We start from the raw sequence: 72,089 nt of genomic DNA, 5'->3' as shown, positions 1-72,089 counted from the left end.
AGGAAAAGACACGTACAGTTACGAAGAAGATTTCGAAACAGATACAGTGTAACCTAGAACCTTTTACCTTGCAGGAATTAGAGTCTTACAGAACCAAGTTACGGCTTTTTGTGTCAGCTTTGAATAAGCCAAGTGCACATGACTTGAATGTAGTAATGGGATATTGGGACAAGATGGTACTGTATGTGGAGTCTTTGACTATACGGAATGTACGGTTAGAGACGAAGCTGAATACTTTAAAGGAACAAAAAAGGAAAGCAGGACAAGTCCCTGAATTAAGATCATATGCAGAGGCGGTTAGTGCGAGTTTAGAAACCAAGTTGAATACTTTAATGGAAAAAGGTAAAGCAGAACAAGTTCCTGAACCAAGATCATATGTTGAGGTGGCGAGTGCAAGTGAGATTAGATCCAAGAATAAATCAGTTATAGTGAAGGCTAATGCGGAGAGATATAACACCAGTGACCAAGTAAAGACCGAGTTAATGGCACGAGTTGCACCGGTTCTAACTAATGTCAAGGTGGTGTCAGTCCGTCCCATACGAAACAAGAGGGTCATGATTGAAACTGCATCTGAGCTGGACGTTAAGAAAATTGAAGAATGCACTGAAGTGCAGAAGTTCGGAATGGAGGTAGAAAGGCCCCTTCGCCGACTTCCCAGATTGGTTATTTTTGACGTTAGTTCGGATGTAGATCGTGAGTCCTTTAATAACGAACTATGGGAAAGGAATTTGGTAGATGGATTTGACAATAAGGATCAGGTGCTCTCTGAAATAAAAATACTAGCAAAGAATAAAGCAAGGAATTCCTCAGGATATAACGTAGTGGTGGAGGTCTCCCCACGTATACGAAGATACTTGTTGAAATGTTCTAGAGTATTTTTAAATTGGAGTTCGCACCGTGTCCGGGAATTGTGGACTCCAACACAATGTTACAAATGTATGGCGTATGGCCATGTGGCCCGGCACTGTGACGCAGGCGAGTTCTGCAGTCACTGTGCTGGGAGTGGACATACATTCAAGTCTTGTACGCAGAGAGCAGAAGCTCCAAAGTGTGTAAATTGTTGGAGGAGGAGGATGCCTTCTGAGCATGAAGCTAATAACCGAATATGTCCAGAATACTTAAAAGCGGTTGATACCCTAAAGAGACGTACAGAATAGGATTAGCGGTGTCATGCGGGGGGCTTCTCCTCTCCCAGTAATTGGAAAAGACTTCTCCCAGTAGTGACTGGGGTCGTCAGTCACAGTGGCGTCAGTGTTGGGGTCTGCAGGAACCGGACAGGTGTGTGTTTGCAATGATTGTGAGTAAATTAGTAAGATCAATTGTATTGAATGAAATTTGTTTTATTATTTAGTCTGAGAGGTGTCAGACAATGTTTTTGCTAGATAGGGCAACCTACCTCCTCGCGGTGGGGACGGAAACTCGTGAGGGGGGCGGAGATGCCGTCTCCCCCGCGAGGCTAAAGGTTGTGCTCTCTTAATTGTTGCCATAAGTCAAGTTAGACTTTGTAATTGTTGTTTTTGTTAAGGTTGATCGACCTAAGAATTGTAACAAATAAACAGTTATGAAATATTGGTAGATGGGCTTCGGCCCAGGTGACCAGTTAGGAATAGCTTGAAATATGGTATGGAAATATGGCACCTGCTGTAGCAGAAGCTGATGTAAAATTAATGGCAGCAATAAGCTGTTCCCTGGAGATTGATACTGCAGACAGCGTGTCAGGCGGGATTCTAGTTGTTGGAGTATGAAGATCAGGACATTGTTCCGTGTTCGAGGCAAATCTAGATATAAAGTCAAGCCACTGGTCAGGTTCAAAATTTAGTGGGAAATCAGAAGGCCGCTCAGAGTAGGGGCATTTTCCGCTAAGAAGGGTTCTATCCATGTAATGCTTAATTTCTTTTGATTTTTGCTTATTAAATGTAAATTATGAGGATCAAGAAACTGGTACATTAGGAGGATCAAGAAGTCTACGCTGTCTGGCTGCAGAGGAGGGGTCGACACTGTAGCTTCGGCATTAATTCTTGGAATACCTCTTGTGACTAGAGTCTGGTTTGAGGTGGAGAATACGTTACTGACCGAGGCACAGTTTTGACCATTAGTTTCCGATGGAGAATTGGACTGATTAGTGTATACTTTGTATATCGTAGTTGGCAATACCGTCAGGTGTTGTTCCGTTGCCCACTGTTTCGTCACATGCGATAGTCATGAGTGAAGGTTCAGGCCAACCAGTGTTTGAATGTGAACGTTGAATGAGATCAGTGAACATCTGGTCGATAGGGCTAGTTTCAGTCTGGGACAGAGGAAGTTCAGATATTTCAGCCTCTTCTCCAAGGCATTTGTCACATGCGAACCTTCTCCGACGTAGTTTAGAAAGATGTGTGATGCCTGTTTTAACTAAGTGGGCACAAAAGGTTCATTTGCATACAAATGATATCGAATGGTTGGTTCCTTCCCGTCGCAGCAGACTAGGCAGACGAATTGTTGCAAGTTACTCTGTTTCTGACATGCCTCATATCGGGTCTTTAAATCACTTGGAAGCAGTAAAAAATGTTCAGTTTTAAGAGTTAATCTTTAACTCCAAGTACTGTAGTTTGTATGCTCTGGCACTATTAAGTTGCAGCTTTTATATTCGCGATTTCAAAGAGATTACTAAGAGAACGCAAGAAAGCATAAATAGTTGAGACAGGTATCCTAAGCACAAAAGACAGAAGAGAGGGAGGATTTCCCTAGGGAACCAGTAGTGGCGATGCTTTGTGACTCGATCAAGGTTGACTCAATGTCACCTTAAGCCTTTATGATAGCGGGGCGTTTGCTATATTCATGAGGGCTAAAGGGCTGCGCAGACATCATAATGAAGGATTTTAAACGTGAGCAGGAATACCTGTTTATCGTATCACGAAGATGACACCCCATCAAGCTTGAGCAGAGGAAGAAGAATTCACAGGTGGGCGAATCATTTTATAACGTTAAGTATAACTATCAAAAACTGAATTAATATCAAGAGCATAAACGAACACCGTATAACTCAACTCGCGCACGCGTACTAGTGATCAGCCAAGGCCATATTGCTTCGTGTACATGAAACAATTGGAATATGTTTCCACCATGCATGTTGAGACTGCTAGATACATGAGGAGGAAATCACAAAAGTAGTTTATATGTAATGACTATTGCTATTACAGTACTAGTAGAACCCCTGCAAATGTCCTTCTACTGGACAGCAACTGTACATTGCAGTGATGCTACATATACAGGGTACATTTACAAATGCAGTTTCATTCAGAAATACGCTGAAGCTGCAGCGAAGGGTAAAACATCAAAATATGAACAGAAATAACCTCGATATGTTTCAATAACGTGATGGCTGCACGCAGAGCGTGTGATAGGAAGGCGCATGTCGTTGAAAGAAGTGTTAGTGTGGGCGCATCTGCTAAAAACCGGGTCGATATCTCCTTAAGAATCAGTTGGTAACACTCTCCTGTCAGTTAGTGTCCTCAAAATGCGCTTTGAGCAGACAGAGTCACCAACCCAGAAATCTGAAACCATCATTTTATTTCCACTAAAACTTTTTTTGGATAACCTATCGATGTATTTCTCGTGGACAGACAGACATTACAACTCCAGCTTATGTAGCGGGATCCACGTGTCATCCAATGCAACAAATCGGGAGATAAATTAAACTTATAAATCAACACTATAATTAATTGTGCTACTATCACTATAGCACATTATCCTGCTTAGAACGCTGCCAGCAACCATTGTACTGTGCATAGTGTTGCCATCTTTTGGAAGGTGCCTCAACAATCAATGCACGGTATTATTAAGAAAAAATGATATGATGCATAAAACGAAAATTAATAAATAAACAATAAAACATCACTGAGAACCCCGGGATAACAAAGCACACATGTCATCTGTTAATCCTACGAGGAAGTACTAGACCTAAGACAGGAAGTCAAAGAAACGTGGCATGTGGAACAAGTAATGACCATCCTGATCACGTCTTTATCACTCATGGTGTCAAAGAGCCTTCTTAAGAACCCAGTGGCAATAGGATTCCCGGAGAACATTAACAGGGAAATCCAGAAAGCCGCGGTATTGAACATCTGTAGGATAGTCCGAGATTTCCTCGACCAATAATATAAACCGGACAACCACCCTTGCACCTGTTACCATTACCCAACGCAGAATAGGGAAAGAACCCATTAGGGGAAGAAAGAGATAATTATAATAATAAATTTTGGTTACAGCGCCGGATTCTCCACTGTTCTGGTCACTGAACAGCGAATAGCAGATCAAATACGGACCATCGTCATGGAAAACCTGATATATCCCACAATCTGCGAAAAAATAAAGTAGGATGTGAGTGACCAACTAAAAAGAACAAAGAATACGAACATCACGGAACCAGAAGTTGAGGAGAAACAGCAAGTAACGGAAGGACAACCAGGAGCAGCTATACTTAACAGATGGTGACGCGATATCTAGAAAGGAAGAGGAGTAGAAGAAGGCCCTAGCAGAATTCGAGGAAATATACCCCGCAAAGACCCACAGCACACGGAAGCAGAGGCCCAACAGAGGTTCCTATGACAAGTCACATACCACCTCGATTATTGAATATTACCACATTAACTCATTAACAACGAAGTAACACTAGATGATATGCCCACATCCATTTATTGTGCTGCCGTAGAATCCACCAGGATAAAGGGAAGAGAAACCAGAGACCAACAGAAAAACAAAGCGCAAAGACAAGGAAAAACGAGCCTGGGAAAGAAGGCTACAGCAGAAGATAGAAGTACTAAGAATGAAGATTAAACAACTGATACCTCCGAGACAATGGAAGTATGACAGATCAGAAAAGTGAAAATCATCTTCGAGAAAGACAACATCCACACAAACACGAGACCTAAAATCAGAGTATCGAAAAAAAACCTGTACACCCTCAGGTAGAACCTCCTTGTACTCAGTAGGAGACTCCGCTCATACACGGAACGAGCCCAGAAGAAAACAGACAACCGGATATTTTAAGAAACCCAGAGAGCCTTATACAGAAAGATCCGACAAAAGGAGAAGGAGAAACAGATTCAGGAGCAGAAATCATTCAAGGAGTTCTGGGCAAACCTGTGAAGCAGAGAATTTAACCATAACGGCCCTGCTCTACTGATAGACCAAGGACTAAAGAAAACCAAGGATATACAGGAAATAACATATTGCGAGATTCAGGAGAAAGAAGTATAACAGTCCATTAGGAAGTCCAATCACTGATGAACCCCAGGAGAGATATCGACAACAACTACTGGCACAAGAGGTTCAGAGAAGCAGTTTACTCAGATCAAATGGTAACCTGATAAAGTCAGAGCCCGTGATTCACAGAATCACCTATCGCAAGGCTAAGGACAAGGAAAAAAACTTACGACATGAATACCGATTACCTCTCTCGAACAATGTACAAGATTCTGAACAGCTGCATAACTAAGCAGATCTCAGACAATTTGGAAAGCCAGAATATCATAGCCCAGCAGCCGAAAGGTTGTAAGCAGATGAGGAAAGGATTCAAGGACTAGTTGACCATTTACGCAGAAGTTATGGAGAACGCCTGCAAGAAGTACTGAAATTTGCTCACAGCCTACTTCGATTACCGTAAGACCTTCGAATACGTGCTTCATCGCTAGTTGATAGATACAATGAAGATCCATAAAGTGAATCAGGCACTGAAATATGCCCTAGAACCAACCATGGCGACTTGAAAGACCACCATCAAGGTACAGAATATCGCGACTAGACAGATCTCCATAAAAAGAGAACTCTTCCTGGGAGATCCCCTGAGCGCACTATGATTATGTCTAGAACTCAAACCACTTCACACCATGGTCAAAACCAGCAATATGGATATACTCTAAAAGAATGGAGGAGGAACATGTACACCTACTCTCAGCTGTACATGGATGACATCAAACTCTAAGCTGCAACCGAAAATGAATTGCAAGAGCAACTACGGATCACTGAAGAACTCAGAATTGACATTATGATACAATTTGGTCTAGACAAATGCAAGACCCATAGATTGCATTAAGGATAACCAGTCGGAGGAAGCTAACAGATGAAGACCATGAAGAGACTGAAGCCAGATGAACCCACAGATGAAGACCATGAAGAGACTGAAGCCAGATGAAGACCATGAAGAGACTGAAGCCAGATGAACCCACAGATGAAGAGACCTACAAATACCTGCGGATGATGAAGGAACAACAGTTAAAATAAAAATAGACCATGGCTCCCTGACTGATAAATAACATTAGAGACTGAGCTGCCTGCTGAAAACAAAGCTGAATGGTTGGAACATGGTCAAAGCCACAGACACGTATACAGTTCCAGTACTAACAGGCTCCTTCGGGATCATAGATTGGAGCTGGACGAGTTATGAGAACGACCAGAATAATAATGACCAAGAGCCGTCAAGGCCACCCGATCTCAGCCATCGAGAGACTGGCCCTATCCCTGAAAGACGAATGGAGGAGATGAATGCCCTCATTGAACAAGAAAAGAAGCCGAATAAGAATCTACGGAATTAATTTCAGGAAAACACAGTGCCATTTAACAAGCTATAAGAAGTAACTCAACATCAGCAGAGACGTCCCAGTCACACTGGCTGAAACATTGGGGATGAAGGTACTACTCCACAGCAGTGATTACAATGACCTCCATCAAGGTTACCTAGATAAAAGGGCTCCCAACGCATGGCTGACGAGCGGGTAATGTAAATGTAAGATTATGTTGTTGCCATACGGCACCAGGGGTACCCCTATCTCCGCGTTGTATTCATTGTGATGAACCAGTTCTCTGGGAAATGCCAGAGATTTAAAAGTGTGTGAGAATTGTTCATGTGTAGTGTTCTGTACCGTTGTTCATCTGGTCATTTAACCGTTGGACCCCTATTGAGGACCAACGTTGCCCCAATTACGCCCTGTGGAGACAGACCAGGAACCCAGTAGTCGTATATTCACTCTGGCAGGTCCTGCCGCTTAATTTCCTGGGATTTTGGCCGCTAGCAACTAAAAAAAAAAGAAAAAAATGCGCTATCGTAGGGGTAATATTGCTTAGGTTTGCTAGGCCGAGTTGTGGGCTTAAGATAATTTTATCACGTTACGTTTTTGGTGTGTGGGCTTTCGCTATGATGAAGGTAGAGAAGGGAGGGAGACCAAAGATTGGGGAGGAAAGACAGAAATATAGGGCCAATAGAGTAGACAGCCCCAGTTTTCAGTGGGGCATGCCCATTCCCACCAGAGTAGAAGTTTGGGGATGGGGAAGAGGGAAAATAGAACGTCCCCCACCAAGGAAGTGAGAATAATAGGTGAAGAGGGAATGGGTGCCCTCTTCAGATCATCATAAGGCTGTTTGCAGCTGTTCTGCGTTTACTCTGTTCACTGCTCTCTGTGCTGCGTTTAGTCTGTTCTGTTTTGCCACGCTTGGGGCAAGTCCGTCCTTGCTTTTCTTTTCTGTGTGATCTTGTCCAAGTACACTCCCCTGCGGGTTTTCTGTCATATTTGGTGGCGATTTTTGTCAATCTCTGTACATTGCTGTAGATAGCTATTAGTGTTTTTCTCCTGGTGAATAGGTCTTACGCATAAAGTGTAAAGTGTGTTTAGTGTCAAGCGGCACCAGGGGTTTCCCTCATCTCCGCGTTGCTTGCATTGTGATGGGTGTGCCAGTTTACTGGAAATGCCAGAGATTCAAAAGTGTATGGATATTGTACATGTGTAGTGTCGTGTACCGTTGTTCATCTGGTCGTTTAGCCGCTGGACCCCTGCTGAGGCCCAACGTTGCCCTACCTTCGCCACGTGGAGGCAGATCATGAACCCAGTAGTTTCAGTTTCACTCTGGCAGGTCCTGCCACCTAATTTCCTGAGATTTCAGTGGCTAGGACATAAAAAATATAAAAAAATAATAAAAATATATATAATAAATAATAAAAAATACATAATAAATAAATAATAATAATAAAAATAAAATAATAAATATATTCTTATATTGTATGTGTATATGTGTGTATACAAATATGTATATACACAAACACACATATACGCATACACGTGCACATATATACACACACAACGTGCATGCACATACCAGCGTCAATCGTGGGGATTGATGTCGCTTGAGTTGATAGGCCGGGACGTGGGCGAAGACATTTTGGATGTGTTTAAATTTAGGTGTGTGGGGGGCTTCGCTAGCGTGAAGATAGAGAGGGGGAACTGAAGACTGGGGGGGAGAAAGACAGAAGTATGGAGCCAATAGGGAAGACAGCCCCAAGTTTCAGTGGAGCATGCCCATGCCCTACCAGAGTAAAAATGAGGGTGGGGGGACGAGAGAATCGTCCGATAGGGAAGTAGGGTTTAAAGGTGAAGGGGGCTATGGTGCCCTCTTCAGGCTGCCTTAAGGCTTTGGGAGCTAGGCTGCGGTTTGTTGTCTCTATTCCTATCCACTTGATTCAGGTTGGGACACTCATGGGGCAAGCCCCGTCTTTTTTTTTTTACCTTTTTTTCTTTTTTTTTTTTTTTACATTTCTTTTCCGTTCATTTTCTTTTTTTCTACAGTTTTCATTTCCAGGAGATGTCTCTGTCTTATGCAATTTGTTTATGATACTGTACTATCAGTCTCGATGTATGGCAATTAACACCCTTCTACTTGTGAAGAGGTCCTGTGCTTACTGTAAAAGTGCTCGGTACTCCTCTTCCGTGTCAATGAAGTGATGTTCAAGTCCTTTGGGGAAGTAATGGATTTTCGTGATGAGGGTGCATCTGAGATCTTCGTATTGTGGGCAGTCGTAAAGCAGGTGGTTCCAGTTTTCGACCTCCCCGCACGTGCAATTTGGATCATCGGCGAGGTCGAACCCAAACAGTTTCTGTTTGAAGGGTCCATGTCCTGTGAGTAACCAGGTCAGGTGGAAGCCCAGGAAGAACCAGCCTGGTTGCCTTGGGTATATTTTGTTGAGTTCTGGAAAGAATTTACGAGTGATCTCGCCTTTTGTCGTCTTTGTCCATCTTTGCTGCCACTCCTGAAGGTGGTAGGTCTGTAGTCGTGCTCTTTCCGTTTTTTGACTGCTTGCTGGGTTGATTGTGAAGTCCTGGTGATTGATTTGCGCCCAATCCCTTTGAGTGCAAGTAGAGCAGTCCTGCTTTCACAGCATCTTAATCCAGGGGGAACGCTCCAGCAAATACCTGCAGCGCAGGTGTACTTACCGTGCAGCAAGCTCGTGTGGTTGTTAATAGGATGGTCCTATGGGTCATGTCCAGGATTTTCTTGTTGGTTACCAGTGATCTTTTAGTGTACCATACTGCAGCTGCGTAGGTTACTACTGGGATGAAGGTTGCTTATAATATAGCATTAGGGTTCGTTTTTTCAATCCCCTTTCCTTCCTCGTATTCCTAGCCACTACGGCTAGGTATCTTCTTATTTTCATTCTTATGTGTTTTATGTGGGGGATGAAGGATAGGTTATTATCTAAGATAAGTTCCGAGCGGATGGCTCTTTCTCGAGGAAGGCCGAAGCATTGAGGCTCACCATCCAAGACCAGGTAATCAACACTTTGAATTACAAGAAATACTTTACCAAGGATCCACATTGACAGGTGACACATCTCGACGATGTCACCTGGTCCCAGAAACAATCCAGCACATCACCGCGTAAGGCTGCGCGATCACCCAGACGGACTATACTGACAGACACGGCCAAGCTAGCGAAGAAAAAGTAGTTGATCACAGAAAGTGTACCATATTACAAGTATGAACACCAGACCGTACTAAAGAACCCTACTCACAAATTAATACTGGAACCGTGCCGTAATAACCGACAAGACGATCCTGCACAACATCCCAGACATAACCTTCATCGACAAGAGGGAAATGGCTCCTTATCTGATCGACATAGCGGTGCGCAACACCAGAAATCTTCTGAAAACCTCTCAGAAAACACTCGCATGGAACTCCAGAAAGCCGCGATCCTGAGCACCTGTAGACAGTCAAACACTTCTCCGACCGACAATAGTTACCGGACACAGCTGTCCACTCTGTGTACTTGGTCTAACCGTGGAGGGATGACGAAAACCCATTAGGAAAAGACAGTGATAATAGTAATATTCAGTTATATTTTATATTCGTAAAACATAATTGCTTTTAAATCCCTGCCACTTTGGGAGACAATATATTCTGGCAAACACTGCCACCTATAGACATACTTCGCAATCTCATTATCAATAACAGAAAGCTAAATTCTGAAGAAGCCTTAGAGAAGAGCTATCTTTCTTCTAAGGCTTCTCCAAAATTAAAAACGAATTTCAGTCTCTGAAACAACATTTTATGTAGTAAGTTCTGCGTACTAAATGGGATGTGCCAGTCATAATACGAATTCTCTTATTATGACGACTTATAAATCATTTAGGATGACGCCGGTTTCCGGAGGTTTATTGCATTTACTGTGTGTTATTTCGTGAGGCAGTTTGATACTGGAAATGGCAAACGATATCCTGTCCTCTTTTGTGAGGTAGGAGTGATTTACATTTCTAAAATAATTCACAAAATATGCCTTAATATTTGTTCACTGTTTTGTAATTCCACGAGTGTGCTCCAATACTTTTGGTTATGTACTGTTCCTACTAGATGAGCTTCATTCGCAAGGAAGTGGTTTCCTGACTGATTCCTTCACTAGGAGTCAGTCAGGAAATGTCAACAGTCAGTCGTGTTGGGGAGCACGGCAATTTTTCCAACTGCGCTTCCCACAAAGACAAAGGGACAGCTCAGTTCACGCACAGTACTTGTCGCCTTAATACCTACATATTAGCATGTGTACAATACATCGCGGGCATTGATCGGTTAGCGAGCAAAGCTGTGAAACAGGTGTGGTTCATCCAATAAGACATTCTGTTAAAACTATAGTAAATAATTCTTAACTCAGATCAGGAACATTCAAGCAAGACGAGAAGACAGCCAAATTTAAACCGATTGATCGACTTTCTTAAAAGAAACGGTTTGAATGAACTGCTTCATTTAGGTTCTTCATCCCAAGAACTTAGATCAAGCAGGTCTTTCCTATCGTCACTTAATGCTGTGTGATTTTGTCACGTAGCTGTTTAAAACTAAGTTTTAAATATCGATGTGTCCTATTTTATAAGATCGTGATTATGCTCCATTGCAAAGAGAAAATCTCACTGCCACGTTCTTTAATAATTTAAAACGTCTTTTAATTTAACATAATAATGATTACAGATGACAGGAACTCAAACTCCCCCTTGACAGCAAAGGTAGCACAACTGTCGAAAGGGAAACACTTCACCACCCTTTTCGGACACTCACTGGAATTTGTAGACAAGGCCAGATAAGACTGGTCATGCCATTCTCCTTATAACTAGACGCCGTTCTGTCCAGAAAAAGCTTACCATCTTGTATTCAACGACGAGCCATCTTGCTTTTGCTGTGAGTTGTACGATAGACAGCACCTTATGTTTTATTCACCAGGTTTAAATTTCAGCACACTTGCATTCCAGTTAAAGCAATTACTTGATACCGGAAACAAAAATTGACACCCTTGGTTACTACATAATACTGAATTAAGCTAACACATAGTATGAACTTTACTCGGGCATATGCTCCTCTTTTGACAACCAGTTCCTCCATCTTGCTGAGTAATCTGTTCACTCAGCAAGATGGAGTGCCTTTCCCTCTATGGGTTCTATTGCTGATGCTTGAGCATTTTTTGGTCCGGCATTGGATTTACTGTTGCTAACACTGGGTTCTTTACCCTTCGTGTGATGCTAATCCCTTTGCAGGATACAATTTTTTTCAGATGCAGTATTTCAGTTGTGGTCCTATATGGGTTCCCTGTTTTGCTGAAGGTGGAGTTACCCAGACATAGGAATACTAATGTAAGATTTGCATCGATACGATTTCCAAACATATTACCTGTCACATGCAGGTTTTCTCATCCTTACATCGTTGATTCTTAGCCTTACTCCAGACCTCTCCTTCTTTAGAAGGGCTGAACACAGTACTGCTTGGAACCCGAATCTCGCACTGCCTTCGTCTTTGGAGAGGATTGCTTTCCTACAACTTAAATCTGCCTTACAGATGACTGTTGCCGAATGGCGCTCGAGCTAAAACCATGGCGCTGTTATGCGATATGTAAAGCTCATTCTGATGTCGGGTTAATGTGAAACCACATGCTATTGCGTTTAACTATGCGTCCTTAATTTCTCTCCTACGGTAATGGCTACCTAGCTGATCGACATAACGGCGCCCATGTTTATCAACCTTCAGAAAACTTGGCAGAGAACACATACATGGAACTCCAGAAAGCCGCGATCCTGAACACGTGTAGGACATTCAGAGAGTTCTTCGACCAACAATAGTAATCAGACACAGATGTCCACCTAGTGTGCTTGGTACCGGTATCCATGGCTAGATGGCGAAAACCCATTAGGAGAAGAAAGAGATAATAGTAATATTCAGTTATTGTATTTCAGTAGTCCAAAATCTTGGGACTAATTTCATATATACTCACATACTTAATCAGGCAGTATTGCGGTGTTGTTTTTAGCGGTGGATTTAATGAATCATCCTTGAACATGCGTCCTTAATTTCGATATATTAAGAGAAGATGGAAGTTTATTTTTATGCCATTGTCAATAAAAATTTCTGAATTCTGAAGATCTCTAGAAAAGAGCAATCCTTCTTCTAAATCTTCTTCTTCAAAATTAAAGACCTTTTTCATCCTTTTCACTTTTAGATGCTTTCATATTCATTATTTTCCATTTCGACAGACGTAAAAGAAATTTCAGAAACAATTTTCAAAAAAGATACAAAACTGAAACTAATTTATTCAAGATATCAACAAATTTAATCCCTTCAAATGCTTTTGAAAATTTAAATAATGCTCAGAAATTTGCCTCGCGGGAGTCTATGATGTAAGAAAGAGAACTCAATTTTGTGTATTCAGTTCTGCACACTAAATGGAATATACTTTAATATTTGTTCATCTTTTGGTAACTCTATGAGTCTGCTCCATTACTTTTGGTCAGGTACTGTTCCTACTTAATGAGCTTCACGTGCTGCTGCGAAAACCGATGCAGGAAACAGCCAGGAGACCGCTACAAATGCTATCCTTCCCAAATAATAATTACATTAAGTAATACAGCTGTTGTATTATGAAGGCTGTTCAAAGTATCAGTGATGTAACCTATCCACACACAACTACACTGATCGGCATGTACCCCTTTTACCTCATAAATATTCAAGACTAAATCTTATCTCTTTACTCTCGTGACCTTCATTTTTCGATTTTAGCTGGGTGGGATGCGTAGTGTATCCACCAAGACCGATGAGACAGTGAGGTACCAAAATAATATATCTGTGTATTATATGCGTGGGAAGAAATGACAGGGAATAAGAGTAATCCTAACCTAGTAACCCTATGGTAAATATTTCTCACCAGAATGTTCTCTTTAACTCTAATTGTATTACTAGAATTAAGTTTCTGGAAAACGCAGTAGGAGAAACACATAACGAGCCAACTGTATTATTTAATGGACTGCAGGATCTGAATAATTCTCGAGATTCTAAAATAGATTTGGACTAGGGGAAAGACAGAATAGCCAAGCTAAATAATTCGAATCATCTAATTATTCAAAATGAAAAGATTGGAATAATTGGAGACAGAATAATAATCGATAAGGAGACTTTAAAAAAGAAAAACTGTTGAGGATAATATCATACAATAAAAACAGGAGTTACTTACAACTGAGTAATCATAATGTAGCTAATTCATTGGAATTATCGATAAAGCTCTCTACAGCTTCACTGACCAAGAAATCCAGAACGGGGGAAGGAGTTATAAGAGCATCAGCGTTTAAGGTCATAATAAATAGTATGTAATAAGTCTGTAAATTGGACGTGTTCCGTGGTCGATTTTCTGTTCAATGGAAGTAAGCACGAGTTTCCGGAGGAGAAAACCATGCTAATCTCTCCTGAGACGGACTAAGAGACGTTGTGAAACAAAACATGTAAAAATTCCTGATGTCGTCGACGGGACTCGAACTCCGGTCTTTTCCACCCGGTGTGAGAAGGACGGCATTTTAACCGACTGTGCTACCCACGAAGACAAGGGGGGGAAGGTTAAGTTCACGCATACTACATGTGAATCATTGCCTTATTACCTATATATTAGCACATCTACAGCACTTGCAAAACTTCACCAGCCACTATATTACTCGATTTCCCATTATCGTGGTCAACTGGAACCGCATCTATTCCACAACCTCATATAACCTGCTCGATATTTATTCCGGTTTCTGCACATCACTGAATGCAGAACGAGAAAGTAGATCTTCCCTACTGTGGGGTCTGTTGCTGTTGCTGGATAATTTTTCTCCATCATTGGATCTACTGTTACCCACATTCAGTTATTTTCCCTTCTCGTGATGCCAACCTCTTTGCAGAAAAGGATTTTCTTGACATGAAGGACTTCATCTCTAACCCTGTATGGGATTCTTATTTTTCTGAGGGTGGAGCTTCCCAGACATGGGATTGCTAACGTCAGCCTTGCTGGGAGAGGATTTCCAAACATATATGTTTTGTCACATGCACGTTTTCTCAACCGTACATTGTCGATTCTTCGCCTTGCTACAGACACCGCCATCTTTAGAGGGACCATAACACGGTAGTACTTAGACCGCGGGTCTAATACTACTTTCGTCTTTGGAGAGAATTGCTTCTCACAACTTGGATGACTTGCAGATGCCTGTTTTAGAATGGTATACGAGCTGAAACCGTGGCGCTGGTAAGCGATACGGAGAGCTCGCTTCTGACGTCTCGTCAATGTGAATCTATTTCCTACTGCTTTTAACTATGCGTCCTTAATATTTCACCTAAGCTGAGGAAGACTTTTGTATCCCAAACCGTCCTACAAGGTTCTCTAAAGTACGTTTTGCTTCATCGCATCTTCAACAATGATTCTGGTCGTCCAGGCATTGGTGAAGATATAATGAAGCATAATCATAATACGCCAATCCTTCCTGCGAAGTCCTAAAAATCAATAAGGAAGAATAATACAGATTTACGTTGACCACCTACAACTCCTTCAAACGCTCACACTTCACACTACGACTGCATAATATAAGTCTTGTATATCCTGGTACACGACCATGCCGTCAGTTCTTTTTAATTAGCTCTAAAGAAGTAAATTCTGTTTCATTGCACAGAGACACACAAAAACTCAAACCATTGCTCGCCCACTCGTAGAGTCAGGTGAAAGATGTATAAACATGCACGTACCGAACTCAAAATACGGGGTTTGACATCTAAGTTCCAGGAGTAAAGCAATTAAAATAAAACAAACGATATTTTTCTCCCCAGCCAGAAACAAAGTCTGGGAAAAGAGCCACTGAGATATTCTAACTGAAACCGTTTGATTTGTTTAATGCCATGAACACGCGTTGAACAAGATAACAACTGTAACGCAACCACATACTGTCGTGTTAGAACTGTTGTGCTGTTCAAGACCTCGTAGACGAAAAGGTAATCAGTAGGTCAGCTGCCACGGCACGTTGATCATGATCGTACGTGCTTAGAAGTTGCATGCAGTAGTCTTAGAACTCACTCCTGGTACTAAATTGTAAACACTTTGTATTTATAAACTTTTAAACAAGTGCAGAAGCAATTCCGATGAGAATTATCATCTGTGCGCATGTACAGATATACGCAGTGAATGACCCCCGTTCCAGCGAAAGTCAGGAAAGGTTCGCGTTTGTACGTTGTTCGTAGGAGTGAATTATTTTCCTGCTGAACTTTAAAAGATATTCAATTTTACCCGCGAGCAAACATCAGGTTTTACTTTGGGTAGATTCTCCAGCACGTTCAGAAGAAACTTGATGTTTGCCCTCCCCGCCTCAGTTTCCATTTAGGTCATTTTGACACGTGTCATAAGAAACATTCTAAGCCTTCACAAACTACTCCTAAATTATCACACTTAAAGAATAAACCCAAAAATCAATAATTTTCTTAAATATTTGCAGTAATTCATCGGGGATTCATCTAGGTTGCGTGAAGCCATCATTTGGATAGAAATTGGCTCTTACATTCAGTAATTATCGATTTCATCTTAAAAGCTGTTCTAAATCTCTTAGAACAGCTTTTAAGATGAAATCGATAGCTGTTCTAAATCTCTAAATTATTTTTAGAGAAATTTGAAAATCGGGTCTATGAACATGACTATGATTCAAAAAGTTGATTATAGAAAATACATATACATTTAAACAAGAAGATTCTCATTTTAACTCAGTTTTGTAACTGTAGCCTATAATTAGAATAAGAAGAAGGAAACAAAACAATAAGTATGATCTGGGTTGACTTCTTTTGCAACTTAGCCTTACAGTGTCACGCATGGGTTTAATAAGGGGAGACCTTCTCTGACCAATCTGATTGGATATTATGATACTGTGACAATGGAACTGAAGGCAAAAAAATAATTTGATATCACAGAGTTGAATTTCAGGAAAGCTTTTGATACTGTTGCACATGGAAGACCGTTGTACAAATTGAAGCTGTTTGTTTGTTATTTGGTTTTTAGGAGCATTAGCAACTAAAGCCATATTGCTCCCGAGATATGCGTTGGTCATTCGCTGACCTTTCCGCATCCTCCGTATTTGGTGGTGACGAGCTCGAACCACGGTCTAATCAAGAAGCGTGTGCTACGCACTGCTGTTCCTTCCCACCTGGCAATGTAGGCGCCACAAATTGAAGCAGTGTAGCATTAAGGGCAAGTTGATGCTATGGATAAAGGGACGATTAAGTGGGAGAACACAGAGAGCGGTTATCAATGGACATTGTTCTTCTTGGACTAATGTTAGTAATTGAGTCCCATAGGATTCGGTTGTGGACTCATTGTTGTTTTCTGTATTTATAAATAATATTGATGATGGCCTATCATGATAGTATATCAGGCTTAATGTTTAAGTTTTCAGATGATACAAAGTTTGGCAAGGAGTAATGAAGGTATGCTGCTGTAAAAAGATCTAGAAAAAATAGGCAAATGGCAATTGTAGTTTAACATTGACAAATGCAAGATACTCCACTTTTGTATAGTACTAATCCCAATGTAATGTATAAACTGTGTGGTACTCAGGGTAGTGGAATAATAAAAGGAACTGGGGTAATTGTGCAGTCAGACATGAAGTTCTCTGAGCAGTGCAGACAGGCGGCCAGGACAGCATTTTTGTCAATGATATACAGGAATTTGGCTATCAGGAATAAGGAGGTGGTTGTCCCATTGTATAAGGCAATGGCCATGCCACATCTTGGGGGTACTGGACAGGTCTGCAGGCCTCATTTTAGGAAGGGCATAGAGCATACTGGAACTGGTACCGAGAAGGGCAACGAGATCTGTGAGCGGAATAAATGGCTGTTCTTACCAAGAAAGGCTCCAGTTGTGCAAACTGCAGCGTCTGGAGACAAGGCACGCTCGAGGTGATCTGACTGAGGTGTTTAAGGCTTTGAATGGATCAAGCAAGCTCAGTGATGATAAGTTTCTCCCTCTTAGTCAGACTATGTGCATGAAGGGCATAAATTCAAATAGGAAGGATAATTACAGAATACGTGTGCAGGAACTTTGCCTTATGCCAACATGTTGCTGAGTGGTAGAATAAACTTCCTTCTGTTGTTGTGGAAGTGAATAGTTTGAATAAGTTCAAGGAAGAACTAGACAAAGTATCGGAGATGATGAATAAGTACAATGCAATATTTTTGGGCTGATGATGTATAGTCTTGCTCTCTTGGATTATTTGCCATTGATACTGGTACTAATTCCAGTTCTTCTTGATGCTGTCCATGACATTGAGAAGAGAGAGGGGGAACACTAATGCTACAATAAGCTTGATCAAATCCCCCACCTCCTAAAGCATAGTAGACAATTCAAATTATTATATCAGGGCCACCCGTAATCTTTTAAATATACTCATATATTTATTTTTCTGTAAATTGCATGTGTTCTCTGGTCGATTTGCCTGTTGTGCTGGATGAAAAAGCCCCAGTTTCTTTGGAAAAAACCTTGCTACCTACGCCTGACACCGACTAACTCAGCCAGGGAGTAAGCCCAATAAACTTCCTCGTGTCTTCGACGGGAATCGAACCCGGGTCTTTTCCAATGTGGGGAGAACGGTGATGATACTACTGTGCCACTCACGCAGACAGTATAGTGGACAATTTTGAAAATGTTTAGACATTAGAAGATTCTCTGTAACTCTTCCAGACTAATCATACTATTTTTAATCAGCCAATACTGTCATTCGCTGTTTCACGTTGTGATGTGTCTGACTGCATTGAAAAAAAAAAAAAAAAAAAAAAAAAACAACCGAAAGAGCCCCCTTCATTCTCATAGTCACTGTTTCTTTTCCTATATTCCCAATCAATATCATTTTTGCACCCCATAAAATCCAAATATCCCTGGATCAGAAAAGGATAAACACCTTCAAAAATTAATTGATATTGAGAAACATGAAATTCTCCTCATATTTGAAGTCAAAATATTACCGACAGTGAGACAACTCGATGCACAACAACTGTCTACTACGACGCCAATTAGCCAAATGAAAGTTTATCTGTCACCATGCAATCTGATTCAGTTGGTGAGCCCTACGATAATCAGAGGAGCTTCAATCTCCAAATGCACCTCTAAGTTCTTCCTACAGGACATTCAAGCCTATCCTCTCCAACTGATAAAGCGGTAGTACATCAAGTGAATCTAGAAAAGTCCATATCCTTGTTCAACACCCATATACCGGTGCAGGGCACAAACGTATCCAGCCTTGAGAGTAATGTCTTTATTCCTCAACTTATCCCAGTCTCATAGCAGAACTCTTGGCACCAGTCATTCAGTTCAAACCAACCACAAAGGATCTCTCTGGATCAAAGGATAACAGACAGACACGGAACGTGCCTCTGATCCGAAAACGCTCTCTTACACAGAGTTTATTCTATTCATGTTAGCCAATTATTCCCTCCCGAAAAAAATGTATTGGCCAAGCCACACATGAACCGTAGAGCCAACAAAGGACCCAGATGGAATGTGGTTGTGGAGACGTCCACAACATATAAGCTTCGGCCAAAAGAGAATCTACAAAGACCATCAAACAAAAAAGACTCATCTTCATGAGACTTTCTTCGTTTAACACTACAAGAAATCACCAAAATAATTTTTCAGGGCTTTCACATTGATGTCGAGGCATAGAACTTCTAACCAAATGCCCTCTTATACATCGCACCGTATTAACTGCATCCAGACTGACTATGAAACTATTTTTTCAACTTTCTTATTTGGCCTACGGGTATGGTCATTCGTCCTTTACCTTCAATCGTCCTGATACCCCCGTTCTACCCGCCTATATGATTAAAACGATTCCAACAGCTGGCCTTTTCTGTCAATATTCAACCAGGAGTCCGTATCTTCCACAAACCCAATTAGGATCACTCATCGCTCAAGTCCCCCTTGAATTTGAATCTCCGGAATTGATTCTCTTGTCTCAAGAATATATCCTTTTAACGCACATGAAATGACGTCCCATGGTGAGCAATTAACACATGTGAATTGATGCCTCATGGCCTTAGCTACTTCGCTTTAATCTCAGAGTACAACCATCACTTCCTTCCCCATGTAAACCTCATACCACTGTTGTATTAAACAAAAAATAACTGCCGCATGTGGTGTGACTGATTTCCTTTGCGTTGTATTAACCAGAAAAGCGTGTATCGCCAGGAAATTGTCATTTTATGATCCAATTCATATTAAAAATGTTTTCCGCGAAATATTTTCGTTTTGACATTGCAGTAGAATTCAAAACCATCCAAGCGAAGCCGTAATGTGACATTTTGATGAATATGAATTATTGCTTCGCTTGGATGGTTTTGAATTCTACTGCAATGTCAAAACGACAATATTTCGCATAAAACATTATTTTGCGAAATATGATTATTTGTTTTCTCAGTTATACAATGGGACCCCATCGAGAAAAACACTCATACATTCCAGGAAATCAAATACATTTTTTATATGACTTATCTTCTATATACAAACTTTGTACACCATAATCTTTCCCGTTTAAATTATGTCCTTAATAATATAATATAATATAAATAATGATCATACTAAATTCTTCCCGTTCCATCGAAACGGGATGAATTACACTACGTTTTCATAATAATAATATCTTTATTGAAATCAGTGAATAGATGGATGCCTGATGCAATACCCATAATAGCGACTTCTGTTAATTTTGTCGAGCAGTATATATCAACCACTATGTTTATATTCATAGAGAATAACTTCCTTCATTCTGACCATCTTCCGTTTGTATTTCTCCTCCGCATCACTCGGCACGACTTTAATCGGCCTCTCATTCCTCAAACTAAAGTGACCACTGGACCAACGTATTTAAATATTTAAAAAGTGGTTTTATTACCTGGACTCTTCCATGGGATGCCCTGAGCGAATGTATTCTTTATTTTTCAATTAATCTGCTTAAGCGATGGTTGAATTTAGTTGCTAAGACTTCTGCATCCAAGAAAATAACGATCACTACAAGAACAGACGCTTGGTGGACTCCGCAATTATCTAATTTTGTCCATCTTCACTCACAACGAAAGGTCTCAGCTAACCTACAGGAGAGACACGCATCCTACAAATCAAAAGCTGCCATCAACAAAGAAAAAGCAGGAGCCATCAATAACTAAACTCTACACGAAGGAAAAACCACCTTATACACAGGCTTCAATGTAACTTCCCACATACCTTAATACTACAACTTGAACAAAGTTGTTCAAGTTGTAGTATCAAGTTGTACAAAGTTGGCTTGAACAAATTACTAGTTTCCAAGCAACTTATAATTCTTATAATTCACAAAGTGAGATTGATGTGGAGAAGGATCTTGATAAACATTCACATCTTTAGAGAACAACTCGTAAATTCCATCAACTCGCTAACAATAAGAGCGATCTATGGAGAATATAATGTACCTTAATTCCTTCTTGAATATCTGTGCCCTTAATTCCTTCTTGAATGTCTTTAATGACATTCTAAAAGAAAACTATTTTATAGCTCAATGGAGTATATACCGAGTCATACCGGCTCCAATGATTAGTGCACCGAATGCTATAAATCATTTTAGACCAATTGACAAATTCTCAGAATTACTCAAACTCATGGAGAAGGTTTTACCCCAGTCTTAAATTCAAACTATACTACAAATACCTGTTCAGGTACGATATGCACTAAAACTGTGATCGATTGCAACAAACCTTCATTCTTTAACTCAGCCTACCAGAGACCAAGAAAATTCGGAGATCACAGTTCTCTATCTAGATGTTAAATCAACCTGACAAGTCTCGATTTACACTCTTTTGCACCAATGATGGGGTGATAAGTGGCGTGACCCTCAAGAAGAAATGTATGCAGACTTTTTTTATGTCCTTCACCTAGTTGGCAGGAGTGAGTTATCATGGTATGGGATATGTTATGTTTGTGCGGATTGATGCTGCTCATAAATTAGGTGACCTTTTAATTCTAATGAATATCTTTCTATCATGTCCGACCAACTTCTCTCTGGAATGTGTCATTTTTACTAGGATTGCTATGAATTCCTTTAAGATGAAAACTCAACTATCGAACGTGCAACCCTCATGCATTGAATAGCGAATAGTGCAGAGTCATTTTTGCTTTCTTTTGTCTAAAATTTTTCGACACAACGGGAAACTGGTGTTTCTACATTAATACGCGTAGTCACGTGTCATTGGGTAGCTGTAAAATGTGTGGTAACATGCACAGTGGTTCAATAAACGGAACGTTTCACAGCAGGTGTACTTGCTGATTTCCCTCACATTCTCTCAGTACGTTGAAGACAGCTGAGGCATCCTTTTCAGCGCTATTCTTTGGAGAGCTAAGTTTCACTTTTAAGTGAATATTTAACTTATGCATTTTTACTATTTATTTCTTAAGTATTTTATTTTATTATATTATTACTTTTATTTTGTGATTTTAATATCATTTTCGGTTTACTGGAACCACAGAAAATGAAGTCTACTTTTTCTAAAAGCGAAATTTCAGTTCATTGGTAATTTTAGTACAAATTATACCAATGAATCAAAGCAGAAATATGATATTTTGGTACAATTTGGACCAGAATCGCGTCATTACCTTTTTATGGTGTAATCTACGAATAGTTCTAGATTATTTTATTGGTTATAAGTTGATTTGGCTTTAGAATGCGACATTAACAATCGATAAGAAATATTGAGAGGGTGCGATGGAATTAGAGAAATATTTTATTCGTTTTCAGAAACTGTCTGTCAGAGCTTTTCTTTTCAATAAAATTGGTCTGCATATTTATAAACTTTGCCATATGATCATTCAGAGGTGCATTAAGGCAAAATTGATTTTTCAATTGAAATAAAGATATAATTACGGACAATGCCCCCAACCAAGTGTCCCATATATGCAACCTTTTAGATAAATACGAATAACATGTTAACTTGATTAATAATCATATGTATGAAGTTAGAGATTACTTTCTGCATAGACTATGGTATCTTGCTCTAGATTTACATAAACTATTACATTAGGCCACCCACTCGAATATTTAAATTCATATGCCGGACTGTGTGTCTTATGTCTTTTAATTGCGTGTGTTCTATGGTCCATTTGTCTGTTTTTTTGAACGAAAAATCATAATTTCTTGGGGAAAAGCTTGCCATCTATGCCTGAGACCGAGTAACTCGGCCATGGAGTAAGAAAATCCCATTAAAGTTCCTCGCGTCATCGACGGGATTCGAAACCGGATCTTTTCCATCGGATGTGGGGAGGACGATGACGATACTACTGTTCTAGCCGCGCAGACGGGAGATTTATAAAAATAAATCTGAAATTTTTAGATCCAGATCATTCCCGATCAATGAAAAAATCCGAGACCCAACAGAGAAAGGTCCAAATTCGGATCGCGGTCTATCTATTCCTGATCCTTTCATTATAATGTCATCATGATAACAGTTGTCGGTTTAATCAGTCATTTTAAGAATGAAATAAATGAAAATAAATATTTAAATATCACGAAACTCACACAATATATTAATTTATTTACTGAAACACTTCGGGTTGGAGAGCAGTCTGTCTTAGCATCGACATTCTTTGTACACGGAACTAGGAGAGGATTTGAGTCACCACTAGGGCCAAACGTCACACAGCGGATGGAACAAACTTCCATCTGTTGTTGTGGAAGTTGATAACTTAAATAAATTCAAGGAAGAACTGGGCAAACCTTTAGAGCAAATGGATGTGTGAAGTGGGATTTTTGGCTGATGTTGTATAATCTTGCTTTCTTGCATCATATGCCTCTACTAATGCTAATGAAAATGCTAGCACTAAACGACCTTCATGTGTTAACAACATGAATGTGTGCAAGAGAACCAAATAAAACTTTATGCTGAAAAAAAACAGCAGTTAATATAATAGAATGAAACATTCGTTATTGCAGCTGTTTGAAAATTCAATTCAGCATCATGTATCACTTCAGCAGCTGCCTACAAACTAATGTAGGCAGCTGCTTTATTTGACACTTGGCAATAAAGTCCATAATTCTTCCTGGAATTATGGGCTTTACTGCCATAAAATGGCTGAGAATTACAGAGAATCAATATAAAACAGTATTAATCCATACAAAACTAGTATTACAATATAAATAAAAATTGAATTGACAAAACAAAGCAATTTCTTATACATGGACGGTTTAAGTGTAAAATCAATATTGTGATTATTCAACACCTGAAGAACGGAACAGAAGACTTCAAATTAAGTGTTGAGTTATGGGACAGGAAGTGAGAAATTAGTTTTAAAACGACAATTCAAGCGGGATATAATGAAAGGTATTTGGTCAAGAAGAGATGGAGAATCGATAATAAGTTTACGATATTGTAGACAAAAGAGACCCAATGAGTTGTCTTCTGGAGAGAAGAGAAACGATTCTGAAGCTACGACAAAGAGCTCCATAGCTTCTACGGTGAAAGGCAAAGCGCTTTCAAAAGCTTAAGAATTTCATCAATTTAAGTTGAATTCTCTGAAGTCTGTGAACGGACCAAATAATAATCAAAAATGGGAAGTATAAGCTGCTTGTAGAGAAGAATTATAACTTTGTGACTGTTGAAAATCGAGAATAACTGACATACAAATATCTCAGACTTTCCAAACTTCTCTGGAAGTCTGAGATATTACAATGTAAACGTGGGAAAAGGGGATGAAATAGGACACCTAAGTCCTTGAATATATCAGTATTTGCAATTAGAGAGCTTCCAATATAATAATCGGTAAAGACGGATGGTCTAACTGCACGATTCGGTCGAAAGCGACATAATTAAAATTTTAATGGGTTTAGAAACAAGTTATTTTTATTCAGCCAGTGTGAGAGGGAATCAAAGCATGACTGGAGTTCATCGCTATCTGTTGATGAATAAATAATTTTGTAAAGTTTAATGTCATCTGCACAGAGTTTCCACTCAACATTAACTGAAATAAAATTGACAGATCATTAATGTAAACAAAAAAGAAAGGGGGACCCAAAGGTGAGCCTTAAGGAACGCCTTGACAAACAGTAAACGTTGTTGATGAAATACCATCAATTATTACGGATCGTTTACGAATTCTAAAACAAGCAAATCCAGTAAAGGGATCGCAGCCATAAGATGAAAGACCAGATTTTTTTTTGTCAATGTTAAACCCCAATGACCATTTCTCAGCCCATCTGACTAAATTTTTAGGTTTTGATGAGGCGTCATATCCTGATTTCTGTCATTAACCATCTTTCAAGCCCTCGTATCATCGGCAAACTTGAATATTAAACTTGGTATGTCTTCATCAATATCACTAAGATAGAAAACAACAAAGGACCCAGTACTGAACCCTAAGAAGAGCAAATCCCATTAACAACCCATCTGCCCTCTGTAACTGAAACATCCGCTTGTCCATAGCAGTAACTCGCTTCTAATGCCACACTGCTCTAATATGTATGTCTTTCATGTGGAGCAGTATCAAAATCTATTATATGTAGGCTAGTTCTGTGTTTAGAATCTGCTCCGGTAGAGCAGTGAGATATCAGAAAGTTATTTCTGTAAACCATACATTTCATGTTTGACATGAAAAACCTTAGAATACAAGAGAAAAAGAACATGTCATACTCATTCAAGACCGACTAATTTGGGTATACAGTATTGTGAAAAAAATCATTAGAATCTCTTATACTTTGACGGGATTCGAACCGAGGCTTTTTTTACTTGGAGGAATTTCCTTAATAAATGCAGAATCATATTTAATTAATTGTAAATATCTATACTTTCTATTTATAGATAAGCAATATTTTTGCAACGTCAAAATTGAGAAGATAAATTCCTACTGATATGCAAAAAGATTTATAAATATACAAATAAAATATGAATCTTAATACTATTTCTCTTTTTCCAAAAAGGTAAAACTTCTTGCACATGGAAATGTCTGTCAACATACCAATCAGCGTTCGAACAGAAGAAATTTATTCCACACTTCAGTGATGTTTTTTGCATTAAATGGATTGCACTGATCCAAAATATCCTAACATTACAAGTATTCATTTCGTGAAAAACGGAAACCTGGCACTCACATAATAAAAAAAGTTGTGGGTGTCATTTAATAGCTGTAAAATTTCATACCAAGCATAATACTGTAATAGAGCGGATATTCCATCAACAGGTGCATTTCCTGTTTCTCTTATTCTCTCTTTCTTTTACATTGTCACAGGGCTGAGACGAATCTGTTCCATTTTATACTTCAGGGCGTAATTAATTACTTTGTAATTATTTTAATTCTAGTATTTTGGCTACATAGGTTAATGGAAACCAAACAAAACAGTAGTTGAGTTCACAGCCAACAGGACTGTTGTATTTACAGAATCCTGGTCGGTTTAAATTCGAAAAAAGGGAGGGATGCACATTGTAGTAAATTCCACTGCTATTGTGACACTTGGCAATCCCATAGCAAAATGAACCGGAAATGCATACGTACAAAAGCGAGCAAATAGGTGAATTTTATGTAGTAGTAGTAGTAGTAGTAGTAGTAGTGGTATGTGATGCAAGAAAGAAAGCAAGTGTATGAGCTTATGCAGCATCAGCCAAAAAAAAACCACACCATTCCCTCCAAATGCCTGTCCAGTTCCTCCTTAAATTTATTCAACATATCAACTTCCACAACGACAGATGGAAGTTTGTTCCAGCAATTAACCACCCACTGGCTAAAGGCAAATATTCCATCAACAGGTGGATTTTGTTCACCGGGGGAATCCGCACATCTATTCTACATCTGTCTTTTCTTAATTTGAATTTATGCCCCCTTAGGTTCGTAATCTGTGATTTTCTGATTAATTTGGTGTATTATTCTTTACTCGGCCTTGTAATTGCATAAACGTATCGGTAAGGGTATCCACGTGTTTGCAACTCCGCTGAACGAGAAGTTCTTTAGCCATATTTAGCCGCTTGATTGAATATTTTTTACATCGAATTATTTCTGTAAGCATCTTATAGACCTAGTAAGGATCGTTAGTTTATTCTGAATTGAGACAGCGAGATTTGAAAGTTAACTAATACTTAAGTGTCCGTAGATTCACCGTTCGTAACTTTCCCGCCTTTGTGATACGATAGTTATATACCGTACTAGATAGCGTTAGTTGAACTTGGTTAGCAGATAAATTGTACTTTTAAATAAATACATATAACGACTTAGATTACAAACGTAATATAATTAATTATATTTAACATAATTAATAACATACCATAATTAATTATAATTAATTAATTAATTAATAGAATCATGACTCAGACCAGAGCAGCAAAGCAAAAGGCTCAAGCTAATGGAAGTGCTGTGGCTCAGAGCAGAACTGAGGGGGGCAGTTGTCCTCTGACTCACAGCCTTATAAAATGCACTGTTTGCTTTGCTAGCTGTTTGCAGAGCAATCGGGTACGGGACATGATACTGCCATGGGGGATGTCTTTGTGTGTGCGCGATGCAAGGAGTGTATCGATATCAGGCAACAACTCGGCGTTCTTGTGGGCCTATATGAAAGCTTGAAGGACGGGGTGGATGCCCTCGAAGAAACTAAATTGAGAGGCCCATCAAGCTCTCAGCTACCCACATCAACGCCAGAGCTTGCACTTGGGCATCGCGTGACACAGAGACAACCCCCAAGGCAGAATGCGCTGGTCCCGAAGGAACTAGTAGTTGTTGGTGACTCTATTGTCAGGGAAACGGGGAACATGCTTTGTAAAAAGGATAGGTGGAACAGGACCAGGGTATGTCTGCCAGAGGCAAAGGTTGATGACGTTGTAGAGCGAATATCATCTTTTAAGGGCACAAAAGGTGATATAGTTGTACACGTTGGCACTAATAATACTAAGAGTAGGAGACCGGCAGAATTACTTAACAAGTACAGGTCACTGTTGAACAAAAGCCGAGAATTAGGGTTGAATTTGAAAGTGTCTGCAATTCTGCCCAGACACGATAGGAGGGAGTATATGATGAGAGCCTTGTCGATCAATTCGGCCCTGGAAAGATTGTGCAAGGCTCAAGGGGTAGAATTTTTTTCAGCCTGGACTGTACTTGTTAACAGGAGAGACTGCTTCTACAGGGATGGGATACACTTAAATAGAAAGGGTGCAAGAATGTTTGCTGATGCTATCGAGGCAGTGTTAGGTGGGTCGGAAAACTGCTAACTTGGGGGGAGACAAAGACCAATAGATTGACAGTAGCCACTGGCAGAGGTGAAAGAGATTCTTGCACTGCTTCTATTAGAATGAGCAGAAGCCTCAAAATCAAGATGCATGATATTTCAGAGACTGCTGGGAGCCATTGCGGTACAAGTAAACACATGGGTTGTGTTAGGGTAGCTAAGAATAGAAACAGGTGCAGGTATACCTGCGTGTACATCAATGCTAGGAGTTTAGTAAATAAATTTGATGAATTTGAGGTATTGCTCAAAACATCGAAGGCAGATATTGTTGGGATATCAGAGACGTGGTGTCACACAGATATAAGGGATGCAGAACTGGAATTTGGGGAGTACAACGTCTACAAAAAGGATAGACAGGATAGGAAGGGGGGAGGGGTTATGTTATTAGTTAAGAAACACATAAAAACCAAGGAAGTGAAGCCAGTCGACATCGCTGGACAGTGCAGTGTTGAGTCAGTTTGGTGTGACATAAGCATTGGGAGATCAAAATTGAGAGTAGGAGTGTGCTATAGGCCTAATGACTCTGATGAGTATAATAAGAAACTGTACAGGGAAATAGAGTGGGCCAGTAAACAGAGAGTCTTATAATGGGGGATTTTAATTTCCCAGATATTGACTGAAACTTTTGGATTGATCACTCACACACTAGCAAGGCTTTTGGGGATTTATTGGATGATTGTTTTCTACATCAGCATGTTCGGGAGGCACTTAGAGGGAGTAATACTCTTGATTTGATTATCAGCAGTGATTCTTCATGCATTAAGAATCTGCAGATAAATGAACCACTAGGTGGCAGTGATCACAGTGTGCTGAAGTGGGATTTACTCAAAGAGGTAACTACCATTAGGGGTAAAGGGAAGGGTTATTGCTTCCGTAAAGGCGACTACGATGGACTGAGACAGTATTTAAATTCTATACAGTGGGACCAACTGATGATGTTACCAACAGCAAATTCAAAATGGGAAGCATTCAAAGAACTTATCTTGGAAGCTACTAGGCTTTACATACCAACTAAGAAATATTGTTCAAGGTTTAGGCCAAAATGGATGTCAGATGAACTAATGAGGCATATGGCAGAGAAGAAAAATGCATGGGATACTTACAAATTAACACATGACACAGAAGCCTATGATAGATACAAGTTGATCTGTAACCAAGTTACAAAGGAGGTTAGGCAGGCGAAGGCAGATTACGAGAAATCCTTGGCAAGGGATGCAAAGAAAAACAGCAAAGAGTTCTTTACTTATGTAAACTCTAGAAGGAACGGGATGAATCAGATTGGTCCACTTGATATTGATGGGTCAACTGTTGATGATCCTGCTCAGGTAGCTAACAAACTAAATGAATATTTTATATCGATATTCACACATGAGGAGTTATTCAGCGAGAGGAATGCCAGAGGTGTATTCAACTCTAGCAGTAAGCTACAGAATCTTGAAATAACTGAGAGTAAAGTGGAGGAGAAATTGTTGAAGATAAACACAAGAAAGGGACCCGGCGTGGATGGGATCTATCCAGTTATATTAAAGGAGGCAGCAAAGGAAGTAAGCAAACCCTTAGCCATAATTATGAGAGCTTCCTTGGACTCAGGGGAGGTACCCATAGACTGGAAATGTGCAAATGTGACCCCAATTCACAAAGGAGGATCAAAGGCTGACACAAGTAAGTAATTATAGACCTGTGAGCTTAACTTCTGTTCCAGGAAAATTAATGGAGGCACTGGTTAAAGAAGCACTGCAGGATCATTTAGACAAGACTTCAGTTATAGCTCGGACACAGCATGGTTTTGTTAAGGGGAAGTCTTGCCTGACCAATTTGATTGGATACTATGATGCAGTCACAAAAGAACTGGATGCAGGGAATAGCTTTGATATTATATACTTCGATCTTAGAAAGGCTTTTGATACTGTTGCACATGGAAGACTGCTACACAAATTGGAGCAGTGTGACATTGGAGGCAAATTGCTGCTATGGATAAAGGGGTGGTTGAGGGGGAGAAGACAGAGAGTGGTAATCAATGGACACTGCTCATCGTGGACTAATGTTATTAGTGGAGTCCCTCAGGGCTCAGTGTTGGGTCCATTATTGTTTTCTGTATTTATAAATGATATTGATGATGGTATATCAAGCTTAATGTCCAAGTTTTCAGACGATACAAAGGTTGGCAGGGTTGTCAAGGACACTACTGACACTACAGATATTGACTGGAACTTGTGGGTTGGGCACTCACACACTAGTCAGACATTTGTGGATTTATTGGATGATTGTTTTCTGCAGCAGCATGTTCGAGAGGCAACCAGAGAAAGTAATACTCTTGATCTGGTTATCAGCAGTGATCATTCGTGTATTAAGAATTTGCAGATAAAGGAACCACTAGGTGGCAGTGATCACAGTGTGCTGAAGTGGGATTTACTCAAAGAGGTAACTACCGTCAGGGGTAAAGGAAAGGGTTTTTGCTTCCGTAAAGGGGAGTACAGTGGTCTCAGACAGTTTTTAAATTCTGTACAGTGGGATCGACTGACGATGTTACGAACAGTAAATTCTAAGTGGGAAGCATTCAAGGAATTAATCGTGGTAGCTACTAAAAGTTTCATACCTATTAAGAAATATTGTTCAAGGTTTAGGCCTAAATGGTTATCAAATGAACTAATGAGACTCGTGACAGAGAAGAAAATTGCATGGGATGCATATAAATTATCAAGCGACTCAGAAGCCTATGTCAGATATAAGCTAGTCTGTAATCAGGTCACAAAGGAGGTTAGGCAGGCGAATGCAGATTACGAGAAATCCTTGGCAAAAGATGCTAAGAAAAACAGCAAGGATTTCTGTACTTATATAAACTCTAAAAGGAAGGGGCTGAATATGATTGGTCCACTTGACATCGATGGTTCGACTGTTGATGATCCTGCTCAGATAGCAAACAAACTGAATGAGTATTTTGCATCTACATTCACACGTGAGGAATCATTACAGTTTGAAAATGGAAGCAGGTTATCAAATTGTAGCAGTGTGCTTAATGATTTTGTAATAACTGAGAGCAAAGTGGAGGAGACATTGTTGAAGTTAAACATAAGAAAGGCACCTGGGGCGGATGGGATCTATCCAGTTATATTAAAGGAGGCGGCAAAGCAACTAAGCAAACCCTTAGCCATAATTATGAGAGCATCCTTGGATTCAGGGGAGGTTCCCACGGACTGGAGATGTGCAAATGTATCCCCAATTCACAAAAGAGGTTCGAAGGGTGACACGAATAATTACAGACCAGTTAGTTTAACTTCTGTTCCGGGTAAAATAATGGAGTCAATGGTTAAAGATGCATTGCAGGATCATCTAGACAAGACTGCAGCAATAATTCAGACACAGCATGGGTTTGTTAAGGGAAAGTCTTGTCTGACAAATTTGATTGGTTATTATGATGTGGTCACAAAGGAACTGGATGCAAAAAATAATTTTGATATCATATACTTGGATTTCAGGAAAGCTTTTGACACTGTTGCGCATGGAAGACTACTGTACAAATTGGAGCAGAATGGTATTAAGGGTAAGTTGCTACAATGGATAAAAGGATGGTTAAGTGGGAGAAGACAGAGGGTGGTAATCAATGGGTGCTGCTCTTCGTGGACTAATGTTATTAGTGGAGTCCCACAGGGTTCGGTGTTGGGTCCACTGTCGTTTTGTATATTTATCAATGATATTGACGAAGGTATATCAGGCTTAATGTCGAAGTTTGCAGATGACACGAAGGTTGGCAGGGTTGTTAATGACAGTAATGGCAGTGTGCTACTGCAACAGGATCTAGATAATTTGGGCAGATGGGCTAAGAAGTGGCAACTGAAGTTTAACCTTGACAAATGCAAAGTACTGCATATGGGTAGAAGTAACCCCAGAGAAACGTACCAACTGTGTGGTACTACACTTAAGGTGGTAGAAAATGAAAAAGACCTGGGAGTAATTGTGCAGTCAGATATGAAGTTTTCTGAGCAATGTAGACAGGCTGCTAGAGCAGGTCATGGGGTTTTGTCAATGATATATAGGAATTTTGCTAGCAGGGAAAAGGAGGTGATTGTCCCTCTGTATAAGGCAATGGTCAGGCCACGCCTTGAGTACTGCGTACAGGTCTGGAGGCCTCATTTTAGGAAGGATGTAGATTTGCTTGAGCGTGTACAGAGAAGAGCAACACGATTGGTGAGGGGAATGAAGGGATCCTCTTACCAAGAGAGGCTTACGTTCTGCAAATTGCAGTGGCTGGAGACTAGGCACCTGCGCGGTGATCTGATTGAGGTCTATAAGGCCTTGAATGGGTTGAGCACGCTGAATTCTGATGGGATCCTCCCACTTGTTCAGAATACGAACCTACGGGGACATAATTTCAAATTAAGAAAGGATAGATGTAGAATAGATGTGCGGAAATTTGCCTTTAGCCAGCGGGTGGTTAATTGCTGGAACAAACTTCCATCTGTCGCTGTGGAAGTTGATAGGTTAAATAAATTTAAGGAGGAACTGGACAGGCAATTGGAGGGTATGGTGTGATTTTTTTTTTTTTTTTTTTTTTTGGCTGATGCTGCATAAGCTCCTACACTTGCTTTCTTGCATCAAGTGCCACTACTACTACTACTTCTACTACTACTATGCTACTGCAACAGGATCTGGAAAGGTTGAGCAGATGGGCTGAGAGGTGGCAAATGAAGTTTAACATTGACAAATGTAAAGTACTACACATGGGAAACAGCAACCCCAGAGCAACGTATCAACTCTGTGGTACTACACTGACAGTGGTAGAGAATGAAAGGGACTTGGGGGTGGTTGTGCAGGCAGATATGAAGTTCTCTGAGCAGTGCAGATGGGCTGCAAGAGTAGCTCATGGAGTATTGTCAATGATATACAGGAATTTTTCCAGCAGGGATAAGGAGGTGATTATTCCATTGTATAAGGCGATGGTCAGGCCACACCTAGAGTACTGTATACAGGTCTGGAGGCCTCATTTCAAGAAGGATGTAGAGCTGCTGGAACGAGTACAGAGAAGGGCAACAAGATTAGTGAATGGAACAAAGGGGTGCTCTTACGAAGAAAGGCTTAAGTTTTGCAAATTACAGTGTCTGGAGACTAGGCACCAGCGAGGTGATCTGATAGAGGTGTATAAAGCCTTGAATGCTTTGAGCATGCTTAATGCTGATGGGATTCTTCCTCTAGCTCAGAAAAATCACCTGAGAGGGCATAAATTCAAATTGAGGAAAGACAGATGTAGGATAGACGTGCGTAAATTTGCCTTTAGCCAGCGGGTGGTTGGTTGGTGGAACAGACTTCCATCCCTTGTAGTGGAGGTTGATAGCCTAAATGGGTTTAAGGCTCAGCTGGACAGGTATTTTGAACGAACAGAGGGGTGAAGTGGAAGTGGGTTTTTTTTTTTTTTGGCTGATGCCGCATAAGCTTGCTTTCTTGCATCAAATGCCTCTACCAATGCTTATGATAATGCTAATGCTAAGTGGAAGGATCCCATCAGAATTCAGCGTGCTCAACCCATTCAAGGCCTTATACACCTCAATCAGATCAATTCACAGGTGCCTAGTCTCCAGCCACTGCAATTTGCAGAACTTAAGCCTCTCTTGGTAAGAAGATACCTTCATTCCCCTCCAATGTTGTTGCCCTTCTCTGTACACGCTCAAGCAAATCGACATCCTTCTTAAAATGAGGCCTCCAGACCTGTACGCAGTACTCAAGGCGTGGCCTGACCATTGCCTTATACAGAGGGACAATCATCTCCTTTTCCCTGCTAGCAAAATTCCTATATATCATTGACAAACCCCAATGACCTTCCCTGGCAGCCTGTCTGCATTGTTTAGAAAACTTCTTATCTCACTGCACAATTACGCCCAGATCTTTTTCATTTTCTACCACCTTTAGTGTAGTACCACATAGTTGGTACGTTTCTCTGGGGTTACTTATACCCATATGCAGTACTTTGCATTTGTCGAAGTTAAACTTCACTTGCCACTTCTTAGCCCATCTGTCCAAATTATCTAGATCCTGTTGCAGTAGCACACTGCCATTACTGTCATTAACAACCCTGTCAACCTTTGTATCATCTGCAAACTTCGATACTAAGCGTGATATACCTTCATCAATATCATTGATAAATATACAAAACAACAGTGGACCCAACACCGAACCCTGTGGGACTCCACTAATAACATTAGTCCACGAAGAGCAGCACCCATTGATTACCACCCTCTGTCTTCTCCCACTCAACCATCCTTTTATCCATTGTAGCAACTTACCCTTAATACCATTCTGCTCCAATTTGTACAAGTCTTCCATGCGCAACAGTGTCAAATGCTTTCCTGAAATCCAAATATATGATATCAAAATTATTTTTCGCATCCAGTTGCTTTGTAACCACATCATAATATCCAATCAAATTTGTCAGACAAGACTTTCCCCTAACAAACCCATGCTGTGTCTGAATTATTGCTGCAGTCTTGTCTAGATGATCCTGCAATGCATCTTTAACCAGTGACTCCATTATTTTACCCGGAACAGAAGTTAAACTAACTGTTCTCTAATTACTGGTGTCACCACAATTCGATCCCCCTTTGTGAATTGGAGATACATTTGCACATCTCCAGTCCGTGGGGACATCCCCTGAGTCCAAGGATGTTCTCATAATTATGGCTAAGGGTTTGCTTAGTTGCGTTGTCGTCTCGTTTAATATAACTGGATAGATCCCATCCTCCCCAGGTGCCTTTCTTATGTTTAACTTCAACAATTTATATAAGAAAAGAAATCCTTGCTGTTTTTCTTAGCATCTTTTACCAAAGATTTCTCGTAATCTGCCTTCGCCTGTCTAACCTCCTTTGTGACCTGATTACAGACTAGCTTATATCTGCCATAGGCTTCTGAGTCGCTTGATAATTTATATGCATCCCATGCATTTTTCTTCTCTGTCACGAGTCTCATTAGTTCATTTGACAACCATTTAGGCCTAAACCTTGAACAATATTTCTTAATAGGTATGAAACTTTTAGTAGCATCCACGATTAATTCCTTGAATGCTTCCCACTTAGAATTTACTGTTGGTAACATCGTCAGTTGATCCCACTGTACAGAATTTAAAAACTGTCGGAGACCACTGTACTCACCTTTACGGAAGCAAAAACCCTTTCCTTTACCCCTGATGGTAATTAAATCGTTAAGTAAATCCCACATCAGTACACTGTGATCACTGCCACCTAGTGGTTCTTTATCTGAAAATTCTTAATACACGAATGATCACTGCTGATAACCAGATCAAGAGTATTACCCATTCGACATGCTGCAGCAGAAAACAATCATCCAATAAATCCACAAAAGTCTGACTAGTGTGTGAGTGACCAACCCACAAGTTCCAGTCAATATCTGGAAGTTAAAATCCCCCATTATAAGACATTCTGATTTACTAGCCCACTGTATTTCTCTGTACAATTGTTCATTGTACTCATTCGAGTCATTAGGCCTATCCTATAACACAATCCTACTCTTATTTTTGCTTTCGCAGTGCTTATGTCACACCAAACTGACTCAGCAGTGCACTGTTTATCTATATCAACTGGAGGTACTTCTTTTGATTTTATGGTTTTCTTAATTAACAGCACATTCCTCCTCCCTTCCCATCCTGTCTATCCTTTCTGAACACATTATACTCCCAAAATTCCAGGTCTGCATTTCTAATAACAGAGTAATACCACGTCTCCGATATCCCAACAATATTCGCCTTTGATGTCTTGACCAACACTTCAAATTCATCAAATTTATTTACTATACTTCTAGCATTGGTATACATGCAAGCATACATGCATCTATTCCTATTCCTAGTTACCCTGACACATCCGACATACCCACCTGTTTCAGGATGACTGCCATCAGTCCCTGAAACCGTCAGGACCCCTCGCTCCAGATCGCTACTTATTCTAAAAGAATTTAAAATCTCTCTAACACATTCTACCAAATTCATCTGTTGCTTTTATCGTTCTTCTAACTCCTCTAATAATTTGGAACTCTTTTACTTCCTCTATTTGAAACTTGACTTTCTCCAGTCCAACTTTCCTAACAGTGAGGTAATTTTTCTTGGTGATTTTAATGTTCAAAACTCCAGCTTACTTCCTTTTTCTAGTCACACGAACCCAGCTGTTCGAGATGCTGAGGCTCTTGAATTATTAATGACCTGACAGATTGTTCAATTTACTTACCAGAAAACCAGACAATCCTAACCACACATCACGCTTAATCCTTTTTTCGCACACAACCTTTCTAAGTACATGGTCAAGGTGAGTGATCCTCCAGGCACCTCAGATCACAACTTGGTGATGGTCTCTTCTCCAACGGAGCCATTCTCTTGTGGCCATTCTGAACCTCGTGTTGTTTGGCCTTAAAAGTGGATTGATCTGCGAGATTTCATTTTTTCTTTAGCTTGGTGGAATTAGTTTCAAATCTTCTGATGTCAGCATTTGCTCAGGTCGTGTTAGTGAAATTTATCTTGTAGGGATGAAATCGTTTATTCCACACTCCACCTAAAAAACTCGTCCTTTAACTAAACCTTAGTTTTCCCATAAATCTGTTAAGGCTGTTCAAGATACGAATGTTCCATATTGCAATTGGCTTATATCCAAATCTTCATTTTCTGCTCGCAAAGCTGGCAATAATTGTAAAGCAATTATTAATCAGTTCAAACTGGATTTCGAAAAGCCTACGAGCAAAAACATGCTTCTTGTCCAAATGGTAGTCGAGAATTCTTGTGTCTTGGAAATACATTGACCACAACTTTTGCATAACCCTATTCCCACTTCTGTCGAAACCAGTTGGTTCTATTACCACTTCAGCCAAAAATAAAGCTGGCCTGGTAGCATCCTATTTTTCTTCTAACTTGTGTATTAATGATCTTGGTAAACCATCTCCTACTGCTCCCAGTACAACCCACTCAATTCTTCCTGTGTCTTGTATGTGAGAAGGATTTTGAAAAGTATGTGAGAAGGATTTTGAACAATCCTGATGCTAAGATAGCTTCAGGTACTGATGGTATTTCTCCACTTGTTATCAAATCCTGTGCTGCTCAACTTATTCCTGTTCTGTGTAGCCTTTTTTCACTTTCTTATTCCAAAAGTGTTTCCCCTTCTGCTTTGAAATTTGCTCATATCCAGCCAGTTCTTAAAAAGTGTGACAAATTCCCCCATCCAATTATCGCCCCATTACTTCTTACTTTTACTTTTTTATAAAGGAGTGGAGAAATGAATTAACAACCATCTTTTAAACTATCTAGAATTTTATTTTCCAACTGATCAGTGATGGTCACTACGGATTCCTCAATGCAGTTCCTATGGTGATATACTGGTTTTTTTACCCATCTGTCGATAAATTCAATGGAAATATTTGGTGAAACTCAAGCTTCCATCTTATGGTTTTCTAACTGTTTTTTTGTAATTGGGTATCCAGTTTTCTCTCTGACCGCTCGCTGCGGGTGAAGGTATCTGGCGAGGTCTTCTATCCTCTCCACTAATTCTGGGTGTTCTCCAAGGTTCAGTTCTTTCTACCACTCTTGTCCTCGTGTGTCTATATCCATATCCTATCCATAAATTTATTAATGACACTACACTGAATTCCACCTTCAAGTTTGAGAAACCTTGTCATGCACAAACAGCTTCAACTTCTCGAATATTCACTTCCAGTTCCTTAAATGCTGATCTTCAGGCAAGATCATATATCTATATTAGGAATTAACCTGACCTCTAATCTCTCTCTCTCTCTATTAGCATATGCAGATTACAAATTCTTCCTCTGGATCTTAAAAACTGGGCTTTCTCTTTCGCTCTCGGCATTACTTTTCTTCCAAACAGCTGTTCACTCTGTACAAATCACAAATTCGCCCTACTATGGAATATTATTTCTACATCTTGGTTGGTGCCTCCAGTGCCCCTCCTCTCAGGCTTCTAGATTCCATTCAAAAGAGAGCAGTTAGGTTACTTAATGACTCATCTCTAACAAAGTCTCTCCACTCACTGTCTCATAGAAGTTTTTTTTCTGCTGCATGTTTTCAATTTATACTTCAAAAGAATAGTATCCGTGTAAGCATAATTCCTTCTATAAATCCTGCTCTCTCTCTTCAAAACCAGTCCGAATACGTGCGCAACCGTCAGCATCCTTTTACTGTCTAATTTTTCTTCTTCCTCATTTATTCCTTCAACCTCCTTCTTATGGAATAACCTCCCTTCATACGCATTTCCTGAAAATTACAATCTACAGAAATTCAGTCCAATGTCAACAAATATCTTCTTTCGACTTTCCAACCTTCAACCTATGCACCGTACTAACTCCTATAGGTTCTAATACCTTTCGTGCTTGGAGTTTTAATAAAAAAATGCACTATCTCGGTTTCACACTGCTCCATTTCAGCTCATCGGAGAACTTACCTATTCGTCTATACCTTTAATTTTTATAAGCATTAAGTGGTGCCAGAAAGTTCTATTTTGTTCCCTACTCAACCACAATATTACAATATTTGTAAAAGTAAAGTCTTACATGTCGCAGCCCTTAAAACTTCTAGCCCTTCAGCTTCAAGCTTTTTTTTTATTTGACGACTCAGAATAACCACTCTATTCTGTTTTTTTTTTTTTTTTTTTTGAGTTATGTACAGATATACCCTTTGTATTTTATTACAGTGACCTTTTTGAAGTAGGATGAAGTCTCTCTGCACTGTATACAGTTTCCTACTGTGTGTTTACCGAGTGGTCCAGTGTCAGAATCTGACTATATTTGATATCTTTTGTCCCTCAACTGCTGGTAAGCGTTCTTTTCACTTGTATTTTTCAAAACAAGAATGATTATTAAGAAAACAGTTTTATTTTGTAGTGGCATATTACACACACTCTATGACCAAAAGTATTTGGACCATGCTCCTCAAATATTGGGTACTCTACCCCATACGTATGAGTATCAGCTCTGGCATTCCAATGTTATTCTCGTCGATCTGCCTGTGATCAGTGTGCATAGTGAATTGTAACTTGATAGACTTTCAAAACGAGTTGGTTGTTCGATGTAACATCGGCAATCTTCCTTTTTACTGAGACAAACTGTGTCTTTTGGACCAACCAAAATCCACTGTCACTAACGTTACTCAAAGATGGAAGACAGTAGGCGATATTATACCGTAAAAAATCATGGGACGTGTTCAATGAGTCATAAATAGGGTAGTTGGGTAATTTGTGCTTCACGCATATCATCTGCGGATCACTTTACTGAGCAGCTCCAAGAGAGCATAGAAACATCCGTAGGGCACTGCCTGCAAATTCAGTATTTACAGTCCAAATGGAATTGGGAGTGGTGTCGTTCCAGATGTTTATGGATTCCGGATTAGTAGAAGGAGATGACAGCAAGTGCGAAAATTCGCCACAAATGTTTCGTTCCAAAGACACGTTTCGGTGTTGATACTGTTGAGAGAGTGTAATCAATATTCCAGACCATAAAATTTCGTTTGATGGGGCTCTTTCAGCTGATTCGAATTTGGTCCAGCGGCAGTAGAACCTCATGGTGTGAAATCCAAAATCCATGAAAACTTGTACGATGTATTAAATTATGGGATATCTATACTGTGAAAATAGTTTGAAAGGGGATTATCACTATCAGCAAAAAAAAACGCTCCATATAAATCATGGCACGACTTCATTGTGGTCAATGACTTCGAGGATTCTGTCCGGCCGAAGTAGAGTTCGACCTCAACCGCATTGTACATCAATAGGTCAAAAATGGCTGCTGATTAGGAAAACATTTCTCAAACCGGGTTGCCTGCTACATTTCAGGACGGACGGAGGCGAGTGTCGGCCAACTCTGACCAGCATTCACCTCTTTACTAGAAACTAAGGTTCATGTTGAAACGACAACATTGGACAGATAGGCCACTACGGTGTATTAATCCAACCTTATTATGAATTAAAAGCTCTTTACGAAAATACGTGTACCACCAAATCCTTTTGGTCATGTAGAGAATTTGAAAACTTGGCCATCAACACATTTGCAGGAACAGTAGAAAATATTAAATTAATTTCAGAAATCAAATGACCTGAAATGTAGCGCACTGCATATATTGTCGAATGTTTATAAAATTATTGAAATAAAAATCTGAAAGAGTTTAATAAAAAGTAAACTGCATTAAACGAGGGTTTTATTTTTCTTCGATGAATGGTTTCTATCACATCTCATTATCTTTTTCAATTAGCTCCTCCCGACCCTGCCAATACCACATTTTCTTGCTATACGAGGAGTAATAGAGATAATTCTTCCACCTACACACATGGAGATGAGCCATTTTCTTTAGCGCCATGCGAAGCATCGAGACCAACATTCATTATCATCCCTGGCTGGACAGATACAAATATAACGGCAACCCATTGGACATTTGTAAGTATTTCCAAGTGTTTATTTTTGTTTGCTTTCATTAAAGTTTATTTCTCTTGGATTTTATTATAAAATTCATAAGGAATTATCTCTTTAACACCTCAAGTGGCACAACTAAAGGAGACGCACCTAAATTAAGGAGAAAGAGAAAAGTAAACCGATTATACGAAACACCTTCTCTAGCCAAAAGTTTATTGACCGTTGAAATAAGTTACCACCTGATCTAGTAGAATTCGCGAGATTGAGTAAATTTCAAGAAGTGATGGGCAATAAAAACTCACCACATTTTCATACCTTGAAACCAGGTGACGTTCATTAAGGCACTCTAATACAAATCATGCAGTCTTCGCCATCATATAATGTAACACAATGCCAGGAGCCCACATAAGAAGTTGAACATAGTTGCCCAAATTCTATTTTCGAGAGAAGTCGAGGTTTTTTTTTTGTCAGAGATACCAAGCTTGAGAGTGTCCGAGCTTGAGAGTGAGAGTCTCTTCTTCCCCTGCAGTTATCCCTAGAAGTGAAGGCTGAACAATGGTTCTGCCTTCACTTCTAGGGATAACTGCAAGGGAAGAAGAGATGCTGCAGTCTTTAAGCAATCGTATTTCTTTCTCAAGTGCCAAACTTCCAGAAAATCTGTCTATCAGCCACTTTGCATTTAAAGATTTATCGATCACTTACACTTACAACAGTACCCGCATTGGTTTATATCCAGGTATAAATTCTACTACCAAATAATGCGATGCATCCAAATGTATTATAAACCAACGATTTTAGTCAACCCTCAGTGGATACTACTATCAGAACTCTTCTACACAGGACTGAATTTAAATTTGCGATTATCCAAATGAAGGTAATAAGTAATTTGACCCGTTGCTATCCTTTTCACCATGCATCATTGACAATCTTCTGAAAATATCATTAAACTAAGATCATGATCCTTTCGTTGTCCATACCCAACTATCATCCCAAAACCTCAGTGTCAACTCAACTGGTAAAACCACAGTTATAGACAGACCAAATTTTTCGGACATACCAAAATGCGTTGTTGCTTTCTTTGCTAATCAGTGACCTGTATTTATGCAATCTACTGTGGAACTGCATGATATCGCTATGAATCGTTGTCCAGACTCGATGACCTCGAATTCAGCGTCATGAAAAATGGTCATCGTTCCAGATACAGAGTATGTTGGTATCTATAGCTCACCATGAGTTTAACAAGCTACTGACTGTTTCTAGGAGCTGGGAACACTCACAGGCTGTATACGACTAAACTACTAGATACTAAGTTTGCTTCCCATTAGCAAAACTTAACTAATAGCTTCCGGGACCACCTTTTCCCCGTAATACAGCCGGTACACATATTGGCACGAACTCCACAAGGTGTTGCAGTATGTCCTGTTGTAGCGCTACCCATGCGTTACAAAATTTTGTACCCAGCAATGCCAGCACATTGCGAATAGCCATCGACTATCTTTTTCCAGGTCCCACACATGCTGAATTCGACTAAGAATTGCTGAATTGGAAGGCCATGGGAGGACACGGAGAGTTCATCATCATATTCTTGAAACCAGCAAGCAACTTGCTCGGCCGTGTGGCATGACGGGTTGTCTTGTTGACAGACGCGGGAGTTGTGTGGATATACTCTCATCATGAATGAGTGTACTTGGTCGGCGATGACAGAAAGGAACGCGTTGCCATTGAGCAGTAGGTTAACGGTGATCAGTGGACCAGAGTATTTCACGAAAACAGTCCCAAACCTATAGTACCACCGCCTTCAGCCCCTGCTGAGCACCAATGCAACACAGTGCAATGGCCTCATGTTGCTTTCTCCAAATGAGGATTTGCTGAACAGCATGAGAGAGTTGAAAACGGAATTCGTCAGCCCCGCAAACAGATTTCCGCGTGTTGGTGGTCCAATGTTGGTGCTGATGTACCTATTCGAGGCGCAGTTTCTTGTGTCTTGCACTGAGCCCGGATTCTGAGTCCATGTAGATATTTGGGAGGAGAACCTTCTCCTCCCAAATATCTACATGGACTATGCGCCGGTATAGATGTTATTGTTGATGGCAGCATTTATTTGGACTTCTATTCCTGGTGTCGTTGGTTTTTTTTTTTTTTTTTTTTGATAAGTTTTTGGGCTTAACAAAACACCGACACTAAACAACATTGGATCTACTGTGCGGATGACAGTACAGAGAAATCTGAGTGCATATTGTTATCTTCTAAACATATGCCTTCCATTATCCATCCGTAGCCACCGGATGTTCGCAGCTCATCTGCGAACAAATTCACTGAACAGGGAGGGTAGAGTGACTGCTTCCAAATTGAGCTTTAACTATCACCTAAAGCGTCTCGTGACTTTAGCGAATTGTCATTGACTTCGGTGGACATTCGAAGCATGTTCTAAAATAATTGTAAATATTAATCAGATCCATTTTTCTTAAATTATAAAGACGATTTTATTTTCTAATTTTTCAAAAATAAATATTTCTGAAAGATATAAAAATGTTGTATTTCAAGCACTGTTGTTCTTTTGTATTTACAGACGTATATAGATGGACTGTTGAATGAAGCAGACTGCAATGTGATTATCGTTGGTTACCCAGCAGTAGCAAATTTAGATTTTTATCCGAATGCTGTTCAAGGTGCCAAAGTCGTTGGTAAGGAAGTTGGTTCATTCCTTATCAAAGCGGTAAGTGGCATCCATTATAAGAATATTGGAATGAAATGAATGAAATGGATGAAATACCCACCTGATTCGAATTGTATTTCGTATTACAAATGGATATCCTTTCGTTTAATTTAGTTTTTATCTGAAGTAAATTAATCCGCTTAAAATTTTATACTTATGCATATACACATATCTAAAAACTGGATGAATATGTTGAGCCTTACAGTTCTTACATTTCTTCATTCTGAATTACAGAGCAATGGAGTACTTTCCCTCAACACCACCACCGTAATTGGACACAGTCTAGGTGCTCACATTGCAGGATTTGCTGCAAAACAATTGGATCCAGCTACTCAAAAACTATATCGCATTTCAGGTGATTATATGAGTTAAATTTTTATTATTGGAAATGCAAGCGTAAATTAGGAAGTTGAAGTTCTGGCATGAAAATACCAATCCACTCTGACAGTTTAAAGGTTTGTTCACTCGTCTAATGAAGGGAATAGGATTTTCTCCGTGTGTTATTCCTATTTTTTCACCCCTTACAACATGAAAATCACCAATAAATACCCACTTGTAATTTTTTCAATTCTCTGGAGATGGTACCGGTCGAAATTGGGCAGTTCTGGTCTTGGTTGAATTTAGATGTTATTTGCTGCACACTAGATGTCCTATTTTATTGTTGAGTCCTCTTTCAGTACGACAGCTTGGCTCTTGAAGTATTGATTTTATGCCACATTTACGCCTTTTGAGATGTAGAAGAACCTCTTGTTTTCCACTCAAAAATCTTTGAGATAGATGCTTTTGAGAAACCAAGCTTAATGTTTATTTTACTGTCCGTTGAAGGACAGTAATCTAAACTAATGTGCTAATCCCGACGGGCATATATCAATGAACTTAGTATGAATATTATGTATTTCAGTTATCACTAAAAAGAGCTTAATATTTTATACGATGTAGCTGCTAAACCTGATTCTAATTTTTGTAATTTACTTCTGCAATTTCATTTATAGGACTCGATCCTGCTGGAGTTTGTTTTAGTGGTAAACCTCCAAGTGAACGTTTGGACGTTTCAGATGCATGGTTTGTAGACATTACTCATACCAGTGGAACGTCTCTTGTGGAAGGTAAGTTATTATTAGTAATGGTATTAGTACAATAATAAGATGCAAGAAAGTACCATTAAAAATAAATAATACAATGTAAGAACGACCCATATAATTTGTCCATCCCCAGTTATTAATATTTGTCTAATTCTTTAATTCTTTTTAAATGCTGTGCTGTTCAGAAATCTCTGAACAGCACACATAAGGCATTTCGTACAGTACAATAATCCTACTGGTCTTTTTAATTCTCCACGACCTTGAGTATGGTATTGCCCAATTGGTATATTATGCTTAGGTTACTGCTGAAAATCTGAACAACATCTCTTAGTTGGTACTAAAGTTATAGTAGCATTGTACAGCTGGTAGCACCATTTGAAGTTGGTACCACGGAAGTGAAGTTAAAGACAGTTCAAAGGCATTGTAATGACCTTTACGAAAATAAAAATTCGCTTCCTTTATCCTTGACAGTTGTCATATCTCTAAATAAATCTCACATCAGGAGATTATAATCGCTGCCTGCTGGTGGTTTCTTTATGTGATAACTCTTTATGAATGAAGAGTCAATGCTTTCTCTTGTTGTTTCTGTAACGTGGTAATGGAGACAAAAGATATCCAAGGAATCCAGAAAGGTTCTGCTATGTGAGGATCAACTGGCATGAGATATTGTTAAAATTTTCTGTCTGCCAGAAAAGTTATTTCTAAATGATATTGGTGTTCACCTCATTCGAAACATTGCAAATAATGAAGTCTTTAATAACATGATTTTTGTAAAGATATCATAAGTACACCCACTGGCCAAAAAAAATAGAAAACCTTTTTTAACTGGAAGCAGCACAAGGCAAATGTAAGTTGTCACATAGTGACAATAAGTTCCTTGGTATGAGATAAACATTTTTCGCCTTTCTAGTGCTTTTTGTTCAACACGGTCAGAGAGAAGACAGGTGATCTTCGATTTCCAGGAGGGAGTTATTGTTGGAGCACCTTTAGCAGGTGTCACAATTGAGAAAACGAAGGAAAAGGAACTCACTGTTATGTTGGAAAGGGTAGTTGGGCTTCGCAATTCTCTGTCAACCAGAATATAGCAAATGACAAATATTCTGATGGAAGATTGATCAAAGTGGACGTAGACTCTTTCTCAGACTCCTATTGCATTCCATGCCACGTCATTTACTGGCTGTAATCTGAACAAAAGGGGGTGGGGGTTTATAGATATTGAATAAAGGCTTCTAATTTTTTGGCCAGTTAGTTCAGGTTATATTTTTCCCTAATTTTATGCCATGCGAATTTCATAAAATAAAACTGTGTGCTTCGTAGATAGATTTTACATCAACAGAATTAACGGTTAATTGAAGGTGCTGTAGAAAAACAGGTGATTATAAAAATAAAAAGTACTAATTTAAACTACAGAAAAAAGCATTTTATTTTTAGAAATTATAGATTGCAGTATGTTAGATGGGATTCTGATTATTTTTTCTTGAATTCCGAGTTTTATGTCAGCAGTAGTGAGCGGACAATCAGTTATGACCTCGCTTTTCAAATTGCTTCGCAAAAGAGTTAAAAAAGACATGCGTTATATAACCAATCTTTCTAGCCAAGGAATTTTGTGACAATTTTGAGAAAGAAAATGTTGAGGGATTGACATTTCAGTAATTCTATGAATTCTGTGGAAGAATTCGGCCCATGGCAAAGCAAAACCAAAAATGCAAACTTTCAACATTCCACCCTGTAAATGTTTAATTAAATAATAGTGTATTTCTTAAGGATACGGCTCGATATTTTTTATATCAATTTCAACGGGAATTATAGATCGGGGGTTGGAAGTGGAATCTGGACTTCCTACAGGAAATGGCAGGCTGGACCAGTGAGACTTTTTTCCCAAGGCCGGTGCTGGCTCTCAACGCCCTTGATTAAGGGTTAGTAAGCAGTAATATACTTGGTTAGAATGACCAGCAGTTTTTAGGGCTGTTTTCATTTCCACCACTATGAAAATTTTTGTGGAGCTGTAGATAATAGTTGGATTACACGTAAATTGGATTTATTCTATTTTAGTTGTCTTGTTTTCTTGAAAAACAAAGGTTGTTCGGGTAGGTGGGAATTCACTGACTATGTAAATTGCTCTCGTATATGATAACTATACTGAGAAGACAGTTGGAATGAAGACCACATGTAAAGAAAATACAGGTAATAAACAAAAAATGGAAACACCGAGATTTTGTGGAAAGCGTTAGTTTTATGCCAAACAGCGGTGTTTACTTGCTCAACGGGAATTGAGCAAGTAAAGAACGCAATAAACATGCAAATGACATCCCAGCATCCTGGTCGAGCATTAGTGCGATGGGCAAAGCGAAACCGAGGAGCAACAGCTGATCAGTTGTGAACTGACTTCAACGCAAGATGCGAGTGCCCAGTTTCGTCAAAAACTATGACAAAACTTACATAGATTGGATATCACGGTCCAGTTGCACTTCACAAGTCACTCGTCACACCCGACAACGCATATGACCGTGTCCAGTGGTGCAAACAGCACAAGCTGTGGACTCTTGAGCAGCGGAGGAATGTGATATGCTCCGACGAATCCTCCTGCACTTTGGTAAGAGTTCTGTAATGGTGTGGCTTGCTTCTTCGTAGCATGATTTAGATGTTCTCGTTCCGTCAGAAGGTAAGGTTGATGCCAATCGCTATTTAACAGTCCTGAGTGTTCAATTTCATCCAATGGTCAAACATTTCTTTAATGAAGAGAGAGCTATCTTTCAGGATGACAATGCTCTAATGCACAGAGCACAGGTGATCACGCAGTGATCTGAAGAGAATGAAAATGAACCTTTTCACATACTATGGCCGTCGAAGTCACTAGATCTAAAGGCTGTAGACAATCTATGAGAACTTTTGGAACGACGTCTGACGCAGTGGTTTCCAGCTCCATCCAACAAGCAGAAATTAGTCACGTCTCTTGTGGACGAATAGTGTCGTCCAGTAATATGTCTAACATTCATATCCGGACATCCCTCCATTGATAGCTGGTTACATCCTATCCGAACACCATGTTTCAGACATAACTATAAGCTCGTTTAACACAACTATAAGTGGTCAAAGTCACATCTGGTTCTTCAAAACCTTTGTTTCATTTATTTTCATAATCTGTGGTCTCTATATGTTACCGGGAATTGTCACACGCCGAACTGTCACGCATTCACCAAATACTTTTGCTGAAACAGTCCTACAGTGAACTGTCATTCACCGTATTTTACGATGAATTCTCTTTCACCCAATTAACGTGATCTCGTTTGGGGACCAGCGGTCCAACAACATTAACTGATTTTGTGGAGTAAGAATTCTCATCATCGTGCTCAAACCACACGTCAGGATCGGCTTAAAAAAGCCGGGTAATTTCTTCAGTTAGAAACGTTCCAATCATCTGAAAAGCGGGCGGATTAGTCATGTTTGTCTCATTTTCATCGAAATAAGACCGATATTGAGCAGTGGGAGCCAATATTTTAACTTTGGTAATATGGAAAGATTTTTAGGAGTACAAGTGGTAGTTTTCTTCCGCCTATACTGAAAAATGTATTCCCTAAGTCATAAACTGATTGATAATAAATTTTCTGTTGTGGTCTCCATACTACACGATATGCTTCATTGAAGAATGCACTACTTACCAGTCCACTGCTCCATCGTTACTAAACGCGATGACGCCGACACAGGTAGCAGGGTTGTGCGAAAAACCACTTTTAAAAATCACCTGTTTCTCTGTCGCACCCACACCAAAATGGATAAAACATCTCTAACCTTTTTTCTTTCTTCTTCATAGACGTTTTGGAAAAGATTTGCGCTTCACTTCCTCTCCTTGTTATTTGCCCTCTCCTCACTGATCTTACAAAAGAAATTTTTAGAACCTTCGTTAATCAACTTGGCCTTTTATATTATATTTTTGGAGAAGGAATTGCTGATCCAATCGGATACCTCGATTTTTATCCAAATGGTGGCGACAATCAACCTGGATGTGCTTCAGGTACGTATCAGAAATATACTTTTTTTACTTTAAAGAATATATATGGATAATTCGTTTAATGGTTTTAAAAAATAATAAGTCGTTTAAATACAGCGATGTGTAAGGTTGCTGTGAAATACCTCCGTAAAAAGATTTAAGAAATCACTACGGATCATTACCCATCCTTAGTGCTTACCGGATTTTGCTCCTACTCCCATTTGTCTTTATGGTGCTGAAATCCCTACCATACTTCTTGGGCCACTGAACATCCAGATCTGGCCTTGTTCCAGAAAGACTCGCAGTGACCACACCTAGCTATTTTTATGTGCCATTGCCATTCATTGCCTGCCCATTGGCGTAAAATCCCAATGGGATTTTACGCCAATGGGCAGGCAATCTTGCTGAAAACTTGCTGAACCTGTGGAGAATGTCACTTCTCACATGTGCATATGTGTATATGTAAAGGGTGGCTCCTAGAACGTCAGTCAAACTCCTGCTCGTATTTCTGTGAAGCACAATATCACTACAAATGGGCCAGACATGTGAATGACGTAGGTTTGTGTGTTTTCTGTTGTTCTGTTCTGGCCTCTTGGCTACCCATAAGCATCAATCACATGGAGAGATGATTCTGGTACTCGTCCACACCACTGGAAGGTGGGCCAGTTCTAAGTGAACTTTGAAATTTGTAATATTCAGTAATTTTTTTCTTCTCTTCTTAACTACTATTCAAATAGGCTTGAAATTATTTAAATTTGAATTTTTCACTGTCTATTGTTAAGATACTTTCTACATAAAACTGTATAACCATTCTCATAATTCTAAATTACTCAGTCGGACTTCTGATTAACGAAGTCCTTTTATAGCGAATCATTTTGAATTCCCCTTGGAAGTAACGTTTAAGATACTTTTCGTTGAGCAAAGAAAATTTTCATACAGTGAACGGAGAGAATTAACTCGGTGCGCACTGTTCGCATTTCTGGTCTTTAGGCAATTAGTGCTACTGCGCGAATTAAGACAGCTAAAGGGATTACCATTCTACAGTTTAGTGGTACCTGTTGAAACCTATCCGACCACCTGTCCCACATACGGAGAAATCGCGCTGGTCAACAGTGAGCAGATCAAGGCGTATTCCCAATCGTCCGCCTTCTACTGGGGTGGTGTGTGAGCAGATCAAGGCGTATTCCCAATGGGCTCTGGTCCACCTTCTACTGCGGTGGTGTCCAAACTTTTCCAGCACAGGATATATTCAAAAAAATTCAAAGTTAGATTTCTTTATGCTAATTTAGTTGACTTTCTGGGAGGGCCGTAGGTTGGACACCGCTGTGAATCAACTGTAAGTACCCAGTTCGAGAATTAGGACAGAGCGATTTTCTTTTATCCCGACAAATAATCATCTGTTCTTTCGCGTATATGCGTTATCGACATTTTTCCGTAAATTTTCCATATCTCTGTTTACACGATCACAGTACCTGAATATCCGAATGACACTAATATTTTGGACAGTTTCAAAAAAAAAAAGAAAAGAAGAAAAAATTCACATTTAGGAACTAATGACAACATCGATGACGAGAGAAGGAAAACGAGGACAACGAAGGTTTAATCCTTCTGAACAAGAATCGTTGCCATTTGGCGAAAATGAAATTAGAAAATTGTCCATTAGGTTACAGTTAAAGGAAAGAGATACAATTCGTGAATTTCGGGAATACATATGCTACACCCCACACCTGGAGAACCTTAGAACAAAAATTAGAAAAATATCAGCACTTATAGTCAGAATAACCCGCAGAGACTGGGACCTAAAAAGCGGGTTCTCACCCGCTTATATAAGTCAGTCTTCATCCCAGTCGTGACATATGCTGCGGGGGTGTGGCACACCAAGGCAAATATGGCAGTGAACAAAAGAAAGCTTGAATCCATTCAACGCTCCATATTACTTACAACTACCAGAGCTTGCTGCACTGTCAGCACCCACGCGCTCCAAGTCCTGACTTGGGCCGAACAGATGGAATTTAACTATCAAAGGAATCATTACCAAAAGGTTCCTCCCGGATATCATCAGGGTGTATCCACTTCCCTCAGCATGGCTATCTCCCGGACTATACACCACATTTTTACTGACTGGGCACGGCTCCTTTAGAAGAAAGCTACACGAATTTGGTCTCACAGACACCCCATTCTGTGCATGTGGACAAGAAGAATGGGAGCACCTCCTTCACGAGTGCGACCGCTTCGAGGATCTGCGTGCACAACTATACACGACTATCCATTCACCACTCAAGAATGAAGAGTACGTCATTTTATAGGAGCAGGACGACTACAGGGCCTTCACCTACTTTGCCCAGCTGCTGTTTACAAGACTAAGAACCCATTTACCTCCCTAAAGAAAATGACACAACATAATAGGGGTAGGGCCTTTCTTTTGGACCCAAATGCTGGACATGACACTATCAAGCTAACATTTTGCGACGTATAGAAAGCCATTTGGTGCTCTCTACTCCACACTAGCGAGGTATCTTTTAACATATTCCCCCGGCGTGGGGAGAGGAACTTGTTCGCCGTTCCCCTGCCTCTCCTATTTTCCTTCTGGTGGGACACGGGTATGCACCAAAGCTAGAAGGGACAATGTACTCTATCGTCCCCTTACTTCCTTTTCCTCCCCCTCAGAATTCAGTCTCCCTATCCTTCTTTCACTTCACACCGCGTCTGCCCCACACGTTCAAATTTAATTAACACCAAAATTCTTGCCCGACCTATTAGGCCTCAAATCTTGATATTTCCAGGGCATAACCCCATCTAAAGAAATTTCTAAAGTTATCGGCAGAATAGACCGCGTTCATCTTTTACTTCTTAGGTCCTAGCCACTGAAATCTCAGGAAAGTAGGTGGAAGGACCTGCCAGAGTAGATTTGTCCTAATGGTACACCCGGTCGGCCTCCCCGTGGCTGGTTATGATAACGTCGGGTCCCACCAGGGGACCGGCGGCTAACAGACCGGATGAACAATGGGCACAACACACTACATATCACATGATCCATACATTTTTAAAATCTCTGGCCTTGACAGGGTACATAGAACATACGGAGATGGGAGACATCCCAGGAGCCGTTAGACCCTCAACGTACCTATGCCTATACCTATAGAGTGTCTTGTAATCAGTCTAAAGTGAGTAGATTTCTTTCCAAACTCGAAAATACTGGTTCTGCTGATAGAAAAAAAGGAACCGGATGCAAACGAGTCTCTACGTCAAACCAGGACCGCGTTTTGAAACGCTTATGCCTTAAAAACCGTAAAGCTTCATCGTCTGAGCTGAAAAGAGAATGGGAAGAACATACAGGGATGGTAGCAAGTGCAGTAACAGTCAGAAGACGCCTCTTCAAAAATGGACTTGTAGCCTAAGAAGAAGAAGCCCGCTCACACAAAAAATGAAAAAGGCCCGATTAATTTGGTGTAAGGAGCATGTCAAATGGAGCCCCGAGCAGTGGAAGTCAGTTATTTTCTCTGGTGAAAAGAAATTCAACCTGCATGGCTCTGATGGTAGATGTGGTGAAGAATACCATCCAGACTGTATGGCGTCTACAGTGAAATTCCCTACCAGCCAAATGATATGGGGGTGCATTTCGTATCACGCGCAGTTTTTAAAAGGTTCCGTAATTGCCAATGGATACCTGGCTATATTGGAAGGCAAATTGGTGCCAACCATTAGAGACCATTTCAACCTGCCAATTAACTGCATCTTCCAGGACTACTCTGCTCCCTGTTATCGGGCGAAACGTGTAAGTAGGCACTTCTATAGTTACTTTAGCTTCATTTCTGCATTAGAGGTTCAACAGTAGTGTGTTTACATTTGTTATAGGTGAAAAAATGGTTGGAAGAACGGTCCATTACAACTTTTACCTGGCCAGGAAACAGCCAGGACCTGAATCCTATAGAGAACTGTTGGCATCGTGTGGGATCTGCAATTACCAGAAAGAAACCAAAGACCCTTCGTAGTGGAACTTCAGGAAGCCATAGTTCGTGTTTGGAACCACGAACCATCAGTTGATTATCTTTTTTCAGAAATTGATCTGGTCAATGCCTCGACGGTGTGCTGCTGTCATCAGAGGCGGTTCAACTAAATATTATTGTGCACCTGGTGAACTTTTCATTTTGTTTTCCATTTAAAATGATAAATTTAAGAAAATTGGGGGATTCTGATAACATTTCAGCCATAATTGTCTTGTTTACCAAAACTGTTATATAAAAGTTGCAAATGCTCATTATGGAATATTTTGAGAGCACCTGTCAAATATTACTTAGCTTTGCCTTAACTATTAATAAATATCTTTTGTTTCTATTTTTGATGCTAGTCATTAACGTAACATACCACCGCGAAAAAGGTTTAGAAATGTGAAATTCCTAGGTGATGCACTTTCTTTGAACACTCGTGTATATAGCTAAAACATATTCATAAGTCGAGTTTTCCAGATGAGCAACCAGGTCTACCAAAGCATCCTCGCTGAGTCCCAGGACCTGCCAGGACAAAAACCATATTGTTATGGAGATATTAAATCCTGCAATTGTAATAGGTTGTGTAGACGGATAGCTATAAGACCCTCCAATAATTTTCCTAGGCTTGCCAAGAGCTCTATTTGTTTCTAAGGCTTCGGATGAAATGATGGTTTTCCAGGCTTTTTTTGAGTTTGACCAGTGCTGTTTTCCAATCCTCTAGAAAAGTATCCTTCCGAAGTCATTCGTTAAACAAAAACAGAAGTATTTCAGGTCTAAGTTTCAGGAGTCTTAATATAGATGCATTTTCAACAAGGTCCATGCCTGCACATTTGGCAAAGTTTTTTTTTGGGCAGCTGTGTTCAATTCAAGCAGATTAAACGGTTCACCCTGGATGTCAATACTGTAACTGGCGTTAGCAAGACCATTCAGGGACTCGTCTTGCTAACGCCAGTTACAGTATTCACCCTGGATGTCAATACTGTAACTGGCGTTAGCAAGACGAGTCCCTGAATGGTCTAGAGAATCGGAGGCCACGTCATCCACTGGAACCAGACTGTCTAGTAAAGCGTTAACGCTATCTGCCCAATTTAATGTTTCAGTCGAGTCTGCGAAAACAGATCCATATATATTTTTGTAATAAAATATTTTCCACGTGAAAAGCTTATATAGCAATCCCCAAGGATCAGCATTCCCAGAACATTGCACAAAAGCCATTCAGGCTTCCAGTTTCCGAGTTGCAATAGATTTAAGTATATTTTTTTTTTTTTTTTTTTGCATACTGTTCGTAGAATGCTCTTAAATCATCCTGACGCCAATTTCGATGTCTCTGACTAAAACGGCGTGCACTGTGAACTTGCTTTCTTAATCGGGATAGCTCCTTGGCCCACCACGGGCAAGTCCTAGAGGTTATCCTCTTTTATCTTGAAGATTGATAAGAAGCTTTAATTATCGAATTTTGAATTCTATCAACAAGTTCCGGAATTGAAAGGATGTCAATGATTTAGGCTATGTATCCGAGAAGTCCCGAAGAATAGAAGAATCGAAGACAGGCCAGCATGTTTTTCAAAGAGAATCTTACTAGTTCCAGCTGCAGAGGCAAGGGGTCAGAAAGTAACGTAGGTTTAGATGAAATTATGAAAAGGATCACACGATGATCACTTGGACACCAGTCAGGCTTGACGCTCCAGTCAGAAACGGTCAGATAAAAATGTGAACTCGCGAGAGTTAAGTCAATATTTGAATCACCAGTGAAACTTTAGTAAATAGTGAAATTTTGCGGCCTATTTAAAATAGGGAGATTATAGCAAATTATGAACTCCTCAAATAGAGGTGGGCACGAGAATCATTATAGGAACTAAACCAGAATTGTGATTTGGCATTCATGTTAGATGAGATTAAAATATTTCAGGAAGATCTGAGAAGCTTAAAAGCATTCTCCAGGTAAACTAAATATTGATCAAAATCAGCTGACGGTGGACAGTATAAAGATATAAGGTAGAATTTCATGTTAAAATGCAAGACCATAACACAGGTAGAAAATTGGGTACCCAGGGTATTAATGACTGTAATGTCTAGATTCTCATTAAAACCAACCACACAAGATTTAGGATCCGTGTCCACTGGTTGGATAACCGTAGTCCTCAAGGAAAACCCCAAAAGTTTAGAAGACTGCCCCTCCTTCATGTATACACGCACAAAAAGGCTGTTGAATCCACCGAATGAGTCTCTATCTGTAACTCATCAGCAACTGCCCGGAAACGAAAATCATTAATTTGCATGATCGTCAAATGCACTGGAGCCTGCAGAACTGGATGATTACCTGAGTTGGCGTCTGGCAAAATTGAATCAGAATTATTTATAATTTATTTATTTATAATGTTCAGTATTTATACGGCTATTAGTTGTGTTACTCATAGGCAGTCCTTAGGCGTGCCGCTTCTAGCGTTTTTAAAAATTCAGGACATGAACCATCTCTGACAGAATGTTGGTAGTTACGCTTTCTTCTTTTACAACTGACACATCATACTTCTTCTTCTCTGTGCGGACACTCTGCCAAAACATGCCCACTGCGGGCACAATGGCCACAAGATGGGCACAAAGTCGTGCAGTATGACCATATCTCAAACACTGGTAGCACTTTGTAACAATAGTAAAAGGACGAAATTTGTGCGAGGACCGCTATAAAAAAAATCAATCTTGAGACTTAATATTCTTGAATAGTCTGAGTGAGAAACTGATGACCCAGTGCACACACGATTCAAATTTAGCCTTAGTTGTGAACCTAAATCCTCTCTCTTGTTTCGCTTCCTCAATTGAAAACTTGAAATCTACAAAATTCTTTAGAAATAGATTTTCAACTTTCTCATCCCTTCACAATTCGCTGGGGAAGTGATAAACCAGAATGATCGGATTACCTTTACGGGGAATTCTCAGAGAGAGTCACGCTGATACAACAGACGTTGTTGCAGTAAAGCTGTCCAAGTCATCTTTGGATGCAGTTTCCACAATAACGCGTTTATTCAGAATAGTAAGTAACGATTTAATTTTAACACTTTTCTGATCACTCTTAAGTGTCTTTGTGACAAGATTTCTAACCTCAGCACTAGTATTACAGTCACTAGAATCTAGTGGTCTTAGAATAAGTACATTGTCGGATTTAACCTTAGGAGTAACACTTGCTTGTTGATTCTTTAATGAACCACTTGCCTGCATACCTTTTGATGAACCACTTGCGTGCATACTTTTAGATGAGCCACTGGCAACTTCCGCAAAAGTTCTGACAGGAGATTCCACAGGTACTTGAACAAATCCTGCTCACGATCTCCGTGAGACAAAGTCTCGGAAGGAAAGTAATACTTAGTTCGAGACAATTCAAAAGGTGACAAGTTAACATTAGAAGAAATGCTGACTATTTTCTCTAGAAGACTAGCCCGTTTTAATATCTCCTCATTGACCACTTTTAGTTTTTCATTTTCTATTAATATTGAGGAACACCAGTCTCGAAGTCAAGCCTCTGCGATTGAAGCCACCGAATGTGTCTTTGTCAAATTCTGTGAAACCCTTTGCACCCGAGAAGCATCCTGAGAACAGGGATCTTCCAATCTCTGAGGACTGACGTGTTGAGTTATCAAATCAGGATCGGGCTTAGAAGAAAGAAGAGGAGGAAAATCCTCTGCCTGCTGCTTACTTGCCATTCTAATCCCAATTTAATTTTGTGTTCTTTGATGAGGAAATATCCAACAAAATGTGACATCAGACAAACGACTATAAATAACAATATTTCTGTTCTCTTTAAAGAAATTGTTCTTGGCTAACTTTCTCACTGTTATTAACTCCAAGACGAAAGTAGGTCGCCGCCCCAAGCGTTCATTCCTCAAGGTAAAAGTTCAGAGTGGCGAACAAAAGCAGACTGAGAGCAGCACGGCGAAAACACACTGGTCAGCAACGGTAGGGAAGCAGAAATTAAGATCAAAAATTACTTATTTTAGGAGCAGCATACAGTATGAAGAAGTAGTCAGGCATCAAGAACAACGATCCAGCGTCAGACAAAGCATAACTATTTAACATTAAATTTATAAAAATCACTAAATGTAGTAGGTAAACAGGAGCGCCAAAAGAACGCGACTTCACACACCAGGCCACCTAGCGGATCCTCATCATCCTGAATCACATTCCGCGCGAGTAGAACAAGAATATAATCATTGTCATAACGACACCGCGGTGATTGGGATTCGAATTCCGCCAATAATGAGGAACTTTTTATGAGTTTTTTCACCACGTGGCTAAGTTAGTCGGTCTCAGGCGGCCACAGCAAAGTTTACCTCCAGGAAACTCTAGTTTCTCCTACAAAAAACGGAAAAATCGACTATATAACACACGCAGTTTATGGGCATGTTACGCATGAATAGACAAGTCCATTCTTGCATGGCCCTAATATGACAATTTTGTAACTCAGATCTTAGTCTTCAGTAGGAGTGGGTAACATTTTTGACCATGGCGAAAAAACCAAGGTGGAATCCTTTAGCTGGACTTGTACTTAGTTCTAAAGTGGAAGACCTTGAAGTCCCTACGAGTATGGGAAAGATATGTCCCACCCTGGGCTTCTGTCAGAGAGAGAGATTTACAAGGTCCATACCCTTGGGAATGGCTTCTGGGCAATCTTTCTCCTTATCGCACCTCTGTTTCTATCCTTCCACTTCTCCGCTCCCCTTTCGCCTTATCGCTCATCCTTTTGCCTGCATGGGTGGGACGATGAGGGGCTCCTTCAAACTCCAACACATCTTCGCCGACTCTCCACATTCACTTCCTCTAATCACTTTTAATTAAATTGATGTCCCTTGTGCACACGAGCAGGAGTGAGGAATGCCTTCATCTACATCCTTCTCCTTTCTTTCTGTTTCCTCTCCATTCTATAAATCTCCTCTGCAGAGTTATCATACAAAGGATAAACGGGTTTCTCGCCTGTGATGCATCGATAAAATCATGACGATCCGGTAGACTGTCCTCTAAAATGTTCAGTGACCCACTGATTGCACTCACCAGTGTATCCCATTTAAATCTATTTATTTTAAATGTTATACAAATTAATGCCACTGAAAGTTACAACAAAAATGATCAACCAGTTTAAAGGAAAATGAGTTTTCCAAGAGAAATATCGCTTTTCTTGAAGTAAACTTCATCACTTCAAGAAACGTTTTGGCGTTGCACTGAATGAAGACAGTCATCTACCATCTAGAATTGTTTGTAACACACTGGATGGGCCGCTCCTCTGCCAGTTGTGGACTTTCGCATCTACCTACCTTATTACGTTGGTGGCCACTGATTTCCAAGGCCGCATGATTTCCAAGATCATAACACTGTCTTTGACTGCCATCGTGGGTAACCCAGTTGATAGGAACGCCGTCCTTTGCACACCGGGTGCAAAAGGCCTGAGTTCGGAAGGAACTTTTATGGGCCTTTTTTACAACGTAGCTGAGTTAGTCGGTCTCAAGTGACAGTTGCATGGTTTTTTCTCCCCGAAACTCAGATTTTTCATCCAGAAAAGAGAAAATCGACCTCGCACACCCAGTTTATAGCGAATACACACGGAGCAATATGGCCTTAGTCACTGATGCCATATTATAAAATTTTCATTAGAGCCACTCCATCAAATTTCTGTTCCGTATAATCGTATTTTCAGCGTCTGTCGTGGTCTCGATAGAGAGAGAGAAGAGCTGTTTATGAACAAGAATGGTATGCAGTATCATCCACTTTGATGAATCCCCTAATCATGATAAAGAATGCTAATTGTTAAAGTAGCCATTCAGGTGTGGTCATTATTTATGGTACTTTGAAGGCAAATTAACTAGAAATCATTCTAAGATTAGTCCTTCTGCTCTTTCTATGATACCTCTCAAACTCAATTTACAGCAGGACAAAGCCGTAAGGCTCTCACGTCCGTATAGTGCCACCCCCATGCGGACATATTTCTCTGTGTTTTGCCACCGAATTATAACTTATGAATGCAATTGGGATATGATTGGACATTGCTCCAGCTGTACTTGGTGGTCCCCTCCGCCATTGTCAAATTCAATACGCATGGCTTAGTGATCACCAAGATGACGTTGGCCACCTTTTTAAATTGCAACCCTTCGTTTAATCGCTGGCATCGGTGTTCCTGAAAGTAGTAGTACGGTTTAGAAGCCTCAGTGATTAAGGCCATATTGCTTCGTGTATACCGTCTGTAAATTGGGTGTATTCTCTGGTCGATTTTCTGTTTTATGGACGAAAAATCCAATTTCCTGGAGAGAAAAAATCATGCCACTCTCGACTGAGACCAACTAACTTTGCCACGTTGTAAAAAAAGGCCCATAAATATTCCCCACGTCATCACGGGACTCTGACTCAGGTCTTTTCCACCGGTGTCGGGTTGATGGCAATTCTACCAACTGTGCTACCACGAGGGCTGCAGAAGGACAGTCAGCGAACCACTCCACCAACCGCAGGCGCCTTATTAAAATATGTTCCGTTATATTGTATGTCACCGGATACCAAAGTTGGTTCAAAACATCGAAAACCTTTTAGTCCACTCCACGTGCATATGCTTGGAGTAGCGGTGAGGTGTAATCTTTATTAAAAAGATATTTCCCTTTTATTATTTTATTAAATGTGCAATTCTCTTTCAGGGCTAGATGGATACAGTTGCAACCATCATCGTGCTGTAGGATTTTACGGTGAGTCGATAACGAACAAAAATTGCAATTTCACTGCCGTGAAATGTGATACTTATGCAAATTATGAGGGTGAAATTTGTACATGCACCAACAGTAAAGTTGCAGTAATGGGTCTTCACTCTGTGGACTTCAAAGGTCTCTTTTCTCCAGGCATCAATAAACTGTATCTGAAGACGAACAGCGCACCTCTCTACTGTATACCATCCTGTTGATGTTTCAGATCTAGTTCAGTTGTTTTATAATGCACTCAAGTTCTTAGATACTATTTTCTTGTATTCACTGATGATTGCATAGATATATATTCACTTTTATGTATTGCTAGTTTTCTTGAATTAAACAATAAAAAAAAGCTTCTTCTGTATTTTCTTTATTAGCAATTCAAATGTACAGGATTGATAATGGGATGTCAAGTGGATAAAACTTTTGTGCGTACTTCTACCCAGCAATTAAACATTCTTCAGTGAGAGATTAGCAACTTTGTGTCATGTATTTAAAGGTGACAATAACACCACATGCATGGAACTACGAATACTGCGTGCTGCGTTTATTTTCTGAACATTTCTGTGTGCTCTGTATTGTGGTAAATTAAACGGAAGTGACCTCCCTACATGGCAACTCTCCATATCACAAAAACAAGGAACATCGTCGGAAGATCGCAGTGTTCATCACAGAACCTGGAACGGAACCAGCTGAAATTGGATCTGAATCACATGGACCAATCTGTGGCTATTAATCTACTTGTACAATGCGCTACGTGAGCAAAAGCACATCTGCACTTAAATCTTTATCTATAATTTCATCCTTTAATTAATACTTTGCCGTGCCCCCCATTTTCCAATATATGATCCGTATCTTCAATGTGTCCACATACACACCTACACACCTCGGATCATTTTCGATTCCCAGCTCCACCAACCTTTTCCTCATTCCTTGCCCAGTTACTATCATTGTAGCCATCAGACTCAAGCCCGGCCATCTATCCATTTCTCTTACTACCTTCACTCCAGGCACGAAGACTGGCAATAAAGCCACTGGATGGTTCGAGCCTGGATCCATTACTACCTCATCTCGATTTTACAACAACATCTTTATATGGGCCTCCCTCCATCTTTTTGGAAATGTCTTTTCTTTTAAACATTGATTAAATAATACCAGAAGTTCATTCCCCCATTTCTCTCCAAACTTCTGAATCACCTCAGGTAATAAACATTCATTTCCAGCAGTCTTCTTTAGTTTCACCTTCTCTAAAGTTTTCGCAATTCTTCCAGCTCAAACTCTCTTTCCTCTTCCTGTTCTCCTTCATAACCAATATTCAAAATCCTAATTCTTATTTGTTCCCTATTCTCAATACTTGGGCGGTCCCTGGGAAACAACGAGCAGAGAAAACACCTCACAGATGATTCCCAATCAATAGTATACTGATCTCCTACTTGCATAGTATGGAATACTTGTTCCGCCTTCGGCTTTTCAAACAATATCTTGTATGGCAACCATCATACATCCTTGTTCATTGCCTCCTTAACATATTTCTTCGATGTTTCTCTTTTTCCATATTGTTCACTGTTGTGCAAAATTTAAGGAGCAGTCAGGTTTTCACCCGCAGCTTCCCATAGGAGTGGCTTGAATATAGGAAAGCATGCCAAAGGAACCTCGTGAGATACAGAAATGATGACGGAAAAAACACCTACACAGCAACGGAAACGAAACGGTACAGAGATGGCAAACAAAGCACTGGCTGCCATGATACAGATGCATCACTGCCAAAGATTGAATAAAGGGAAGAGGTGGTCCTCCTACTGATGACCACCTATAATGGCCACCCCTAATGTTGCCCCCTAATATAGCCACCCCTAATGTTGATGCAGGCTTTTCACTGCTTGTCCAAACTTAGAACAATGTTGTTGATAAGTTCTTGCAGTAACATCGTCCATTCCTCTGTCAGCGCCATCTTCAGCTTGTGAACATTTTCTGATGGGTGTGGACGTGCTGCTAGGCATCTCCCCGGAGCGTCCCATATGTGTTCGATGGGATTTAGATCTGTGGAACGGGCAGGCCAATTTGTACGAACAATGTCCTCACTTTCCAAAGGCATATCACAGCTGCAATGCGATGGAGTGTGGCGTAATCATCCATAAACAAGAGCTCGGGGCCAATGGCACCTCGGAACAGACACACACACGGGGAAGGATTAACTCAGTACAGTAGCGTACACCGGTTACAGTACTGCCGTCCAGTATCAGGAGTTGTGTATTTCCATCCAAGATAACGCAGCTCCAGACGAGAACACCTATACCGCCCTATGATTTCTTCCAGTGATGTTTGTGGGGTCATACGTCACCAGATTAGCTGATGTCCAGAACTGCTGCTGTGACTAAATCTACTCTCATCAGTAAAGAGACCTTAAGTAAAGATTTTGTGGTTGTAACCTTTAGAAATAGTGTTGGTCCTTAATTTTTGCACACCAGTGTATTTTAGCAGTATATGCCCTTCTATACTGCAAATATTGTCTTTTCAAAGCCTCTTCCTCCTCTGTTATTCCCCTCCTGCTTGCTCTTTGGTAACTCCTCCTCGACCTGTTCACCCTCCTCCTCATATCCATCAGAACTGTATTCTACCAAGGTACAATGCAAAGTAACCTAACTCTCTTCCTCATAGACCCACAGCAACTCTCAAATTATTTTATTCAAAATCTCACAATTTCTTTCAGCCAAGCTGCAATCTAATTCATTCCTTTCTTCACATACCTTCCTATTTACAATATCCTCATATTTTTTCCAGCATACTGAACTCAGGCGCCTCCATAGCCAGGTGGGAAGGAGCAGCAGTGCGCAGCACACGCTTCTTGATTAGACCGGGGTTCGAGCCCGTCACCACCAAATACGGAGGATGCGGAAAGGTCAGGGAATGACCATCGCATATTCCAGAGCAATATGGCCTTAGTTGCTAATGCTCCTAAAAACCAAATAACAAACAAACATACTGAACTCACTGCAAACCCCTCCTCAAATTCATCCCTTCTATCTATTTTAATATCTTGAATTAAAATTGTAGTGCCTCTCCTTGTGGGAGGAGTACTAAAAGCCTCTCTCGTGCTTTGCATGTGAACTGTTCACCCGGCTGCAAGCAATGCCCCAACCTCCCCAGGCATGATGCAGGACTTAACAGCCAGACAAGCAACCAGCAAAAAAAGAAAACCAGGACCACAACTCACCGGACGGGATTCCTCTCCCACGAATCACACGACCAAACCTTGCACGTTTACAACTGGTCCAGACAGAACAGGAAGCTCAGACATCTCACTGGACGGGATTCCTCCCTTGAATGTTACAATCAAATATTGACACCTTCCCAAATGGACTGAGAAAAAGGATTCACCCCATAAACTATCCTTGAATGTGACGATCAAAACGGAGATTCACGATGACGCAACAAGCGCACGGTTCGGAGCCCAGGAGCGACACCACTCAACACCGGCTTCCAGACAACGGAACTAACCGTGAACATGACCTTCCCAAAAATGACCCAACAATGAAACGGACAAATCATGACTAGGACTCAACTGGACTGCAGAATATTAGTAGTGAACTGACCATGCAATGTTAGTAGTGAACTGAACTGTAACAGCTGGTGTTCACCTTGTTCCTGGACGTACCTCTTAGAGAAGGCCACTTGACATCAAATGCTGCCCTGATCAGCTTGCAGCCTCGCTGCACACACGTCATATTTTCAAACTGTGTTTGCTCCCTTGTCGTGCCCTTTCTACTCGTACCCAAGCAGGGAGAGAAGACGTCAATGCCATATCCTCCTTTCCTCACCATCCCCTTTCCCTCCTTCTTGTGGGGCACGGGCATGCCCCGCTGATATTCACTTGAGGTCTTCTTCCCTATCGACCTCATTCTTCTCCCTTTCACCCACCAATCTTCAGTCTCCTCCCCACTTCCATCTTAAACCAAGCGTACGTCCCACACACCTAAATTTAAATATATCTAAATTAAATTTTACCCACGATCTTGGCCTTTCGCATTTAAGCGACATTACCTACGCAATCAAAGTTAAAGCATTTTTTTTTCTTAGGTCACTGAAATCTCAGGAAGTTTGGTGGCTGGACCTGCCAGAGTAAACTTAAACTGCTAGGTACCTGGTCTACCTCCACGGGGTGAAAGTGGAGCAACGTTGGGCTTCAAAAGGGGTCCAGTGACTAAATGGCCAGAGGAACAACGGTACAAAACACCACACTTCCAAAATCCATACACTTTTAAATCTCTGGCCTTTCAGCGAACTGGCACACCCACTGTGAAAGCAACGCGGAGATGGGAGAAACTCCTGGTGCCGTTAGACGCTTAAAACAATTAACACCTAAACATCATTGCTGACCAGGTACACCCTTTCATGGCAACGATCTTCCCTTCTGGTGGAGCCATCTTTCAGCAGGATAATGCACCATGCCACACCGCCCGGTTTTTTCCAGACTGGTTCGCGGAACGTAAGGAAGACTTCGAGGTATGTTCTGGCTTCCAAATTCCTCAGACATTAATCCCATCGAGCATCTGTGATTTGTGTTGGAATAGCAACTCCGATCTGTGGCATCTCAACCACGGACCTTACAGGAGTTAAAGGATCTCCTGGTTAGTTGTTTGCATCAGATACCACAAGACACATTTAGAAATCTTGTAGCGCCCGTCACTCGCCAGGTTCGAGCTGTTTTGGCTGCACGGGGAGGACCAACATTATATCAAGTAGGTGGTCATTATGTTTCGACTCAGCGGAGTATGTTGATTGCCTTTGATATTGGCCTGACCTCAATCGTTTTCTGGAACAACTTTCCTTCTTACGTATTACCTGAAAATTAGTTCAAGTCCAATGTCAACAAATATCTTCTTTTGTCTTCTCAAACTTCAACCCAAGCACGGTGCTAAGTACTATAGGTTCTAATACCTCTCATGTTTGGGGTTTACATTAAAAAAAAATCAAATTAATACTTCTGGGATGTTTTGTAATGGGAGATGAGGCATCTCTACAGATCTCTACGGACGGCTTCAAACATCTAGAGAAATCAATGCCTAGGCGATTAGCAGCTGTCATCCATGAAAAGGATGGCCCAACAAGGTATTATTCTGTCACACTCATAAATTATAGAATTACAAAGATAATGCGACTCAATTCAGAAGGTTTGATTGGCTGATTTAGAGATTAAGGTTTTGTTTCTATTGAACAGATCAGAGACATTACATTTATTTTTATTGTAGCCTTAACTGTATCAATAGAAAACTAAATGATTATGGAGATAGAACCAAGAAACTACTGTTTTCTAAAATGCCCAAAAAGATGGCCAACGTCAGAAATTTAGAAACATTTTCTGACATGATAGGAGGAACATTTTTATATTTTTTCTCACACAGTGTAAAGTTTTTAGTCCACCCTCCCTGTAGAGGAAAGCATGTCTGAAATCTGACTGCACAAGGAACAACAGCGAAGAAAATTGCCCATTGCTCTCCAGAGCACTTAACAAGGGTCGGATGTTTAAAATAATCCTATCCTTGTAAGGCTTTGCGAGTTTGGTTGTTCCTACTGAGGCAAGACCTCAGTAGGAACAACCTACTGAGGTCTTGCCCTTTTGAAGCCCAACGTTGCTCCACTTTCACCCCGTGGAGGTAGACCAGGTACCTAGCAGTTTAAGTTTACTCTGGCAGGTCCAGCCACCAATGTATTATCCTGCACACTACGGCAGTGTCAGCAAGATGGTCCACCCGAAGTGGGGTTTACAGTTGAGTTAACCCACACAGCGTAAGTTGTGTCAGGGTCAGGTTTATCGAAATGCATTTAGAACTCAATATGAGAAATGCCAAATCCAGGTAAGGTTAAGTGAAATTAAATTTTCTAGCTGGTATCTGTCATTCAGTGAAACTCAGCAAGTTAGTTACCAGTGGATTCTACCAGCAGGTAGGCGTGAGGCCGTATGCTGCAGTCCAACTATATTCAACCCATCAAGGTAAATTTGCTTGAGGCATAGGGGAATAATTCTATAGGAAAGAGTCAGAAAGTCGTGGTAGGTCATCGGAGTGAATTGTTTACCTAATTGTCATCTGTCTCTTATGGGTTTGTTTGACAGCTGGCTCTCATATAATTTCAAACACTGATTTCTCAAACTCAGTAAAGGCAAGATACCAACGATAGTCCTGAAGTAAGAGGTGCTCATCATGCTGCGCGGTTTCCTATATTTTGGTCATTAGCCTGAGTTGGGGGTATTCGTATTTAGGACAGGTGTACATAATATGGTCCAAACTATCTTCGTTTTCTAATGGACATAGAGGATCATTTTCAATCCCGAGTGTTGACAATTTGAGTTTAAAGATCCATGTCACGTAATGAGTAGAGGAAGGTAGTTTGTAGGCGTGATGAATACCAAACCGTCCAATCTTAATCTCGAATGATATTCGACTATTGGCATTCATGGCGAGCAGACGTGCCTTGCAGAGCTATTCATAGCGATAGCGAAGAAGTGTAGATAGGAGGGGATTAGAGCTCTAATATTTTTAATATTATAAATATAATTTTTTGAATTTTTTTTATTAATATTTAGTAAATTTTACAATGGGTGTTACAAAATCCTCCTTGAACACTTCGTCTGAGGTTACCATGACTCAAACGGAAATAGCCGATGGCGATTTCCGGGTGAGTCATAATTTTATCACTTGGAGAACCTGCTGCATGCATTCCATGGTCGATCTAGTGGATAACCATAGCTCACCTGGAGATTCTTTTCTTTGTCACCGTTGTAAGGTGTGTACCAATCTTAAATTAAAATTTTGTGCATTGCTGGAACAATTTGGGTCACTGAAAAAACGGGTGCTTGCCCACGAGAATAATGTAACTGGGAGCTCATCAGGGATGCAAGACTCTCGTAACCGACCAAGTGATGCACTCCCGATTCGGGCAGCGGAACAGAATAACCAAGTGAAAACTACTCTGGTTCAAAACGACTTAGTACTATTAGGAGACTCCATTGTCAGGGAAACGGGAAATATTTTTGTAATAAGGATAGGTAGACTAGAACCAGGGGATGTATGCTGGGAGCAACTATTAATGATGTCACCAATGGACTGTCAGATTTTAAGAGGGGAAAAGAGAATATTATTATTCTTGTGGGAACTAATGACATTAAACATACATGATCTGACGATTTGTTAAACAAATATAGGACAATGCTGAAGAAATGTCGCGAGTTAGGTCACAATGTCTATGTGTCTGCAATTCCTGCTAGGCACGATAAGCGGGATTATATGCTGAAAGCCTTGTGAAATAACACAGGACTTGAAGAACTGTGCAAGGCTTTCGGGGAAAATTTCTATCAGCTTGGCCGCACTTGTAAGTATAAGGAATCTGTTTTATAGAGATGGGATACATTTAAACAAATGTAGTAGTAGTAGTGGCATGTGATGCAAGAAAGCAAGTGTATGAGCTTATGCAGCATCAGCCAAAAAAAAAAAAAAAATCACACCATTCCCTCCAAATGCCTGTCCAGTTCCTCCTTAAATTTATTCAATCTATCAACTTCCACAATGACAGAAGAAAGTTTGTTCCAGCAATTAACCACCCGCTGGCTAAAGGCAAATTTCCGCACATCTATTCTACATCTGTCTTTTCTTAATTTGAATTTATGCCCCCTTAGGTTCGTAATCTGAACAAGTGGAAGGATCCCATCAGAATTCAGCGTGCTCAACCCATTCATGTGATGCAAGAGTTTTTGTCAATATTATTAAGAATACTTTAAAGGTTTTAGGCCTGGACTACCAACTCTGGATGCTGTGAGGAACCTTCTGGTAGCTGTTGAGGAACGTCAGAAAAAATACTTCCTAGCCATAGCAGTGGACTTTGCCGCGGGGCGTTCGACTCCCTTTGGTGGCCGAGCTTCCTGGGCAGACTCCGACAAGTGAAAATCCCAGCCAAATTATACAACAGCATTAAAACCTACCTCACTCAACGAGCTATAGAAGTAGTGACACCATACCACCGAATCACCAGAACGGTACACCGAGTATGTACACTGGGGTCCGTCCTAGGCCCCCTGCTCAAACACATAGTCTTCGTAGAGTTCCTGCACATTAATCTTGGGGAAGTGCACTCACAGGCCTTTGCTGATGATTTAATCCTTACAGTGACTGCAGACTCAAGAGCTCACCTGGAGGACCAAGCAAAGAACACCCTAAAAATCCTACGGAAGTGGGCAGAGCACAACTTTCTCCAAATATCAACAGAGAAAACCAAATAAATCCTACGAAAGGAACCCTCAACGTCAGAAGGCCACGCCAAATAAAAACAAATGGCACCACAATCAACTTTGCCACTGAAATTAAATACCTTGGTGTCGTTTTTGACACAAAGCTATCATTCCAGCCCCACCTCACACAAGTCAGGAACAAAATAAGGAAATACTTTGCCATGGTTGCAAAGATCACGCACCATGACTGGGGCTTCAAAAATCGCGCCCTGACATTGTATTACAAGACCACTTTTATTCCAATGATCACCTACGTGGCTGCTATTTGGTATCACAAGACCATTATGGTCGTCAATAGAAGAACACTAGAATCAACCCATCGGTCAATCTTACTCACAGTGGCTCGAGCCTACAATACAGACATCATGGAGGCCCTCCAGGTGCTGGTCGGTGTCCTCCCATTTTACCTGGAGGCAGTCCGACGCAACCTAATCTACTACTACTCCAAAGGAATCACTATTACATTCCAAGGATATACAATCGAACCGACAAACGGAAAGAGCATAAAAAATTGCGACTACAAAAACACCTCCAACAAGAATGGCAGAACAGGTGGATGGCTTCCACCAAGGGAGGTCACAAGGAAATTTTTACCATACGTTGACAAGGTCTACCCAAAATCACCGACTTGGCTTCAGCCGGGACGGGCACTCACTTTTCTACTAAGGGCCATGGGCCCTTCGACAAGATCACCACCCTAGGGTTTCTTGATGATCCACACTGCGGAGATCTTGAGAGCTGGGCACATCTTGTGTATCAGTGTCCAAGGTATGAAGATCTGCGGAGATTATTCTTTACATCCCACAGGAACAGGAGTATCACCTTTTGGACTCACACGATGAATACAAAATCCTCAAAAAATATGCTCAGGACCTCTTTGCGAGAAGAGGAACCCGATATGCGGTGACAAACTAGCAAGTGACTGGAACCAGTTGCATTTTGCATGCTACTGTTCCTCTAACAAAAATGACCATTAACCAGAATGGGACATTCTTCGAAGAATGATTGCAGCCCTGGATAATGCATACAACCAAAATTGGACCCCAAACCCCAAAACCGTCAAACAAAACCAAACTTTACCCAATCAACAACTTGGATAGGATACTCTCCAAAAATAAAGGTGGAATCCCTTACAAGACTGCAACTCAGAATGGACCCTTAACTCCTAAAAAGGAAAACTTTACCGAACATGACCCAACTACTGGATAATTACAACAGACTCTGACTCAGATAGCAGCTTTGCTGCACATGCATCATTGGAGATCCAACATAGCGACCAATGGTACATGACACTGAACGATCCACGACCCACACCCTTTTAAATATCTGGCATTTACAGCATACTGTAACCCAACCTTTTGCTCAACTGCACTAGTAACGACCCAAGGAGGAAGAAAAATCAAGATATGAAGTGGAGCAGTGAATGCTTTCATCTTGCAAGCATACTACGAAGTAACCAATCTACAAACGGATTTAACCGTAACGGCAGCGAATTTAACCGTAACGGCCATCTTCAGTGGTGAGCTATACTGGGCTCACATGGGCTCGCAAGAGTCCATTGTTATTATTTTTTTAAATCTCTGAGCCCATTTTTGAAATGATCATTCATTTTACAAATTAAATCCCGAATTCAATTACTAGGTTCAAAATAAAAACTATTCGTCATAAAACCAATATCCTAAAGACCAGCGTGAGTTAAGGATAACATCTAAAGAACTTGATCTGGAAACCATAAAGATCGGTCCTGTGTTCAGGTCAAAATGGGCAGCTTGCAGCTTGGTGATGGCAGTTGCGATTTGGAGGAATTATCCCGCTTTTGTGCAAACATTTTGAATCAGAAGTAATATTCGGGATTATTAAACCGACTTTTAAATCTGGAATTTCTTACCGATTTAGCAGTGATGATCGATGTCCTGCAGGAGCTCTCTTACCTTTCAGAAGCTTTAAAAGTCATTATAGAAAAGCAGATAAATTAATTATTCGAACTATCAATCTAAATCTTTATCTTCACCTTTTCCCACGTTATATGGTGTTGGCATTCAATGTTCCCAATTCACACTTTACATCCTCTTATTCTCCTCTAGTTGGATTAACTTCTTAACCGGAACACATCTATTGGTTTTGGCATAGTTTTTACGGCCGGATGCCCTTCCTGACGTCAACCCTCACCATTTATCCGGGCTTGGGATTTAAGTTGCCGATCTACTAAACCTGCCGCAGCCATATAAATGGAGTAGCTCTTATTCAGTGATGAAGCTTCCTCGTGATGTCACAATTTAATAATTTTACGCAATTTGTGCCGAATTTCTAGACACCACTGAACAAGCAGGTGGCACTGCTGTAGTTCTTTTATCTCCTGGAAACATCCAAATGGCTGACACGGTAGAATTACTGTGACCTTGAAAATACCAATAATGTATAACTCAGCAACACGTGAGTATTTTTAAATACAATTTGGTATCCTGAAAACTTCTACATCAAAGCTATCAGGTAGCACAACTATTCTACTAAGAATTCCCAGTGACTGATTATAGTTCCTTAAAAATTTAATGACCTTGAAATTTCCTATGTTTTCCTATGGCCGAACATAATAATGATAGCCATTTTAAAAAGTTAACAGTCCGAAAAATAAAACCACCTTTAGGTCCGAAATCTTAACCTATCACTCACCCACCCACACTTATTTTATCTAAAATATAACTTCTTTTTGAGCAACACTCCCGAAAACCTTTATTAATTAATTTTAATAGCGCACTAATTTAGCTAGCATACAGCTCGTGCTCCCAGCGCCATATATATTATTCGAACTATCAATACTTTTGCAAATTTGAAAAATTCTGAAAGAAATTATGAAACTAAAATCGATGGCATGTTGAAATCGAAAGAATTTGAAGGAATCAAAATCGAATGTAAGACACTTTAAAAATTACCTCGTGACAAATAATTAAGCTGCACTTTTTTTCCTTAATGGATCGGTTATTAATGCAAGAGAGAAATTTTAAATCAAACACAGAAAATAACGATATCATTAACGATGAGGAATTGAAAGAAATTTTGAATGTATGCTACCAGGAAACGTGGAATATGAAAAAACTTTCTCCTTCATGGCAAGAGCCATGGCATAAAACAGACAAGACTGCAGTAACAATTTAGACACAGCATGGGTTTGTTAAGGGAAAGTCTTGTCTGACAATTTGATCGGATACTATGATGTGGTCACAAAGGAACTGAATGCCAAAAATAATTGTGATATATTTGGATTTCAGGAAAGCTTTTGATACTGTTGCACGTTGAACACTGCTGCAAAAATTGGAGAGGTATGGCATTAAGGGCAAGTTGCTACAATGGATAAAGGGATGGTTGAGTGGGAGATAACAGAGAGTGATAATTAATGGACGCTGCTCTTAGTGGACTAATATTTTTAGTTGTGTCCCTCAGTGTTCGGTGTTGGGCCCACTGTTGTTTTTGGTATTTACCAATAATATTGATGAAAGTAAATCAGGCTTAATGTCGAAGTTTGTAGATGATACAAAGATTGACAGGATTGTTAATGATAGTAATGGCAGTGTGCTACTGGAACAGGATCTAGAAAAGTTAGCTAAATGAGCCTAGAAGTGGCAACTGAAGTTTAACATTGACAAATGCAAAGTACTGAGTATGGTTAGAAGTAACCCCAGATAAACGTACCAACAGTGTGTTACTACACTTAGGGTTGTAGAAAATGAAAAAGACCTGGGAGTAAGTGTGCAGATAGGTTGCCAGAGTATGCCATGGGGTTTTGTCAATGATGTACAGGAATCTTGCTAGCAGAGAAATGGAGGTGATTATCCCTTTGTATAAAGCAATGGTGAGGCCACGCCTTGAGTACTGAATACAGGTCTCGAGGCCTCATTTTAGGAAGGATGTAGAGTTGCTTGAGCGAGTACAGAGAAGGGCAACAAGATTGGTGAGGGGAATGAAGGGATCCTCTTACCAAGAGAGGCTTAACATCTGCAATTTGCAGCGGCTAGAGACTAGGCTCCTGCGAGGGGATCTGATTGAGGTCTATAAGGCCTTGAATGGGTTGAGCACGCTGAATTCTGATGGAATCCTCCCACTTGTTCAGATTACGAACCTAAGGGGGCATAAATTCAAATTGAGGATAGACGGTTGTAGAATAGATGTACGGAAATTAGCCTTTAGCCAGCGATTTGGGTTTTGCTGGAATAATCGTCCATGTGTCTTTGTGGAAGTTAATAACTTAAATAAAACCTAGGAGGAACTGGACAAAGGTTTAAAGGGAATGGATGTGTGTAATGTTTTGAGGGGGAGGGGGTTGATGCTAAATAAGCTTGCTTTCTTGCATCACATGCCTCTGTTTCTACTACTACGAATAAGAAATTTATGTTTTCTAATAAAATATGGTATAAAAATTAATGATTTTTAGATTTTGTCGAAGGGAGTATCTTCAGAATCGAGTGAAATTCCTTTATCAATTAAAAAAGCTAGAAATATCCTGGAAACCACTGTGTAACAACGACGATCGCAGCCTTTTGGGGATCTGGTGCACACCCGAGTTTTACCTGGCAGTCGAGAGCGTTTATAAAATTACCGAAATCTACGAAGTTTGGCATTTCGAAGTGAGCCACAATTCATTATTTGTTGGCTACATAGCACCTTCCTCTCCACCGACCACCACATTCGTGACGGAATGCAGGGGGATCCCGGGCCCGCTCAGGGGTATCATACCTCCCATCCCACCCATCGCAATGTGACGGACACGCTCAGAGTGGAGGGAGGCACACACACATCACTTTCGCTGTCACGATGGGCGCGTTTTTTTCTTTTTAAAAAGTCAACAAAACAATGTTTTGTTGCCTTTTTCAAAACACTGGCCTTTTTCAAAAATGGGGACAATGCATCTTTTTGTATGGAGATGATACAGACAATAAATCAATAGGTTTCAATAAGTAGACAGACAATAATTCAATAGGTTTCAATAAGTAGACACACAATAATTCAATATCAAAGATAAAGACGTTCTGTCTTTATCATTGCTAGCCCAGACTCGCACGGAATCAGTTACACCCGTTTACATCAATAATCAGCTGTAAAACAT

At 40.3% G+C, this 72,089-nt stretch overlaps 1 protein-coding gene across 1 annotated transcript; it reads left to right on the top strand.

Moving 5' to 3' along the window:
- Positions 1-21,906: 21,906 nt before the first annotated feature.
- Positions 21,907-58,944, top strand: LOC150082657 (lipase member I-like). Its single transcript, XM_090378730.1, has 8 exons — positions 21,907-21,987; positions 38,515-38,635; positions 40,068-40,249; positions 42,795-42,941; positions 43,176-43,296; positions 43,934-44,047; positions 47,835-48,035; positions 58,666-58,944. The coding sequence occupies exons 2-8, from the start codon at positions 38,533-38,535 to the stop codon at positions 58,923-58,925; spliced, it is 1,128 nt and encodes a 375-aa protein (XP_090234856.1). The 5' UTR covers positions 21,907-21,987; positions 38,515-38,532; the 3' UTR covers positions 58,926-58,944.
- The last annotated feature ends 13,145 nt before the right edge of the window (positions 58,945-72,089 follow it).

This window comes from Mastigoproctus giganteus, chromosome 7, assembly GCF_048544385.1.
Source record: "Mastigoproctus giganteus isolate SK-2022 chromosome 7, ASM4854438v1, whole genome shotgun sequence".
NCBI classification, from domain to species: domain Eukaryota; kingdom Metazoa; phylum Arthropoda; class Arachnida; order Uropygi; family Thelyphonidae; genus Mastigoproctus; species Mastigoproctus giganteus.
The sequence above is the reverse complement of the archived record's forward strand: the minus strand, read 5'-3'. Positions and strand labels throughout refer to the sequence as shown.

Excerpts from the sequence above, each read along its gene's own strand:
- LOC150082657 (XM_090378730.1), top strand. The coding sequence starts at position 38,533 with ATGAAGTCTCTCTGCACTGTATACAGTTTCCTACTGTGTGTTTACCGA. Across the intron at positions 40,250-42,794 it reads CGGCAACCCATTGGACATTT|ACGTATATAGATGGACTGTT; the intron begins GTAAGTATTTCC and ends TTGTATTTACAG. Across the intron at positions 48,036-58,665 it reads TCAACCTGGATGTGCTTCAG|GGCTAGATGGATACAGTTGC; the intron begins GTACGTATCAGA and ends ATTCTCTTTCAG.